Source organism: Panthera uncia, chromosome F1, assembly GCF_023721935.1.
Source record: "Panthera uncia isolate 11264 chromosome F1, Puncia_PCG_1.0, whole genome shotgun sequence".
NCBI lineage: Eukaryota > Metazoa > Chordata > Mammalia > Carnivora > Felidae > Panthera > Panthera uncia.
Window position 1 is genome coordinate 36,341,580 of NC_064813.1, and position 60,948 is coordinate 36,402,527.

Consider the following 60,948-nt stretch of genomic DNA (forward strand, 5'->3'; position numbering starts at 1 on the left):
ACTAGCATGTTTTGTGCATATTTGAGATTAGCTACATAAGGAACACTTACAAGACAAGATGTTTGAGATCATTATGTATGTATGGAAACAACTTACTTTTTAATTAAAATTAAAATTTTATTTAAGTTTATTAATAGATATTTAGAAAACAGGACAAATATAATATGCTTAAAAATAGAAACTTAAGAAAAAAAAATTGGGACCACTAAATGTTAACGATCATTTACAGAATTATTTTTGTTTTGGTGTGAAACTTTTGCCAGAAGCATAGAGACTTACTTATTGCTTCATTTGGATAACTGCATTTTGATATCAATGAATTTGTGACAGATTCATAAGAATTTCACACATTTCTTAAAAACCGTGTAAAGGGACTCTCTGAATTTCACAATTGCTTGCTCACATATAGGTGGTCTATAAACACTTTAAAAATAAATGAAGGGATGAAGGGATCAGTATCAAAAACATTGAATAAATGAACCCCAAATATAAGGTTTTGGCTACCAAGTGAAAAGTGACAACTCAGTTAAAAACATTTACCTCAGTGGAAATTAAAAAGGAAAACATCTCTTACATTCATTCTTTTTATATGGCATTTGATAGTTATAATAGGATCTGAGTCTTACAATTACCTATGGTTAAATTGGAAATTTTTTGAGTATATAAGCGATATACATACATACATTGTGTGTGTGTGTGTGTGTGTGGAATAGATATGGATCTTAAATTCTAGTTATATAAGACTCTTCCATGTTTTCCTAAACAAGCCACTCATTTTCATGGTTTCATGTGTCTGATCATGGTTATCCCTCCGCACTAGACATTTTCTTCAGTTGACCATCTGGAAAGCTCCCATTTCTCCTCAAAGTCCCGCTTAAATGTAGTTTCCTTCCTGAAGACTTTTCTGACCTCCAACAGAGGATTTATGCTTTCTTGGGGTATATTTCCATATCAAAATTTAAAAGTATCTGCCAAAATACTTTTCATTTTGTATTGTAGTTTTTGTTACGTGTCTGCATCTCTCATTGCTCTAGAAGGACAGGGATGGAAATCTAAATTGACATCGAGGATTATCATATCTTATTAGGATTAGCGAACTCAGAAAATGAATATAAATTTTCAAGAAAGACAATTTCCAAAGAATGTTGAAAAGGGTTGAAATAATTCATGAAAAAAAAAAAAGAAACACAAGAAGCCAATAAACATTTTTAAGAGCTTTTTTTTTTAAGTTTACTTATTTATTTTGATAAATAAATAAGGGGCAGACAGAGATGGAGAGAGAATCCATGCTGCTGACAGCATGGAGCCAAAGTGGGGCTCGAGCTCATGAACTGTGAGATCAGAACCTCAGCTGAAATCACGAGTTGGAAGCTGAACCAGCTGAGCCACCCAGGCACCCCACCAATGAACATCTTTTAAATACTTAATCTCGCAAAAATAAGATTGTGGAAGGGCTGCAGGGCTCTCATACTGTCAGCAGAAATAAAAATGGCTATAATACATCTGGAGGGCCCTTCGGTAATAAATATCAAAATAGGTTATGAATTTTTTGTTCCAGAAATTTTATATCATAAGGAAATAATCATAAGCCTATGCAAAGTACACACATATAGTAATGTTTATAGTAGAAGAATATTGGATACACCCTCAATGTCCAAAATTTTGGTTACATTAATCTGGGGCATGATATGCAGTCATTAAAATAATACAAAAAAAGGAGTATTTATTAGTATAAAAATTTAAGAAGTATTATTAAGGGGAAAATTATAAGATATTATTTAATATTGTAAAATATCTCATAACATCTCCCCACCTCACAAGAACAACGTAGAAAAAAATCGTATTTATTATACACTAAAATGCAACAGGTAATTCTGGATGATGCTTTCCAAATCTTGCAGTTTCTACAATAAACACCTGTGTTTGTCTCTGAACAGAAACATTTTATAAAACTAAAAGTGCAGTAACAATTTCCCCAGTGAGTAATAACATAAGATAGTGGAGAGAACATCCACCCCTTGAAGGAAGGACACGAGGCTGAGGGCTACTGCGGCTGAGGACTGAGGAGCTGGTGGTGGGGTGGGGGCCAAGCAGCTGACTGGGCTTGGTTAGGAGATTGACCGTATACAGAGGGCATTAAGCAAATAAGCAAATATGTCAGATCCTTCTAATGACTATACTCAACTTTTGCATCTTTGGTACGAATGTAACAGAAATGACACTGAGTTTCCCTCGTTATATCCTATCCAGGGCTCACGGCCTCAGCCGATTTCATGAATGGAGACGTCCACTCTGCTCGCTTCACTAAAGGAGGTCTTTCAGCCTTCTTCACAGTAAAGCTATCTTCTTTTTGTAACTAATAAAGATTTGGTGGTGTGATACGTTCAGACTCTGGCAATATCCCATTCCTTATCAGTTTCTCAATTCAATTATTTAGTACCAGCATGAGTTCATGAATTCCTTTTTTGTTCCATGGGTAGTAATTACCTATTGCTTTACGGTATATTTATTACAATATACTTATTACCTTTACGGCCAAATTATCTCAGATTTTGCCAATGGAAATCCCTTCAAGCTGATTGCCCTGTCCTTAGAGCATACCCCTACTATTCTTTGAGCGCTGTCTTACTTTCTGGTGAAACCAGATGCTTGGGCTCGACTGATACTTTTGTTACCCCATTGCTGGAATAAGTCATTTCTGCTGTCCCCATTGTTGTCTCAGTGGAAAAGGCAAGGGGGTATATGCAGGTGTGTATATACAAGCGGTCGTGCATTTACACTTATATCTACACTTATTTCTTTATCTAGCCACATATAATGAAAAGAAAACCTAAAAGGGAAAGGCGGAAGAGGGGAAAATATAGGAGAAGACAGGATGGAAGGAGAAGAGGAAGAGGAAATTTCATATATTTTTCCCTTGAAACTAAGAAGCATTCATTTCTGGAATTTTCATATAAAAGTAAATCAAGATTCATGTTTATGTTGAAGAAAAGATTTATATACCTTTAATTTATAATTTGTCAATCATATGTTACACCTGTTTATCGGCCCTGAAAATCTTTCCAACTATTTTATATTTCCAAAAAATCTCCTAAACGGTTAGGATTCATGCCATTAAGGTAATTTCCCAGGAGATAAGTTTAATAGATATGTATTATATATAGTCTACAATATATATCTATATTAACTATATCTATCTTTATCAATTTTACTGTTAGCATATTTAATGTGATTTTTAAATTAAAAAAGTTGGTGTCCAAGATGTGTTAAAATCATTTGGTTATCTATTAAAACAAACGACCAACATGTTTAAGTTAGAAAGTTAACCCACTTACATAATTTAATAAAAATACGTTTAGTCTAAATATATACCTGCCATTGTTTCAGTATAAAATCTAAAATATAAGGGATTCTAAAAATATTTTTTTGTTTAGTAATATTAGGGATATATTTTTGTGAATTAATATTCAAGGTAATATTCTTTAAACTGTAAGTCATGATATGAAATTAATGGGTCTCAGCCAGAATTTGGTAAAAGAATGAGAAAAGAAGAAAAAAGAAAACGGGTGATTGTGCAAATGAAGCATATATATTGTGAGTTAACTGTCGTGTATGCCTGTATGAGACTACTGCATCACTAAATAATGTATTCCCTACTGTTGTTAACTGTCAAAATAATTCAAAACCATTCAAAGAGATAATGCAAAAGATGATAAAAAATTTCCAACAAAGCATCTTAGATAAAATAAACTTCTCAGCATGTAAGTAAATGAATAACTATCAAGTAGGAAGACAAATTTAATATCACAAATGTACTGAGAGTTATAGTAAAAGGTAGCCAAACTTTTTTTTTCTCAGCATTAATGAACTTGTATTAAGCACTCCTATTAGGTATTACTGGAAATAAATGCTCTTTCCCCTCAATTGCTGACTAAGGGACACATCATGTTTTTGCCCTTGGATTGGTGCGCTGGTGGTATTTCTCATTGCCAATGCAAGCTGCAGAGTGAGCAAAAAAGAATCTAGAACGAACAATTGCTTTTTTGCAATAATAAAAATATCACCGGGTGAATAGTTCCTATTCAACTGTCCCTAAGGAGAAACATGTATACAAAACTAGAGCTCAGAAGACCTGGATTTGTTAGGACGTCTACAATTCCACCAGGCTGTACAATTCTAGGGGTATCATTTATGTAGAACACAATGTACAGAAAATACCTTTTGCAAAACTGTTTGAGACTGCCACTCGTTTGCCACTGCTGTGACCATGGAAGCAAGTGTTCTGAGCCTTCATTTCCTCACCTGGAAGTGGGTGGAGCGAGTTTACCCTGTTCATAGTCATTGTTCTTTCTAATGGGCCACGTTAGCTCAAGAAGAAGAAGGAATCTCTCTTGGTACCTTCTAAATTCTTGCCATTATGTTTCTTCCCTGTCTCTGGTGCCTAAAGGAGCTCAAGCTTTGCATGCTGTGTAATAATGACTTCAAGTGGTATCCTTTGATTGTTTATATTTTAATAAAACTTTGGAGAACTTAACATGAATTCTCCTGGTGTGTTTTCAATTATCCCACCAAGGAAAAATATGGGAGCACAATCCACGTTCTCTGGTGAATATTACGCATATGTATTCCTCACCCTTGTCCATCGATCATGGATAAGATTGACAGTGGCTTTTCCCATCAGTTATTTTATAATCACTTCATTGTGCTACATGGATATGTTATGTGGCATTCACAATGTGTAGATATTTTTGAAGCCAGGGTCCAGTCCTCTCTCCCTCCCTCCTTCTCTCTCTCCCTCCCTCCCTCCCTTCCTACTTTCCTTTTCCCCCTCCTTTTGGAGAGTAGGTAGAGGTAGAGAATTTGCAAATTCTCTATTTTGCAAGTAGCTCTTGAAAAAATAATGCATTAATTTTATTCAAAATGATTATTTGCCACTCAGATTTTTAAACTTTTTGCTTTTAGACCAGCTTTGTATCTATAGAAAAATTGCGTAGTCCAGAGGGTTCCCATGTATCTCGCACCCAGTGTCTCCTATTATTGTCATATAATAGTATGATATATTTATCAAAGTTATTGAACTAATATTGCTACATTAATAGGTGAAGTCCATACTTCATATTTCCTTGGTTTTTAACCAACTGTCCTTTTTCTGCTTCAGGATCCCATCTAGGATGTCACATAATACTTAGCTGTCATGTCTCCTTAGGCTTCTCTTGGCTGTGACAGTTTCTTTGTTTTTGATGACCATGACAGTTTTGAGGAACACCAGTCAGATATTTTGTATAATGTTCTTCAGTTGGGATTTGTCTGATATCATGGTTAAATTGAAGTTATGGGTTTGGGGGAAGAAGGCCATAATAATAGAAAGTTAAAAAACCATAAACATGACTTTTCACTGTTAATGTTAACCTGGATCACCTGGCTGAGGTGTTTGCAAGGTTTCTCCATGATAAATCACTCTTTTATCCCTCTTCCCATACTGTACTGCTTGGAAGAAAGTTAGTGGGCTCAGACCACACTCAAGGAAAGAGGAATTATGTTCCTCGAGGGGATAGTATCTGCATACATCACTTGGGATGTTCCTTGATAGGAGGTTTATCCAGACTCCCCCACTTACTTATTTATTAAACTGTTTATTCATATTAATGAGGACGCATGGATATGTATTTTATATTTTGGCTTTCATTGATTTTTTTTAGAGTATATAAAGCTTATCTGATGGAATTTGGACCCCTTGCCAGCTCAACTCCTGCCACTGTCCACCACACACCCCAAAATTCTAGGCGCAGGAAACACTTCTGTGTTCTCAAACATGTCTCTTTCTCATGCACCTGTGTCTCCACACACCGTTTGACCTTCTGCATGCTCCTGTCCAAGTTTGGTAGTGGCATCACATCAATCCTTTACGATCTAGCTCATATGACTGCCTAGAAATTAGACTTTCTCTGTGCTTCCTTGCAAGTGTACGTATATGTCTAATATGGTATTTGTCACATTATCTAGCGTTGTTTGGACTCTTTATCTTCCTAATGAGATTGCTATGTCATTGGGCTACTGGTAGGTCCTTACACCCTTCTCTGCTCTTCAATATCTAGGTGCCCTGCCTGGCGTAGAAGAGATTCTTAACACTATCTTCGAATGGATGGACAAGGAACACAACTTTGCTAGTTAACGGAGTTGATTTTAGAAGCAGTCTCAGGGTCCTTTCTAGAGAAAAAAAATGACATTGCAGATCTGCTGTTAATAGGATATACATTTTGAGTTGCTTTTATCCTCTTGTAATGATGTGTTTATTCTGATCATCCAGATTTTCTTATGCAGTAATCTTTGAAGATCAGGCATTCATGAGATGGCTGGTCAGAGTTAAGGTCACAGTTTCTAGTCCAGAAGCAGCCTTTTTCTCTGTGAGGAGAACATACCCCCCAGGCAAGGATGGAAGCCAGGGTGACCTTGGCCTCATTAGTAGAGTGCCCTAACCAACCGAACTAACCAGGCAGACTACAAAGGCAGCAGAAAAGAAATCTAACAAACACAGAAGTTGACTTTGTAACATAAAAACTGCAACCTGTATTGACACACACAAACTGGCTTGACTGTTTTGACTGTCAAGTAGTCAAGAAAGTCAGAAAGTAGTCAAGTTAGCCAACAAGCATGTCTGACTCTTTTTCTCTGACTAGACTCTGAGTGCTGATTTGACTGGTGTGTGTTTGTAGTAACAGTCATGTTTTTCTTGCCAAAAGAGAATGCTAGTGTTTTTTTTTTTCACTGAAACTTAATGTAATAACTGTTACATCATATAAATTCATTTCCTTAAGACTATGTGTCAGACTATCAAATCAGTTAAAGAAAATTCTCATCTTTTTTTCTCTTTGAAATTATGGATGGACTTGTTTTGCTCCAAATTAAGTGAATTCATACTGCCATCTAGTGCTTTAAAACAGAATTATCTGTGCAATTGTGAAGAAATTTCAAATCAGGCATTGGGTGTAAACACAATATCCTTAGTTCCCTGTTTAAACAAGTCACTTGGCTGATTCAGGCTAGTGTTTTGTGTTTTTGGGTTATTACTCATAGTTGATTGGGTATTGACTTTTTATGATACTTAACTGGTGTGGGAAATCATTGATTCAAGTACAGCTTGAAAAGAACCCCCAAAACATAACCAGAAACATATGTCTCTTTTCTTTTAAAAGTATTAAGCATGAAATGAACCCACAAATAAAGCCAAACTGCGTTTGATAAATGATGAGAATTGCAACCTTAGATAAATTAGGTCTCCTTCCATCCAAATAGGGTAGTACAGTAGAAGGATCTGAAGACAGATATTATTTTATTCCATATACTTATGAAAAAATATATTCCCTGAGTCTGTTTGGAATGAAAATCCAGAAAGGAAAATGTTCACTGAAGAGAAAAAGCAAATTACTTTGCTTCTTCTTCAAGAAAACAAACCGACCTCTGTTTACCAAACAGTTTCTGCCTTGGTTGCCCTCCCTTCCCATAGAAAATTGTTCTGACAGTTTCAGAACTTGATTTAAAATTTATGAAGGAAACACACAGTGAAGAGCCTCTTGATTTGGGAGTATTTCTGATCAAGGCACAAGTAGGCGACATATTTACATTATTTTGTTGTTGTTGTTCCTGAAGTATCTTTATACGTATTTCTCTTCACTTAGAAGCCTTGTATGTGCTATTTCTTCTTCCACTAGCACTGTGAGGTATTATTAGCCCCAGGTACGGTGAGCTGCGGGGTTGGCATCCACAACCTGTCTCCTATCTTCCACGGCGCTTTCACAGCTACAAGTGTCCTTAGTTCCCTTAGCGGAGGTTTGAAAGCTTGGATGGAACAGTAAGAAAAGGAGTAGAGAAGGAGGGGAGAATTAAGTGCCCTGGACAGGAAGAGAAGGCGGCTCAAGGTGGGTACCAGCGAGGCAGGCTGTGAAAGCTTCATGCAGCATTTTATACAAGGCTTTGTAGCCCACATAATTCCCTAAAGAATGGAAGAATTATGGTAAACAATATATTTTTATGGCATATTCCTACGTAGATTATTAATAATTATCAAACACTTAATGGAAATTGGTAATGTAAGGGGCGAATGCAAATTCAGTAGGGAGATCGTGCAACATACTGAGCACCAGCCTGTCAATTGCGGCTACTCACATACAACCAATTTTGTTTTTCTTTTTCTTATCTATTCTGATTCGTTTCAGATAACTTACTTTTTGGTTTTAATGTTCCCCAGAAACAAGTTCATGTTTTATAAGTATTTCATAATTAAAAAAATGCTCCTATAGCCTAGACTTTAAAACATTTTAAAACGAAGCTTAATTTTAAGGAGTGTTCTGTTTTGACCATTATAGATCGGCCATTTAATGTATTCCGTGTAAAGCAGTTTTATCACAATGGATTTTCTAATAGCGGTTCCCACCTCTCTCTAATTGGTAGGGGAGAATCCTTTGCCCTTGCAGTATTATGTTGCTCTGGGTGGAGAAACATGCTTAGATGCTGAAATATTTATGATTTCGTCTACCTGCATTATCAACTCATCACGACTTATTGGTAAGCAATCGTGGTGCCTCTTGGCGAAAAAAGCAATGCCAGAAGTGGTAAGGCTCATGCTGACGGCTGTGTCTGGGTTACCGCCAGCTACTTCAGTGCTCCTTGCCCTTGGCAAAGAACTTAGCGAGAGAACAATAAAACATATTGTTGTAAAACAGTGAAATGTACCCGGTTTGCCAGTTTGCATATTTCTCTGCAGCTCCCCGTGATACAGGTAGCTATGGGCAGACCTGCAAGGTTTGCCCAGTCTTATCGGCTTTGAACAAAATTGTTTTGTTTCAGGCCATTCTATTGGGTGGGCTCCCGTGGGCATTTTGAGGACGGTTGGGGAAATGGGTATTTTTTTGTTTTGTTTTGCCCTGTTTTGTATTTTTAATAACAACAAATCATGAATTAATTTGCCCCACACAAAGCCTAAACAATGGGGAAAAAGCCTTTGGGAGTCATCTTTGAAAGGAGCTGGCAGTCAGGAGGAAGAAAATATTTGCCACAGCAGTTAGAAGAACATATTTGTTTGACCGCATTGACATTTTATCATTCACCGAAAGCCTTTATTTGATTTAGCTGTTGTTCTGTCCACAAGTTCTGTCCATGCCGCGCCCGGCCAGCCCTCCTGCCTGGAGCCTCACTCCACCAGCACAGTGTAAACTTGCATTCACAGGAAGTCTATGGAATACCTTAGCTGCACTGGCAGAAAAAATGAGCTGGTGCCCAGTGAGTTCCAACCACAAAAAATTAGGCAGCAGGAACTTGCGATTCCAAATAGGGTAATACAGTAATTGTTTTTCTGTAGCTCTAGAATAAAGAACATGAGTTATTTTAAATTGTATTTTCCTGCTTTCCTGAAAATATCAACCTTCCACTTCATCTAAACCCACCCTTGGGCCTGAACAGTTAAAAACTCTATTACATTTATGTCATTCTGTCCTTTGTGGAAGATTCTGGAAATCATCGCTGTACCACCTGGAGGTTAGCAAAGAACGTGTGTGCAGTATCCGTTGAATGGTTTGTTTGTTGAATGAATGAATTTAAAAAATATAAAAAGATGTTTCAAAATTAAAGTGAAGACAAGTTAGTATTATACGTCGATCAAATATGTTTTAGAAGTTGCATAACATATGTAAGCATGCGATTTGTGTAAGTAACAGCATGAACACCCAGCCAAGTTTTATGCCTGTACCTGTCTGGCAATCTGTTTTTCCTTAATCATATTTTAGTTTTTCTGTACATAATTAGAATTGGCCAACTCTCTGTATTTTTTTAAAAGATAGTATTTTATTCTTAATTTTATTATAGAAAAAATTTTTATTTCTAAAAGAGGACAATTAGATACATTTTTTCCAAGGGAAATTAAAAAAATTAACATTTGTTTAAGTCTAACCATGTTCAAGGAATTTGATTTTGTGTGTGTTTCTATTATAAATACATTGGCATGTCATGATTAGACAGAAAATTCAAATGGATTAATAAAGATTGCCTTAACTATAACTGTCGGCGTAAGAAGCGTTTAACGGTACCAAACAGAAAAATAATTATGTTTTCTCCCTCCCTCCCTTCTTCTTCTCTCGCTCTTCTCTCTCTTTCTGTTTTGCATGGAGGGATTTATGGAGAGAACATGAATCCTGAAATTGTTCCCCTCCTATCACAATTCATGGCAGCCTATAAAACCCGCTTAAAATAGTAGTGTGTGAAGAGATCGTTCCCAGTGCATGCTTGGAAGAATGTGTCATAGTTTCAGGTTTCCCCATGTGCATAGATTGCTGCAGTAGAACATAGGAAAACAAAAATAAAAAGCTAAAGTAATGGAAATACGATAGCGGAAGAACGCTGGTAATTGCAGACTGAAAGACTGATAGCATTTTGTTATTGGCGCATCCAAATAGACACAGTAAAGAATCCAGGTGAGGTGACGTAAGTTCTTTAGCATAAAACACAGGCGAACAGAATGCGTGTGTAACCCTACACACATGCACATGCACAACCACCAAAAGAGCATGGAGAGGACCAAGACAAAAACACTTTGTTTTACAAATATATGTAACTAAGTGCCTCATCTCATTGAGGGAGGGCTGGCATCTGAGACTAGCACTCCAATGTAGTTATAGATGAACAGGTAAACGAAAAACAATTGCTTTTTGTTGGCCTGTGAACATTCACTGAAGCTTACTTTGTAGTAAACATGACTTTGGTTGTTCTAGACAAAACTGTGTAGTACTTCCAAATTTAACAAAGAAGAGAAACTGAAGACTAGATGTATTGTTAAGAAAGGACCCCCATTCCAGTAGGATCCAACTGAAACCCAAGTCAAGACTATCATATTCAAAGTGAGGAAGCCAGAGCCTGTTGGTGGCTCTCTGCTATTTTTGCAACGCAGGGTCTACATCTGCATCCATCCACATCATTGACATCTCTTGGATCTTCTTCCTTCTCTTGGTTCTCAGTCACTGTACTGCCCGGGGCTCGGGTCTTCTCGTCTTTCATTTGTTACAATACAATGCAAATTAATGTAAGTTTGAAGACATCTGGTACCTCTAGCAGCAAATTTGTGCTTAAGTTTCTTTCTCATGCTCCCTCAAAGTATCCCATATTTTGGCTCATTGTGGACATATTTCCTCTTCCCGCCACACAAGTGACACGCTTTGATATCTTCTCACTATTTCTTCTACAGACATTCAACCTTTTGAGGAAGAGGAAAAAACCTTAAAACACATGATTTTGAAGGCCTTTACCTTACTGATTGTGAAACTGTGATATGGTTCCTCAGTTTTCTTATCTGTAAAATGAAGATAACAATACCTACCTTACAATCTGGTTTCAAAATTAAATTAGAAAGTATGATTATGTAGTGGTCCTCCACTGGTGCTGGGTAGAGAGAAAGTTCCAAGTAAATACTAGTCTCTTTCTTGCAAAAGCATCCTACCCCCAAAATACTTTGTTGACTCTGGGCCAAATTAGTTACATGAATCACATCACATCATTATTCATTGTGAGAAAAAGAGGAAAAAGAAAACAAGAATATGGCTTGTCAACTATGTTGGTGGTCATTCTCTGTTACCAAAACAAAGGATAACTGTATGCTGTAGATAAACTCTCTGATAGGAGACTTTAGGGAATATTGTGATTAGGGAAGGATTAGGGAATTCTTGAAATGATGAATTTACCTTGGCAAGAAGAAGAATTGCAACCAAGTGTATAGACTCAGGAGAACATGAGTACATTTTTAACTCTATATAGGAAGATCATATTCTATTCCCTAAAAAACTCTATGGGTTGAATGAAAAGCAGGCAGTGGATATTTTAAAGATAATACATCATGAGGTCACATTTGTATAAGTTGTTTTAAGGATTGGTATTACCATCTCCCTTCCTCTTTTGTATCTGTAATATTGTGATTTCTAATAAGAAATGTATATTTGGTCTTCATTTTCATTTCTGGCACAGAGCTCCTAAAACCTTTGGGATTTCTTAAGTGAGGAGAATGACAAAGATTCCTTTGTTATGATAGTGTGGTAACTTTTGAAATGTCTCTGGGTCACCTAAGGATAGGGGATTGGTCACCAGAAAAACCAACCATATGATTAGAGAATTGGAACTTCCTTTTTTTTTTTTTTCTTAATATGAAATTTATTGTCAAATTGGTTTCCATACAACACCCAGTGCTCATCCCAACAGGCGCCCTCCTCAATACCCCTCACCCACCCTCCCCTCCCTCCCACCCCCCATCAACCCTCAGTTTGTTCTCAGTTTTTAAGAGTCTTTTGGTTTGGCTCCCTCCTCTCCAACTTTTTTTTTTCCCCTTCCCCTGGTCTTCTGTTAAGTTTCTCAGGATCCACATAAGAGTGACAACATATGGTATCTGTGTTTCTCTGTATGACTTATTTCACTTAGCATAACACTCTCCAGTTCCATCCACGTGGCTACAAAAGGCCACATTTCATTCTTTCTCATTGCCACGTAGTATTCCATTGTGTATGATGAAGGGATAAAGAGGATTGAAACTTCCATTAGCCTCCTCCTTTGGGGAGGGTAGAGGGGCAGGGGGTAGAATCAATCCCCAGTGGCCAGTGATGGAATCAATCATGCCTTTGTCACGAAGCCTCCATAAAAACCCAAAAGGTAGGGTTTGGCGAGCTTCTGGGGCTGTGAGCTCATGGTGGTGCTGGAAGAATGGCATAGTCAGAGAGGGCACGGAAATTTTCTGCTCCTTCCCTATACTTCGCCCTTTGCATCCCCTCCATCTGGTTGCTGTTGAGATATCCTTTTATGACAAACCTGTAACCTGGTAGGTAAGTAAAATGTCTTACTGACTTCTGGGAGCTGCTCTAGCAAAGTAATTGAACCTGAGGAGGAGGTGTGGGAACCTATAGTCTATAGGTGGTCGCCCAGAAGCATAGGTAATGACTTGGAATTGTGAATTGTGTCTGAAGTGTGTGTGAGAGGATGGAGGGTGGGGTGAGGAGTCTTGTAGGACTGAGCCCCGAACCTGTGGGATCTGATGCTGTCTATAGATAGACAGCGTCATAGCTGAGTTGTTTTGTAAGACACTCCTCTGCCAGTGTTCAAGAACTTCTTGGTGGTTGGGAAACCATCCCCCTTACACACACACACACACACACACACACACACACACACACGTATACACACAATGGAATTGATGTCAGACCTTTAGTATCTCTGTCTAGAAAAATATAAAAAAATATTGCTATTTCTTCAAAGGGTGAGATACTGGCAAACACTATCATTTCAGGTGGGGCTATTAATCAAGAGCTTCGTTTAGAGGGATGGCCAACTGTATCTTTCTGTGTCATAGTATAATATTTGAAATATAAAGATATATTTCTCCGATATTTTCTTTTACTTTTTGGCCTTTCATGGAATCAACGGCTAGATATGCATTGCCTCAAGGAAAGAGCAATGCAACAGTGAGAACTTTGCACTGAAATTTTTACTGGGTTGTTGAGTTTACAAAACAAAGACCGTAGACAGGAACAAACAAATCTCCCAAAACAAAACCCTGGAGAATATGCGATGTCATTGCAGGGCATATCACCAAGTTTGGACCAGGTGCGTCAGGGAGGAAAAAGAGACCCTAAGAAGGGAAGTATTGATACTCTGAGTCTTTGGGAAAGACTCAAAGCTTGTATTTCACCAAACCTTAGCTCTTTTCCCAGGTTGGGGCAAAAAAAAATCCCTGAAGGGATCTGGAGGAATTTAATCGTAGAGGCGTTTGGTGCTTCTCTTCCCGGGTAGAGCCCTGGTGTACAAGAAGACCCTAGACATGAGGTGGCTCCAGGATGTGTCAGTGAAATAACATGTGTGTGACAAATGGCCTTGGGTAGCACCATACGACCTACCATAGCTCTTAGGGTATTCAGGAGTAGGCAGTTCTGATGCTTTCATGGAGGAGACGTGAGCAGCTGGGTGAGTAAGATCTAGAGCCGTCTTGGGGAGCGTAAGTGAGGGGTGACTCAGTAGGAAGTTTTGTGGGCTTCTGAGGAACAGATGGAAATGCAGTCGGCTGGGCGGATGTCCCTCCCCCTACTGCTTTGACACTAGAGAAAACTTAGCTTTAACTTCAGAGAAAAGGGAACACCCATGTTGACTGAGATTGAGATCCTGTTAGGAAGACAGGTGGCTCAAATCAGATTTAAATTGGATTGTGGAAAAATAGAGGTGTTTTTGCACACATTGAGGACCAAAATAGTCAACCTGCAATTCTATATAACCTCTAGGGAAGGAGCATGACCTGGAAAATATTCATTTTGTAAATGTAAGCATCATCTGTGGGTTCACTGGATAGCTGACTTTATCTCTGGACATTCAAGGTTCAATTAGAGTGCCCTCACTGAAGAGTTTAAAAAAAGATGCAAGCAGGCAGGGCACCTGGGTGGCTGAGTCGGTTAAGTGTCCGTCAGACCTCTGCTCAGGTCATGATCTCGCTGTTTGTGAGTTCAAGCCTGGTGTCAGTCTCTCTGCTGACAGCTCAGAGCCTGGAGCCCACTTTGGATTCTGTGTCTCCCTCTCTCTCTTTGCCCCTCACCCCCTCACGCTGTGTCTCTTTCTGTCTCAAAAATAAATAAATATACATTAAAAAAAAAAAGACGCAAGCAGGCGATTGCTAGAGTTTTAGTTCTGTCTACCACAGTGGAGGCTGTGTAACCTTGGGCAAGTTTCATAACATTTTTGTGCCTTGGTTCCTCAACAGTCCACAAAATGGGAATATCTGCGACTCCTACTTTGTAAGATCGTGGTGAAGATTGAATTAGATATCATGTAAAGTGTTCACATAGTGACTAGTGTATGATAAGAGCTCACTAAACGTTCATCAAAATAAATGTTTTCCATGTGATTTTGAGGATGTGATTTTACAAAAAGTCAACTATGAAGGAAGACACTTAGAACAGGAGTTAGAGTGAGCATCTAATAAAGCTTACTCAGGGCCTAGGGCTACACTCAGTAACACTGGTGCTTGCTTTTGCAAGGCTCATAGTACCTAATACAAACAAGAGTCATATGTATATGGTTCGATCAAATATGTACAATGTTTTCTCTTGTCTCTGATGCTTTTCCAACATCTTGACACATCATCAGTTAGAACTTACAGCTTTTTTTTCATGCACAGTTCAATACTTTTTATGGGCATTCATGCAAATAAAGAAAAAAGTCTCAATATATTTCCAGCAGCTAGAATTTCCTTCTCTTGACTTTGTCTTTGCATATAAGAACAGCACACAGTTGCAATGGATTGATACAAAGTATATAATCAGACAAGGAGACTCTCCTCTTTGAAGGAGGGAAGTAAAAAGTTTGAGGAGGGAAACTATTTCAAGGTGGGAAACAGAAAGAGAGTTTTAGTGCCACTATTTTAATTCGTTGGCCTGTTAAGTTGGAACCTTTCTAGAAAGATGAGCTCTTAGGATGCTATTTTTCCTTCTGCAGACAGGTGATTTTGCACCGTGGTTCCACTCCCTGGGAGCGTGCTGTTCTGAGGATGGAGCTGAACAGCCAGGCTCTCATTAAGCTTATTTGCATATCAGCTCTTTGGACTGTGTGCGATCTGTTTTCTCCATATGTAAAATGAGCATGAAAATGCTACATCCCAGGGGCATCTGGGTAGCTCAGTCAGTTAAGCATCCGACTTTGCCTCAGGTCATGATCTCAACAGTTTGAGTTCGAGCCCAGCATCGGGCTCTGTGCTGACAGCTCAGAGCCTGGAGCCTCCTTTGGATTCTGCGTCTCCTTCTCTCTCTGCCTCTCCCTTGCTCATGCTCTGTCTGTCTGTCGCTCTCACTCAAAAATAAATAAACATTAAAAAATATTAAAAAGAATACTACATCCCAGGGTTATCTTTATCATATAAAAACATACATATAAAATACTATGCAAGTTTTAAAGAATTATACAAAATGAAGGATTAAGTTGTTTTATATTTCTATTTTCATATAATGTTTACTTTTTTTTTTTTATGACTGCAACCTTGGTAGAGTTTTTGGCATACAGCATCTTCTCCTAAGTCTTGCCATAGGTACTTGGCTTCTGTCCTTAGAAGAGAAAATAGCTTTTGGGTAGATATTAAGTATGTGCCTTAAGGAATTGTGGCCAGGTGACTTAAGTCTTAGCTGTGGAACAAATCAAGTGCCTGGTTACTCAGTATACTTCTTTCATATATTTATACCTTCATCCACTCATTCACCTCTTCATTCATTCATTTAATTATTTGTTTATTTATGTATTCATCATTCATCAAATATTTGTTGAATACCTGCCCAGGTGGAAAGGATCAGGACTCAGGCATGAATAAAGGGGTTGTGATCCATTATTGAATTTGAGATAAAAAATAGATCTGGTGTCAGTCTGCCTTTTCACTATCCTGTCATATATCTCTCTGTCTCTCTATCTCTGTCTTTGTCTCTCTCTCGCTTGCACAGCCCAGCCACAACAGTCTTATTTCAATCACTCAATCAAAGCATTCTTATTCCTGACCCCAGGACCTTTGCACTTGCTTGTTGTTCCCAGTTCTTCACCTGATAGATCCTTCTGCCATTCAGGCAATAATCAAACTCACCTCTGCTGAAGCTCCTTTCCTGAGCCCTCTAGCTACGTAGCTCTATACTGTTTCCTGTGTTATAGTCTTTATAGTTCTTATTGTTAGCTGGAATTACCCTGTATATTTGTTCCATCTCCCACTACCCCCAGCCTTCCCCAGAATGTTATCTTCAGATCGGGGACGTGGCTATCTCCAGTGTCTCAAGCAGTGCCTGCCTCAGGTCTTCACATGGCTTACACAGAATAGGAGCTCAAAAATCTTTATTAAAAGAATAAGTGAAGCGGAAACCTAGCCTTTAGCTCTGGCTGAAAGTCAGGGCAGATGAGAAATAATTCACATTTAGCATCCATCATCCTTCAACAAAGTCATTACTGATCTTAAAGATAAGTGAAAATGGATACTGTCTTTCTCCCAGGGATTGTGGAGAATAAGCGAACTACATTCAGTTCTCTGACAATGAGCTGGGGAAAAACAGTATAGCTACGTGAACTGGTGGGAAAAACATCCTAGCTGCATACTGGGTGAGAATAAGCAATAGCTAATATCCACGAACGTGACTTTTTGTTATGTACTTTTAAATAGACAAAATCTTCCTCTTAGGGAGAAGTGAAGAAGCCAGAGGTGGACCTTAATCATATTTGGTATCTGCCTCTCCCCCCTTCCCAACCGGGCTGGACTAAATGCTCTTCATCTGTTCTAACCCAATGGGGACATTTTTATGGTTATACGTTGTACATTGAACACCACAGTGATCACTTTCTCTGCTGCATCCGTCCTAGACGCTCAGCTCTGTTTTTTATATACCTTTGCTTTCCTGGAGTCAGACATGAGGCCTAAACAAAGCAGGTAACTAGCCATTGTTTCTGGACAATTCCTTTGTGCAATGGAAAGAGAAGCATCTGTGTGTGAGGGATGGTGGCAGTTAGAGAATAACCCTGTTATTTGCTTCACAGTTACAGCAATAATATGGATAGTCACCGTTCACTTCCAACTGTTAGCAATAAATAGTTTAGCAAAGGAAAAGGATGGAAAAGGATGGGAAGGAGGGCCTTGATTTGATTGCAGAGTCTTACGTTATGCTAGATGGCAGAATCATTTCTAATAGATTTTGGTTAACCCCAAACATTAAACATTTAATAGGAATTATATTAATTAATTAATTAATAGGAATTAATTAATAGGTTATAATGTGATGCTTGTTACATCGAACTGCATAGCATTGAGCAAAACATCATGACTAACGTTATTAGGAAACTGTTTTCTTTAGATATAAAAATTATGTTGCTACTTTCTGAAATAATAGAGTGGTCTAAGTATTTCCAGTAAAAGATTTGGCCTGTAGAAAAAAATGCTCCCAGAAATAAAAGCCAAAACTGCAGTGTAATTTAAAGCTCTCCTGGTCTCTTCTCTATCTTTCCTGTATTTGCCAAGGAGCAGATTATACTATTAGTCTGAGTTCAATGGAGGACTTTAATTATACGTAAGAGTTGGAATTCAATGATTCATTATTTCATTCAGCAAATATTTCCTGAGGACCTACTATGTGCCTGACACCATTCTACACTCCAGGAATAAAGGTAACAGTGGAAGGAAGGCAGGCAGTGCAAGCGAGGTTGGAAATGGCCAAGCTGATTTTAAATAATAAAATGAGATTGAAAAGAAAACTAGGTGGTTGGAAATGGGAGCGATTTGAGGTGGGATGGTTAAGAATATCTCCTTGACACGCAGATTTAAGAAAGCAATAGTCTGTATAGTTGAAAAGCTGGGAAAATAGGAGAAAAATCAATATGTCTGCGATATAAGAATGAGCCACATGTGGTAGTATGTTTACCATAAAAAAGGTCAGCATAGATCTTCCTAACAGTCTTAACACCTCTTTATCAAGGAAGAATGGCACTCCCCCAAATATATTACGTTAGCAAGTTGGCATGGAAATGCTACACTGATTACTGATACTATTTCAAGGTCATATTTACTACCATTTTGCAGTAATGATGTTTGGATCATGTATTCACAGCCAGTGTGACCATTCCGGAGGGAAATTTCTTATGGTTTGAATTATCTTCTACTACTGTAGAGTGAAGGACAATTAAAGAAGAAAGCAAAACAACTTTATACTAGCTAAATATCGTACTTATGTGTGATATTTGCTAGGTCAGATACTTGCACAGGTTGAGAAATTAGCCTCTCAAAAATGTTTATTGGTTTAATGTTATAAGCAAGGCCCTGTCCTACCTACTGAGGATAGAAGTCGACCTTCAAGGATCTTACAGTCTAATTATGCGTATATTATTTTTTTTTAGTGTATCACTTAGTTCTCTAATTTTCCCCTCATACTCCTGGATTTTTTTATCTCTCTTTCTTTCAGCTTCCTCTTTCTCCATAACTTTATCTTCTAGTTCACCTATTCTCTCCTCTGCCTCTTCAAGCCGAGCCATCGTGGTTTCCATTTTGTTTTGCATTTCGTTTAAAGCGTTTTTCAACTCCTCGTGACTGTTCCTTAGTCCCTCGATCTTTGTGGCAAGAGATTCTCTGCTGTCCTGTATACTGTTTTCAAGCCCAGCGATTAATTTTATGACTATTATTCTAAATTCACTTTCTGTTATATTATTTAAATCCTTTTTGATCAGTTCATTAGCTGTTGTTATTTCCTGGAGATTCTTCTGAGGGGAATTCTTCCGTTTGGTCATTTCTACTAATATGCATAAGTGTTCGAATTTCTCCACATCCTGGTCAACACTTCTTATTTTCTTTTCTGTTGCTTTGTTGTTTGTTTGCTTTTTGATAATGGCTGTCCTAGCAGGTGTGAGGTGCAAACTCACAGTGGGTTTAATTTGCTTTTCTCTGAGACAGAGTCCATATATTCCAGTGATCTGGGTGTATATCTTTTTGCCAGTCCCATGTTGTTTGATTACCGTTTTGTTTTGAAATCAGTAAGTTTTGAAATTAGGAATCGTAAGCCCTCCAAACCTTTCTCTTTGTTCAGTGTTGTTTTGGCTGTTCAAGTTCCCTTGAGATTTCCTATGAATTTTAGGATAGATTTTTCTATTCCTGCAAAAAAATGTCATTGGAATTTAGAAGGGAACTTCATGAAATCTGCAGATCACCTTGGTTAGTATTGACATTTTAAGAATATTCAGCCATCCAATTTATAAACACGGGATGTCTTTTCATTTATTTATATCTTTTTAAATTGCTTTCATAAATGTTTTCTGGTTTCCATCGCACAAGTCTTTCACCTCATTATTTAATTCCTAAGTACTGTATTCTTTTTGATGATACTATAACTGGGATTTTTTCTTAATTTCCTTTTTGGATTGTTCACTACTGATGGATAGAAATACAGTTGGCGTTGTGCCCTGCAACTTTATTGAATTTGTTTATTAGATCTAAGTTATTTTGTGTGTAATCTTGAGGAGTTTTTACATATACGATCATGTCATCTGCAAACAGACCATGCTCACCCTTAGGATGAAACCCTCACCATCGCAGATGAAGCAGCAGAAAGTGAAGATCTTCATGCCGTGACTGGAAACCAGATCTTTATGTCATCATCAGATCAAGCCTCATCTGAATTAAGCTCCATTGCTGGAAGTTTTAGTTATCTTAAGCCAAAAAGTCCCCTTTATTGTGTGAACCAATTTAAATGGAATTTACTGCTGTCACAAACAAAAGCATGATAGCCAACAGTCTTCAGATCTAGAGCTACAATCAGGCCCATATTATACTGCAAAAATCCAACCAAGCCCAACGTGGCTCATGTCCCCACAGAACCTGCAGACTTGTAGTTGCTGAAGAAAAACCGACAAGTAAATGAGAAAGAAATAATGGTACTAAAGACTAGGATTGGGAAAAAAAACATATATAAAGATTAGTAAGACATAGCTTCTGCACTTGAGGAATCAGAATCCAGGGGGATATATATACACTTATATGCACACATATAAAAATATATATCCAAATGTTTGTTCAGTGAAGTAGCTCACTAAGAGGTGAGCAAGAATGGCCAAATATGGATTATGCTTCTATCCAAGTTTTCTTATTATTTCTTCTTCCTCTTTTCTGTCCTTTCTTCTCTTATTATTTTCTTAAAATTCTAAGATATGACATTTGGTTTTAAAAAAAGGTTGGGGGAAAAGTATAGTTTTCCAAATTCTGAAACATTCTCCTCCCATCCTTGTTAAAGGGGCTCTTTACTGAGCTACAGGGCACAACCCACGTCAAAATTTTTAAAAATATATATGTTTTTTCATGCTTCTGCTCATCAGATAAGTTGTTGGACTTCTGACTTTGGAAGCCCCTGGTGAATGGAGTCCTTGTAGTACACAAGGAGACTCTAAAACATTTCTAGTAGCTTCTCACCATAGTTAACACCAGATTCAGATTATTCGTGGTTTTGCCCTCTACTTTCATAATCTCTACCTCTTTGACCTTTTTCTTTTTCTTTCTTTTTCCTTCTTGCTCTTTTTCTCTCTCTCTTCCTCCCTCCCTCCCTCCCCCTCCCTTCCTTCCTTCTACCCTCTTTGCCCTGCTGACTTCATACTTTGAGAAACTGAAACCCCCAAATCAAATCCCCCCAGATATGAAACTTTTTAATAGTAATACCTGCCATTTATTTTATTCGAGTGTATTTTATGTTCTAGGCACTGTCTAAGCATTTTATATTTTACAACAGTCTTATAAGGTGCATTATCATTAGCCTCATTTTATAAATAAAAAACAAACCAAAGCATTACATTCTCACAGTTTGTAAGTATTGGATCTGGGAGTTGAACTCAGGCTGTCCAGCTCCAGAGTCTACATGCCCAGCATTATCTCATACTACCTTTATTTAGGTATCATGTATTTGGATACATGATATCTTGATGTCTTTTCCAGTGTATTTTCATAAGATTTTGCGTCTGATTTATGCTATCCTTTTGTTATTTACTCTGACATCATGTGCTCTCTATTTTTACCTGAATTCTATTCATCTACTTAAAATGACAACTTCTAGTGTGATGGAGTAAAAATTTAATCCCAGTATACATATTCTCTGAACTAAAAAATGTTCAGTAATATGAAAATTCTATGCATGGAAGCCACCTCCCACACACCTTTAAATGGAAACTGTTTATTCCCTTTCTGCTGGTTCTTTCTAATGTCCATGATGTTAACTCTAAGCCCTCCCCACTGAAATGAGAAATGTGTCTAGCTTGTTCCTTTCTCTCCCTCCTGCCTCTGATGCTCAGAAATAATGCTGTTACCATAAGGAAAGGGAAGAAGTCATTGCCACACTTGTGGGGCCGAATTTCCTCAGATTGTTTCTAGCATCTGGATTGGAACTCAAATTTTTCACTGAAATGGTAGTCAATAATTGAGTCTTACAAACATTTCTCAAAGGAAAGCATCACCAAGCAATCACCTGCATCAGAATCACCAAGAGCGCCTGGTAAGCAGGTTCATGGACCACACTTCGGACCTACTGAATCAAATTCTCTATAGTGGTGTCCCCAAATCCACTATTTTAAGAAGATAATTTTTTTTTAATTTTTTTAACGTTTATTTATTTTTGACAGATAGAGACACAGCATGGGGGGAGGGGCAGAGAGAGAGGGAGACACACAATCGGAAGCAAGCTCCAGGCTCTGAGCCATCAGCCCAGAGCCCGATGCGGGGCTTGAACTAGCAGACTGCGAGATCGTGACCTGAGCCGAAGTCGGACGCTTAACCGACTGAGCCACCCAGGCGCCCCAAGAAGATAAATTTAAAACCCAGTATTACCATGCCTTCCTGGAATTTAAGATTTGTTGCATCTTGCAGAAGGAATGTTCTATGGATTATCCTGGGAACTTGTGTAGCGTAACTAATTTAAGGTTAGGGGCTTTGTCACTTAAAATCCCCTACTGCTTTAGCAGAGGTTGGTTCCTGGTAGCTGGATGATTCTTTGCTGAGCAAAGTGATGGATATGAGAATATTACTTTTGGAGATAGAAGTTGATGTTCTATTTAATTATCCTTGTTACACAGGGAATATACAATGTGAGGGGTGAGCAGGAAGGGAGGGAAAGGAAGACAATTTAAGAAAGGAAATACCAGAAGGAAAGCTAGGTGGCTGGTCTCTGTGCTATTGGGGATGGCAGAGCATGATTGCCTGAAGGAATGGCCAGAGAGACCTGGGGGGAGGGACAGGTGCAAAAGGAACTTTTCAAAGGAAATGCTGCAGGTAAGGGCATGAATAATCTCTTTGACTCCAGCAATATTCAGGAAAAATATAAAACCCCTGAGATGCGTGGGGCCATGAGCTCTCTTGAGAAAGCTGAGGATGACGTGGGTTGCCTCCAGGTTATCACAGGTCAGAGCAGAGTCCACCCACGTATGTCAGAAGTCGGCTGTATTTCCTGTGGAGTAACGGGTATGTAGAACCTGCAAAGCTATTTGACACATCCCCCGACCCTCCCAGGTCTCCAGCCTGTGTCGTTTGGTACTATTTAGGGGCTGGGGGAGGAGGCAATGGCCTGGGCTGGAAGGTATTAGGGGATCGAGATGAAAAGAGCTAGACAAAAACTGGGAGGCAAGATTCTGGTGGGAAGAAGGGGGGGAGGCAGAAGTTGTGGCAGGTCAAAGGAGACAACTTGGAATTCAATAGGATTTCATACTCAGTAAATTAGTCACGTCTCTACTTAGTCTCGGCTTCTGCATAGGAGGACAACCATGGGAGTGGAAGAGGGAGCTACTCGTAGTTCACCAAGAAAACAGGTATCACCTGGGTCTGTCTGGCATGAGGGAGCCTGGCTGTATGCTCTGCCCACTTTTGCAGGACTGCTCATGTCTGGCTGTCCTCCTTGTCCTCAAGGACTGTTTCTTCTCAGTGCTCAGTCTTTTATCCCTTGAATTCTCCTTAAAATATCATGGCCTTTAGCATTCTGTCATGTTCTCTGTTTCTTCTCTCTGTGCTCTCCCCCTCTTTTTTCATATCCAGCTAGTTCACAGTCCTACCTCTTTATTATCTCTTTATCCTCTTATGTCCATTCCTGCTGTAGATTAAGGACCTGCTTATCACCCTCCCAGATTCCTACAACAGCCTCTGAAGAAGTGCCTTGGTCTCCAGTCCCGTCTCCGTTTCAGACCTGCTGGACGCAACCTGCTCGATACGTGAATAATTCTAATCATGTTGCTCTGCCTCTCACAGCTGCTCCGAAGTTCTCCATCCGTTTCTTTTGTTTGTAATTTTTTTAATGTCTATTTATTATTGAGAGACAGAGACAGAGCACAAGCATGGGAGGGGCAGAGAGAGAGGGAGACACAGAATCTGAAACAGGCTCCAGGCTCTGAGCTGTCAGCACAGAGCCCCACACGGGGCTCGAACCCACAGACCGTGAGATCATGACTTGAGCCGAAGTGGGACACTCAACCAACTGAGCCACCAGGGCGCCCCGTCCCCATCCATTTCAAGTAAAGATCGAACAACTTTGCGTGGCCTAAAATACTCTTCAAAAGCCCCTCCTCGAACCTCTTCAACGGCAATTGAAGTCTTCTTCTCCCTAAACCCTGGCTTTCTATGTCTGCCTCCTATTTTCTCCACCTCTGGCCTTCGCACATGTTTTCTCTCTGGTTATAGCACCCCCGCCTCCTGCACCACCCCATATTCACCCGGCTAGCTCCTCATCAACCTCATGTTTTTGGCAGACCTGTAGGAGATTCCGAAAACCGTTTTAAGTTCGAATGCTGTGAGATTCTTGTTGCAATACTCATGAAACACTATTCCCACATCATAACCTAACTACTGATTGCTTACGGACATTAAATTTGTTAATAAAGACAATGTGCCAAGCACTGAGTTAGGCCTTAGGAGATGAAGATGAGTAAGACATAGTTTCTGCACTTGAGGACTCAGTCTAGGAGGAGACATGTGTGACTAAGTATCTTCCAATATGGCAAGTGTTATAATAGAGCTATAAAATCACCAAGGAAGTCATGGCCCCTTTCCTAGGGGAGTTGGGTAAGACTTCCCAAATTAGTCAAACCTTAAACCCTACTTAAAACACGACAAAACCTAGGGGCACCTGGGCGCCTCAGTCGGTTAAGTGTCCGACTCTTGGTTTCGGCTCAGGTCATGATGTCACGGTTCACGGGTTCAAGCCCTGCATCGGGCTCTGTGCTGGCAGTGCAAAGCCTGTTCGGAATTCTCTTTCTCCCTCTCTTTCTCTGCCCCTCCCTGACTTGTGCTGTCTTTGTCTCTCTCAAACAACAAACACCCCCAAAAAACGACCCAGTAGGATTGGCCAGGTTAAGAAGGAAACAAGAGAAAGTCTAGACAAAGTGTATAGTACATTGTTATAATAATGGGCCTTAACATTGTTCTTTCATTTGCTAACACCTCTGCTTTGACTTCCTCACCATTTGCAAGGCCTTAACTTGCGGTATAGAGAGTGGCACCGGTTAATTTTTACCAGACCCATTTACTTATTTCACATCTGGGGTAGGGAGTGGCGGTGTGTTGGTGCATATTTATTGCCTGAATGTTCCTGGTTCCTTTCCGTGTGGTCATAGACGACTTTGGAAGTTTTTTCATAAAGGGCGGCATGTGCGAGTTTCAGTTGGCAAGGTCACAGCTCTTTCAAACTTTGCTGATGCCTGGGTTGTCACCGTGAGAAACTTTCTGCCTCTTGGGTAGACTGAAATGTGTATCGCATTCGGTGCCGGCGGTTTATTTGGGGTGTTTAGACATATTTACGTTTTTGCTTAGGAAAGCATCTTTCTGAACTGTGACGAGAAACTGTGAATCCCACTAGGAAACGGGTCTTTATAATATTGGCAAGGTTCTCATGTTCCTGTAAGCTCTATTTAAATATCTTTGGGGTTTGTCTGTGGAACACATATGTTCTTATTAATTGATTACACATTAATAAAAATGGTAACAAATTAGCAGTTGTAGATGATTGTTCAATGGAAGTGCTAGCATGATAAAACAGGCTTCGTTAAACCTCTGTTCCATTGAACCCTATTTACCCAAATAGAAACAGTTAAGACTTTCTCTACTTCAAAAAGGAGGTAATAGTTTACTTACACTGGCTGCGAAAGTAAATTACAGTGATGTTCTGCCTTTCCTTACCTTCCCACCCCCTTCTACCCTCATTCTATCCTTAAATAAGCTTTTTTTGTGTGTGTAGTTCCTTTTTCAACTGCAATATTAACTGACATTATTATTATAAGCATGTATGTCACTCACAATGTGCTAGGTAGGTAACATTCAGAGCATGTTATGGGCACGTAGTTATTTAATACTTAGAGTAACTCTGTGGTAAAACTAGTACAGTCTATTTTACAGATGAGGGAATTAAAACAAGAGAGGTTGGTCACATGCTCAAGGTCATGGAGTTAATAACTGATGGTGCTGGGATATGAATCCAGACAGCCTGGTCCCAGGGATGATGCCCTTAACAACACTGCCTCCTTTGATAGCTGTCATAGTAAATATGCTTTTCTTCACACTGTCATAGGACAGGTCCAATTCATTTAAACAATCAAACACAGGGAACCTCGTGCACTCAAAAGTTACATGGTCTTAAACTGGAAGTGAGATCTTGAGTCACAGGAGATGGCAGGAATAAGAATATGAGACTTGTCCGTTATGGTAACGTCCACGGCTATGTTTCCAAAACCAATCTCAAATGTGTGATACATAATAGGATTCAGCAATCTTAATTGAATAAATGAAAGAGTGAATGAATGATTCGTACTGCACGGGATGTAAGATCTCCCAGTTATGTCATTGGTAAGTAGCTCCTTCAGGCTACTCTTAGAAGTGAGAAAAGAAACCCACTGCCCTAACCACTTCCTGCAGTGCCAACATCCGGCAGCACCAAGAGAATGGAGGTAGGGGGATGGGATATGGGACAATCACATAGAAATAACAGCGGTTACATTTCTTCCCCTGGATGAAATAGAAGCATTACATTTTTAAAGTTTATTTATTTTGAAAGAGAGAGAGAGAAAGAGAGGAGGACTGAGAGAGGGAGAGAGAGAGAGAGAGAGAGAGAGAGAGGGAGGGAGAGAATCCCAACCAGGCTTCACACTGGCAGCCAGAGCTGACATAAGGCTCAAACTCATGAACTGTGAGATCATGACCTGAGTCAAAACCAAGAATCGGATGCTTAACTGACTGAGTCATCCAGGTGCCCCAGAATCATTACATTTTTAATGGCCTCTGTGCTTAGATTCTTAGCTTTATTTTATCATACTTTCCTTCCAATAATCTTGTTCTCTTTAAATTTAGGAATACAGTATCCATTCTGAGGAGAATTATCCCAGTTCAACTTGACAGCTGAAAGAAAAAGAACAAGGGAGCTGATGTCAGGTCTCAGTTCAGAAGTTGAGAGGTGGAACCAGACTCTGCCTCCCCCATGCCTACACCTGAGCAGCTCCCCATCACCAGACAAAAGCACACAACTGACTTTATTTCATTTTACAAATACAATATGTCTCCTTTGGACACTCAACCCTGCTTGACAGTCTTATTATAATTCCCCAGCACAGTCATCTGGTCACTTTCTAAAACAACCATTCACTCCTTCTCTTGTCTGGATAAGTCTCCTGAAATTTCTGTTCATTCTCGGCTAATCATTTCCCTCATATTTATTTTGAAAACACCAGTCAATCAGACAGGAACTTTCTCATCTCCCTACTGCTAGACCTACCTACCACCTGTATGTCAAACTCCACTTGTATGTCATCTTCCTGTTAGTGTCAGGTCAACTCTTTTACTTCAGATGGGAATCCTATGCTTCCTGCCCTCTCAGGGACTTTGCTTCCGCAATAGTTTTCTTCTGTTCTTTAGAGAAATATTTTCTTCTCTGGGAGAACTTCAATTGGTGTACGAATATGCTCTCGCATTTCCTATCCAAACAAAAACACATGTTTGCCACATCTCCCCTTCATGTGGTAGCCCCATCTCTGACCATTTTCGTAGTTTTCTAGTTAGCCTGTAGCTGGTGTCTCTCATTTGCTCACCATGCATCTCCTCCTCAAAGGCCTCCTTCACAGATCTGAGTCTGACAGTCACATATCTGTCTTATTGTCCTCCCTCCTCTTTTAAAGCGATAGCTAATGGGGATATCAGTTAGCTATTGCTTCATAACACATCACCCTAAAACTTCGTGGCTTAAAATAACAATTTATCATTGCTCTTGAGACTGTAGGTCTTCTAAGTGGTTTATATGGTCTTCACTTTTCTCACTTATGTGTTTATGGGCCGCCGTGGGTAATGTGGCTCTGTTGACCTCTGTTGATCTAGGTTGGATTTTTCCATGTTGAGGATTGGATGTTTCCAGAGTAGCCTCATCTGGAGATTTAGAAATTGGCAGGTTTTCATACACTGGCCAACTCCATTCTCCTAGTTCTGTTCATCTAGAAAATAATAGTGCTGATCTATTGGTGGCAATTCTTGACTTTGTGCGTGTTTGTGTGTAATACAGAGAAATAAATCAGAAACCATTTTATTCCTCTACATCCTGTAAATTGCATGGCTTTGCTTTTAGGTACAATGGAAATAAGTAAGAACTTAATGGAGTCATTTTTCATTTTGCAGTTTCTGATCGTGCCAACGATCAAAAGAAGGACGAAGGACGATTAAACACATTCTTACTTTATTCCATTTCTGTGTGAAGACCTGTATGAACAGGAAAATTATTTTAGGATAAGTACCTGTGCAAAAAAAAAAGTCAACATTTTTTTTGTGACTGAGAAAGCTGTCATAGATAAGTGAGTTGTCTCTGAAATATGTAAAACCTTTTTCATATGTAAATAAAGTAAAACCTGGCAGCTTAGCCATCTGTGGGAGTGTGAGAGCTCTTGAAAAATGACTCATTCAGTTAGGCATAGATGTGAAACCATATTTGAGTGTAAAAACTACACTTTTACAGAGCTACAGAGCTAAGAATGCTGGAGATCACCACATATTCCTGCCAACATAGTATGTTTGCTTCTTCCATCCTTTTTGGTTCTTCGGATAGTCTAGTAATCAAATTAATATAGGACAGATTAACAGAAGGAAAATAAATTTAATTGCACACATACAGGATGCCCATGAGAAGATTAGACCCAAGGACAGTGGGACAATTGAAGCTTAAATGCCATCTTACACGAGGGGACGAGATAAGGGCCTGGAGTTTCAAAAAGAAGGAGGGTGATTCACAGGATAATAAAAGGAGCAGATGTTTGGTAATTAGATGTTTGTCCTGCCACACAGATAGGTCATGTAGATGCAAAAGTTATCTCTTGGTAATAGCTCTCTTTCTCAAATTCTTGTAGGTAGTTTAAGGGAGAGGTAAAGATTTTTCTTGAGTCTGCTGGGTCTTGATTGCTTTCAGCTCAAAATAGCCCACATGCCAAAGTGGCACACTTTGGGGAGATGTTCTGAAATAGTTCAGATGTTGAGAATAGATGTGGGGTCATTAAAAACATTAACAAATACTACAGAAGTGAGAAAACTACAGGTAATGAGTACTGACTTTTGCAAATGGTCTGATTTAGTATGTAGAATTGAATATTGAAGGGCCTATGGAGATCATTTAGTTGAATGCCATTTTGTCTATTAAAACATTGAAAAAGGATCTGAGACCAGCGAGATTGAGTAAGTTGCCAACAGGACATAGAGAGTGCGGGGCACAGCCAGGACCAGACACAGAGGCTAGTGACACCCAATCTTCACCACTGTCTTCCGGCTGTCGTAGCTCCTTTACTGCTGAGAAAAATCCTCTACCGATTTTAGTGTATTTCTATTGCATTTAAGCCTAAAAAAACATCCCGTGTAGGCTCAGGAATTTATCAACTTGTGTGTTCCAGATTACATATTCAAGCTTTTCTTACACAGAAAATTGACATCTCGATAGTTTTCATAATAAGGTATTTAAGATATTTTTCATGAGGTAAGATATGTAAGGCAAATCACAAGGCTATGTCTTTTAGAATTATCTTTTCACATGGCAATTTTTCAAAAGTGCAGTTTTGGTCATTGTTTTACATAACTCACCTCTGAAGGAGTAATCAAAATCTCCATATCTGTGTTAAAGTGGAAATCCTCCGTGGCTGTCCTCATTTGAGGGAGGCAACTTTACTTGAGGTCTTGCCTTCGTTCCCCCTATACCCCCCAAAACTAAAGGACATCGTTCCTAGGAAAGGTTGATACCCTTCTGGTCATTAATTGGAGAATCAGTTGTCTTTCTGGCAAATAGAGAAATCTATTTGAAATTTTAAAAAAACTAACCTGTTTGGGTTTCCTTGCCCAACAAGTTGGGAAAAACAAATGATATTAAATTTTTCATCCATTTGCCCAATGTCAATATAAAATTGAATGTTTCTGAGATTTAAGACTATGTGGTAAAATTTTAATTTTGTCTGCTAGAGGGGGACCTACATCTAGTGTAGGTTAATCTAAAACAGTGATCAGTTAGAATAATTTTAGTCTATATTTGGAATTGAGTAATTTGGTAATGATTAAAATTTACCAGTTAAATTTTGTTTCAACTGGAACTAAATTTTGTCTGCATATATTCTTGGAAAAGCAGAGTACTCCGAGATTCTTAATGATGTAAATATAGAAACTTTTCGGGGAGTAAGTAATGAAGGGTGAGGACATTGGAGTCATTGGCCAGACTGGAAGTCCCATGTCACGGTCATTCAAGCAACAGTGGACAAGTTCCTTAATTGCTATTTCCCATTTTGTAAAACAGGGATGCGTGCTAACACAACCACAATAATGGGATCAAGATAATTCATACGTTGTACTTAAAGTGCCTGGTACCTAACAAGAATTTAGTGATTACCGTCTAGGCGGCTGGGCTAATGGCATACTGTCTGCATCGGTTTGGGGCGGGGGCTGCTATAACCAAGTACCAAACACACTGGGTGGCTTATAAATAACAGAAAATTTATTTTTCATAGTTCTAGAGGCTGGAAGTCTGAGATTAGGGTACCAGCATGGTCAGGGGCTGGTGAGAGCCCTCTTCCGGGTTGCAGATTGCCAACTTCTCCTGAGTGAATTAGCTCTCTGGTATCTTCTTATAGGGGCACGAATTCTAATCACGAGGGCTCCACTCTCCTGACTCAATTACTTATTAAATGGCCCACCTCCAAATACGGTGACCCTGGGGATTAGATTTTAACATATAAATTTTGGGAGGGACACAAACATTCAATTCATAATACATACTAACCTGCTACATCACCTGGGGCTTTGTTTGTTTGTTTGTTTGTTTGATTGATTGATTGATTGATTGTTTTTAAGCCTAAACACCTATGCTAACAGCTCATTTAATTATCATTCACTTTTCTCTTTTAAAAAATGATAATTGAGGGGCGCCTGGTTGGCTCCGTTGGCTAAGTGTCCACTTCGTCTTAGATCATGATCTCATGGCTCCTGAGTTCGAGCCCCACATCAGGCTCTGTGCTGACAGCTCAGAGCCTGGAACCTGCTTCAGATTCCGCGTCTCCATCTCTCTCTGCCCCTCCCCCACTAGCGCTCATGCATGCTCTCTCTCTCTCCTTCAAAAATAAATAAACATTAAAAAAATAAAAATAAAAAAATGATAGTTGAAAGAAGAATATCTGGTTAGTTGAAGGTAGGTAGAGAGAATGGTTACATAACCAACTCATATCTTTTTCTGTATCATCTCTCTCTCTCTCTCTCTAATCTCTATCTATCTATCATCTATCTTATTTAGGGGGAGAGTGGCAGAGGGAGAGGGAGAGGGAGAGAGAGAGAGAGTGTGTGGAGAAGGCTCCACACTCAGAGTGGAACCCAAGGTGGGGCTTGATCCCACGACCCTGGGATCATGACCTGAGCCACAATCAAGAGTCAGACACTCAACAGACTGAGCCACCCAGGTGCCTCTATATCTATCTATCATCTATCTATCTATCTATCATTTATCTATTTTTCTATCATTTCTGTAGCTATGACATTCTTACTGTTCTTTGAATTAGTGGTAACATCTTACTGATTTCCTCATTGATTAATGACTGGTTTCCTCACTAATGACTTAAACAAAATCCTTGACATCTGTTCATTTTATATCTGTCTGAGATAGAAATCTTTCTTTAAAAATGATCTTTTAACAGCTACAACAAAGAAAACATTTTCTAAACTGCTCAGAAGAAGCATTTTTTTTTCCCCCTAAACCTCATACTCGCTAAAAAGTGGCCAGGTTCACATTTTTCTGCCAAGTGTCAAAAAATATGTTACTCTGCCGGCTCGATTTACTTTACGTTAAATGACAAGTCACGCCCGTTACCGAGAAAGATATAACAACTTTTTGTTTGTTTGCTTTTAAATTCAGTGCTTATGTGTGAATTATGTCACATTGAAATCTGTAAATGTCTAGTGAATTTAAGATTTACATTTCAAATTTCATGCACATACCATTTATTGAGCAGTAGGGTGCACGTTTAGTGGGTAGCTCTGTAGTTTACGTGGATTCCCGGCTTCACGTCGCAAACCATGTTCAAAAGCTGTTTTAGCACGACTTCCATGTACTTGTTGTAGCTTCCATTCAATTCTTTTATCTTCCCGAGTGTTCGCTCGTCTACTTCCTCTGAGAGATTACTTTGAGACCCCATTACCTGACAAAATACAACGGACAGAATTCACCACACTATCCATAGTAAAGTGTCACTGGTCTACTACTTAAACTTGTTTTGGCCTATTTATTAAAGATTGTTCTAGAGTGTACACATTGCGTATTATTTTTCTAGAACTTTCTCAGAGAATGGATACGATCACCAATACCATAAGTGGGATGGATAAACTTTCCTAAAAAATGAAAGGTGGCCATGGTCAGTTACTTCTACTTCTAGGCTGGTCTCCACACAGTGCAAATTGGAGGCACATTCACAATCATCCTCCGTACTCAGGAGGTTTTTCCTGTACTGCATTTTTCATATATTTGTAAGAGTTGCCATTCAGTTCCTCTATCTTCCCCATTGCTTACTTTTCTGAATTAAAAGTCTGGAAAGTAAAGTGGTAAGACATCATTAAACCCCTTGTGCTGGTTTTCAAAAAGCAAATAACTGATTTGCCGATTTTTTAAATATATTATCTGAACTGATTAATTGTTGTTTTCCAGGAAGATATAGTCACGATATGCCCAGTAAGGTACTTTTACATGCATACGTATCTCTTTTTGGATAATAGATAATTTTGAAAATTTTTATATAAAGTGGATTTCTTTCATATTAAGATATACTTGTCCATTTACTTACATTATATATTTAGATACAGTTTAATATATCTTTCTGGTTGCTCTTTTATTGACAGTGATTCCCAGTATTTCCATTTATCTCCAAGAGATTCGACCAAAATATAATTTCACCAGGGGAGTTACTAATTTAAAGGGATTCTTCAGTGAAATCCTTTGAAAAGTTACCCTTTGTAAAGCAATCAACTCCTAATTCATCTCCTTTGTAAACTCAGCCTTTCTTAAACATGGTATTGTTAAGGCAACACAGCTGTTTTTTGTTTGTTTTTCTCTTCTGTGAATGTTTACACACAAAGAAGGTATGCATTAAGTTCAGTCCAAGAGACTCCACTAATGATTGACTTCTATTTCAGGGTTGTTAGACTATTCTAAATTCTAGAATTCGCATTATCTTTCTGGGTCCTAAACTTGAAATCAAACACAATTGAAAGCTATCAGGTTCAAGTTCTTTTCTGTTTATATACCATGCAATAAGGGCTTCCCAGTTCAAAGAAAATCATTTTAAGGAAATATAGCTTCTAAGACATCAAGTAACTTTTATAAAATAACATTGAGATAAGTGAGCATACAAGGAGCAGACATATGGACTGAATTTCTCTTGCTAGGTAGAAGTTTAAAAATGGAAGAGAACTATTTACCAAAATAATTCTACCAAAATCAATTTTTTCCTCTAAATCTACTATATTAAGTGAGATTCTACCCCACTAAAAAAAGTCCTAAATCCAATGTTTTAAGGGTTGAAATATTTAAAAGACAAACTAGTATAAAATTATTATCATTTTTTTCTTTGGAGCAGTGTTAAAATAGCTATTATTAGGTTAGATTTCTGCACTATCCTGCAGGACTTTGGAAAAGTTTATTTCAACCTTAGGTTCTTTTTTTTTAAATTAAATTAAATTAAATTAAATTAAATTAAATTCTATTTTATTTTATTATTTTATTTTTTAATTTTTTAAAATGTTTATTTATTTCTGAGACAGAGAGAGACAGAGCATGAGTGCAGAAGGGGCAGAGAGAGAGGGAGACACAGAATCCAAAGCAGGCTCCAGGCTCCTAGCTGTCAGCGCTGAGCCCGATGTGGGGCTCAAACCCACAAACCGTGATATCATGACCTGAGCCGAAGTTGGTCGCTCAACCGACTGAGCCACCCAGGCGCCCCTCAACCTTAGGTTCTTTATTTCAAAGCTGTCCAATAGAAATGTAATATGACCCACAAAGCAAATCATACAAATGATTTTAAATTTTCTAGAGTCACATTCAAAAGGTAAAAAGACTGGGTAAAATTAATTTTCGTAATATATATATTTTTGAGAGAACATGTGTGCACGCGTGTGCATATCCCTCCTCCATCTCCCTCACACACATACACACATCTGTGTGAGTGGGAGAAGAGCAAAGGGAAAGAGAGAATCTTAAGCAGGCTCCACACTCCATGACCTTGGGATCGTGACCTGAGACAAAATCAAGAGTCGGATGCTCGACCAACTGAGCCACCCAGATGCCCCTAATAATATTTTTTATTTAAGCTTATATTCTTAATATTATTATTTTAAGGTACAAGCAACACAAAAATTATTCCATTGTTTTTCATATGAAGTTTTTTGTAATCTGGTATGTCTTTTATACTTACAGAATATCTTAATGTGGACTAACTACATTTCAAGTTTCATGAGCTATATGTGAAGTGGCCACCTTTTTTTTTTTAATAGAATTGACTGTCAAGTTAGTTCACATACAGTGTATGCAGTGTGCTCTTGGCTTTGGGAGTAGATTCCCATGATTCATCGCTTACCTCTACACCCAGTGCTCATCCCAACAAGTGCCCTCCTCATGTTCATCACCCCTTTCCCCTCTCCCCCGCCTCGCCCCATCAACCCTTAGGTTTGCTCTCTGTATTTAAGAGTCTCTTATGGTTTGCCTCCCTCTCTGAAACTATTTTTTCCCCTTCCCTTCCCCCATGGTCTTCTGTTAAGTTTTTCAAATTCCACATATGAGTGAAAACATATCTTTCTCTGACTGACTTACTTCACTTAGCATGATACCCTCCAGTTCCATCCACATTGCTGCAAATGGCAAGATTTCATTCTTTCTCATTGTCAAGTAGTATTCTACCGTATATATAAACCACATCTTCTTTATCCATTCATCAGTTGATGGATATTTGGGCTCTTTCAGTAATTTGGCTATTGTTGATAGTGCTGCTATAAACATTGGGGTACATGTGCCTCTGTGAATCAGTACTCCTGTATCCTTTGGATAAATTCCTAGTAGTGCTATTGCTGGATCATACGGTAACTCTATTTTTAATTTTTTGAGGAACCTCCACACTGTTTTCCAGAGTGGCCGCACCAGTTTGCATTCCCACCAACAGTGCAAGAGGGCTCCCCTTTCTCCATATCCTTGCCAACATCGATTGTTTCTTAAGTTGTTGATTTTAGCCCTCTGACCAGTGTCAGGTGGTATCTCAAGGTGGTTTTGATTTGTTTTTCCCTGATGATGAGTGATGTTGAGCATCTTTTCATGTGTCTGTTTGGTGGCCACCCTTTTTGACAGTGCAGGTTTAATCCACAGATGACAGCTACTACTATTAGTTGTGTTCTTAATGTGGTTTTCTAAGACAACATGATCATTTTCTGAAAGGATTATAGTATAGACGGTACATAGCAAGGAGCCTAGCACTGAGCGACTAATCAGTAAGTGTTAGTGATTATTATTATGATTTTTCACTGACTGTGTTGCTTGTACTTTCTAGTTTTTTAAAGCCATTATACACTTTCAGAAACATTGGGATACCCTTAAAAAATGGCTCATAATCTCATGTCTCATCCTGCATAATTAAATATAATATTTTTTTCTGAGTTTATTTAATGCACAGAAATTTGAGTTTCTACATTGTTCCCTAGACATTACTATACCAATAACTAACCATGCACTATTTTTTTTTACTTTATTTTTTACCTTATTTTAAATTCTTATATAGTTAACATACAATCTTATGTTAATTTCAGGTGTACAATATAGTGATTCAACAATTCTATATATTACTCAGTGCTCATTAAGTGTCCTCTTAAACCCCTTCACCTATTTCACCCATCCCCCCACACACCTCCCCTCTGGCACCATATACTATTTTAGACAGCCTTCCATGGAAAGAATTCCATACCTTTATATCTGCAGACAGTGTTGATTTAAACCATGCTGGTGAGTAAAGAAATGAACATAAGCTCCACAAAGGATCAGTGGCATCTTGTCCACTGATGTATTACAAGTGCCTCAAACACCTCAAAGTGGATGCCCAATACATATTTGTTGAACTGAATAGAACGATCAGATCTCTAGATATTACAGAGAACTTATTACCTGTGTTCTATTGCTCTCATTGGCAGAAGCCTTCTATCTGAATGCTTAGGACACTACAGAAATTAGAAGTTGATCATTGTGTGACATGGGGCGGGTACATTTGATCAAAGGGCACCCTTTAAGGACTTCTCACTGTTGATTTTCAAAACTTCAGTGTTGAGACTGATACATATAGATTTACAGCTAAATGACTGATGCTGGTGAAATCTTTCAATATTCAGTACGTTTCTTTATAAATTGTTCAAATGTTCCTGTCTAAGAGAAAGCAGAAGTCCGGGTCCCACTATCATAGGCAAAACACCGTTTGGCATGCTCAATATATGGTTGCTTCAAGGAAACAAAATGTTTTCATGATATGAATTCAGGAAGGAAGATGAAGATACAAAAATCATCATTATGCTCCAGGCGACTATTTTCATTTCTCCTGTTGGGATTCATGATCCCACTAACTTCTGCATTAATAATAGATTTAATGTTTCCACTGTGGTCCGATTCCTTTTAGCAATGTCATATCTCCTTTAGAAGATGTTATATTTGGTAGCAATGATAAGGAAGGGAGAAATAAATCTTCAATAAAACAATATTTGTTGTTATACAACCGACATCGGGATACCTGCTTTTGTTGATATGTCAGGGGAATGGAAACAACACATACATTAACAAGAGCTAAGACACAACTAAAAAAAGTAACATCGAGGTGTCTCACCCACAGCAGGCAGAAAACTGGCTTCTTGGGTCTCCTCCCAGGCCTCATACTTGCCCTGGGTTAATGATGATGAGATTTAACTGGAATAGCAATATGTCTGACATATGGAGGTCATGCCAAGGAAGGAATATCTGTGCTAATGGTTTTACAATATGCTTGAAGTTAGTGGAGGCCTAAACATGTTGACCTTTCGATGTGAGCTTTTGATCAACTAGCTGTAAAATTGGCTTAGAGCTCTAATTATGAGAGCAATGAGGAGTTTTAATTATTTTCCAAAGCAGAGAACAAATATCCTGAGCCAGATTTACATCTTATGAGATTTTTCTGAAGAAATAACATTTCAAGAGATTTAACCCAGTTACTTTCTAAAATTACAGTCAGTTTTGTTATGACTTAGAAATATAAGTACATCAGAAATATCCTGCATAGAATAATAAATGCTGACTGGTATTAGGGATAACTATTTTCTCAGGTCCCGATATGTTATGGGTCATGACAGGACTCAATAAGAAAGATAAAGTCACAGAAGAAATGTTAGTTACTTATTCTCTCAATGAATATTTATCGTACTTACTATGGAACAGAAACTATTTCATTGTTGGGGAAAATAACAGAGAACAACACATAGACCTTATTGTTTTGGTGTTTATAGTTCAGAAGAAAAGACAGGCAATAAGTAAAAAATGTAAATATATGATGTATCTAGTAGTGTTGCATGATATGAATATAATGGAAAACTACTTTCTTTTCTAATGAAAGACACAGTTTTAAATAAGGTGATCTGAAAGATGAGCTAACAAATGAACAGAGATTGAAGAAGGATGAATATGTCTAGAAGATAATGATTCCAGGGAGCAAATATAGGATGTGCAAAGGCACAGTTGGCAGTTGTGTGTTCAATCTGTTTGGGGAAGAACAGGAAGACCGATATGGCTGCAAGAGACCAAGTGGAGACAAAGTAGTAGAAAACGTTACAAATGACCAAAGCAGATCTTGTTGCACGTTGCTGAAAAGTGTTCTGGTATTCCCTTATGATTTCCTTCTCATTTGGCTGGTTTCTTTCAATAAATCTTTCATAAGAATATAAAGAAATGCTTTTCCCTACACGAGCATTTAAAAAATATCTGCAGTTCACAGTAAAAAGTGGGTGCATGACATTTTCAGAACTGACAGGTTAGAGAGATAGCCAAGGGCCAATCACGGAGGGCTGTATACACATGTATAGACCTAGGATTTTATGATTCGATTTTTGAAAGGCTGATGAGAAGAATTTATTTTTGCTGAGTGGTCCACTTCATTCTGGGAAGGACTTTTTCTTTTAAGAAGGAGCCCCCCTGGAAAAGTTTTTCCTATCATGGGATTCGATTTCCCTGACCCTCTACCAGCCCCACATCTACTCCTACTAAAATAGAAGTTGTAAGTAAGGGGATTTCCAAAGTGCTTGTAGTTCATCTTTCAATGTCAGGCTTTACTTATGGTTCTATTGGGGGGAAAAACCCTTATATCATATAAACTTTAGTTGTAACACACAGAATTAAAAAAAAAAATTCTAGTCATATCGCAGTAGGAAAAGGAGGATGTTGGTTCTGAAATTTTCATGCGCTTTTTTTTTTTTTCACTGTAAACTATAGATATATTTAAAGTGCTAGTGGAGGAAAAACCTTTTATTTTATTTTATTTTTTTAAAGAATTTTTTCTAACGTTTATTTATTTTTGAGACAGAGAGAGACAGAGCATGAACGGGGGAGGCGCAGAGAGAGAGGGAGACACAGAATCGGAAGCAGGCTCCAGGCTCCGAGCTGTCAGCACAGAGCCCGATGCGGGGCTCGAACTCTCCGACCGTGAGATCGTGACCCGAGCTGAAGTCGGACGCTTAACCGACTGAGCCACCCAGGCGCCCCGGAAAAACCTTTTAAAAACATTTTCATGAAACATTTGTTGAATGGAGCCAGACAATTGAAAAGGAAATAATAAAAAAAAAAAATACCAGAAGACTTTGTAGCAATTTGCTGAATCTACCATATCTACTTTGGTCATTTGTAAATCTTGAATATACCAAAGAAAGTTGACCAAGAAACTCATTCTATAACAGTGTGAAACACTTTTTATTGATTGTAGTGGTAAATATTAGTAGGCAAAAAAATATGTTTTCTGAAGTGTTTTTCTTAATAAAATGTGTTCATCATCTGTGGTGGGAATAATACTTTAACCAGTCCCTTCAGTTTGAATATTTGAAAATATGATTTTTAATATGGACTACATATTAGACATTCACTATTGATTGATACTTTAGACAGCAAATCGAAAAGTCTGGAAAGTGAACATGTAAAATCAGTAATTCAGTAATGTATAAGATTTAGTCTGATGTTCAGGCTTAGTTGAACTGTGTCTGCTCAATCCGGTGTATTTTTCCCCCTTGATATTCTGCATTACACCTCTTGAATATTAATGTATTATAATCTATACCACATAGAAAAGCTGTGCTAACTTTCTTACTTACCTTAGATTGTTTCAGTCGAAACTCCTTATCTCTCTGCATTCTGTACTGGTTAATTTCTGCCACGGCTTCCTCCTTAGCTTGCTTCAATCGCTTCTCTTTCCCTGAATATTAACAGTGGCAAAGGAGGAATGAATTTTTTAATCGACATGGAATTTCAAACTTCAATTCTAAAAAAATAAAATAGGCGAGGTCTACATTGTTTTCCTGATAAATTCCTCTAAAATGGTGAAGTTCATTAAAGAACAGTATTGAAAAACACCTTACTTTATCAATTGGGTTTTTTAGAGCATGGAAATGACAACTTTCTTTCACACTTACATGTTTAAATAAAATATCTGCCCATTTACTCACAGCAGTAACAGCCAGAGAACAGATTTTAGCTGTCACTTATTCGGAAAGACATTATTTGGTCAGATTTTCTGTCCTGATTTGCTGCCAGGAATACTTCAGTCCACACCAACTGGATCCGATTTAACACTGGCAGATCTCCAAAAACACTACAAACATGCAATTCAGACTCTATCAAACTGACTTACAATTTTTTAAAGCATTTTATTGGGATTTTTTTTCTTAGCATTTGTTGACTCTAGAATGTCTGATTAAGCCCCACAGCACATCAAAGTAGGTATTTTTTTGTAGTAGCTTTCTCTGAGGGGGACTTGAAAGTGGCTGTAAAACCAATTGTTTTTAATGGTTAGGAGACTTAGTTAAATAGCTCTCTTTTCTTTTATTAAGAGCAAAGGTGTAAGCCTTAAGCCAGCAGACAGCAATGTAGATGAAAGTTTCAGACAAATACAATGCTGCGGGGATCATTACCTAGACACATGACTTTTTTTTTTGACAACCAGAGTAAATTTGGGGTGGGGGGTTATAGACTAATATTAATTGCTGCTATGCCCCCCCAGCACCTTCAGGGGGTTAGGTACTAATGCTTTGTGGTCATTAAAACTTTAAAGAAACTCCAAACTGTATTAAAATTTTTTTTTATCTGAACCCATTGTCCTTCAATTTCAGTTAAATGCCTTCATTCTTTTGCTTATTTAACAGTTTCTCTGATAGTGTCTCAAGCTTCTGCTTAGAATTTTTGTCAACTGTTTGTTATATTGTGCAGACCTTGAACTAAGTAAGCGTGTTCTCATTAAGCAGCGTGAAAGAAAATCTTAACATAAACTTCTGTCATCCACATACATACATGTCTTTATATGCCTTCATTTTTACATACCTCTGTAGCATTTGAGTGTAAATGGTTCCTGAAGCTCTCTCCCTGCTAAGCATGTGGTGTTTTGCCAGTTACCGTACATATATGCGGAATAAAGATAGATTTCCCGAGTTACAAACTGACGTGTCTCTTTTAATGCCTATTGTCCTTGAATGGGACTGAGTAAGCCTCATGCAGAGCAGACATTTAGCTACGTCTTTACTCTCTATAAAATCCAAGGTCTGGTGATTATTAGTGCTCTTCTGATGCTTGAGGCTTAATGGAACATTAACAACACTGCTTACTTTTTTTCTACTTAGTTAATGCTCATTATCATTTTGTATTTACAGATTCCTTAATTCTCTACATTTCTAACCATTTTGTGGCAACTAAACACTATTCACGGAACAAATGCACAATATGTTGATAGGGGAAACTATCCCCTGATCCTCAGCCTTCTTTCTTATCACGGCTGTCATTAACATTAGGACAAACATATATTTAATGTATATTAACGTTCTGTTGGTAATAATGGGTTGTAGGATTCATAATCACTTATAACACAAATGACCTGAGACGTCACTACTCTTCCACGTTAATTGCATAATGTATAAAAATATTGGGTTCAAAGTCACAACTCTAGTACATTAAAAAAAATAATAATAATAATAGGAAAAGCTCTGTGTGCCCTACCCTGGAGCAGAATCCAGTGCTCTACTTAAAAGGCTGTATATTACCTCCATCATACAGTGACAGGCTCAGAGTGTGTCTGTGATTCCCCCGTCATGGCACCAGTCACCTGCTGGTTCTCATTCAATTCAATAGGAGAGCCACAGGGAAATTGCTGCTGGCACAGCCATTTTCTGGACAGACTCAGCAGCTGCCGCTGTGTGAGAGCCTGCATATGCTACACCTGATTTAATCCAGTGGAAGAAACTGGAGCCTAAAGCCTGCTGTTTGACTAGAGGTGAAGCAAAATGCATGCATGAAATCAACTTCCATTAACCTCTAGCTTTCTTCTCTGTCTGTGTAGGAAGATTTCCAAATTTTAATATTATGCCTTATCTTCTTAAGCATTAAAAGTATTCTGGGACCTAAGAAGCATTTAGGTTTATATTCTTATTTCTCAACACTGTCTGTATCAAACATGAGGATGATCCTATGGAACAGTCCAGATTTTAAATATGACAATCAAATATTTGGTCCCAAACTTCCTACAAGGTCATACAGGTTTATCAGGCCCAAGGCTTGTTTGCTTTAGAAGACGTGGTTATCTTATACTACTAAAGCAGGTGCTCCAGAGTTGTGCAGGAAAGGATGGTTTTGATTTGTCCATCCATTATTCATTCAATGTTTATTGAACACCTACTATACATTCTGCATAGGGCTACAGATAGAAGATAGTGAAATGCATGTGGTATGGTCCTTGCACAAATACAGTGTAATTTGGAAATGTGTACATGGTGCTCTGGCTTTCAAGAAGAAAATGCAAAATACATAAAATTGTGAAGAATATATGTAATCAAGTAGGAAAACAACGGAACATATGTTTTGGTTCTGTTTGTTCCATGGCAATTGAAAATCACACATGTATGGAAATTTTCATTACTTAAATTCTAGACAGTCAGTGCTTGCCATCCATCCCAATAGTCGTGTTATGTCTTATGTTATTAGGGTAAGCAGGGGCGCCTGGGTGGCTCAGTCGGTTAAGCGTCAGACTTCGGCTCAGGTCACGATCTCTCGGTTCACGAGTTCGAGTCCCATGTCAGGCTCTGTGCTGACAGTTTGGAGCCTGTAGCCTGCTGCGTGTTCTGTGTCTCCCTCTTTCTCTGCCCCACCCCCCCTACTCTGTCTCTCTTGCTCTCAAAAACAAATAAAACATTAAAAAAGTTTTTAAAAATTATGTTATTAGGGTCAGTCAAAATATAAACAACTGGACCCAGATATGTAGAATGGGGGTCAGAGGAGGCTGCCAAGCAGGGTCAGGGGAGACTTCTCAGGAGGGGATGATTGAGCTGACTTTTTAGGCAGGACAGCCATGGGGATGAATATTTCATTTTGGAGATTAGAACAAAGCACAGAGACCCTTCCTAAGCTAGTTTTGGACACTCTTTGTAAATGGCTACACCTTAATAAAGGTATTCATTTTTTAGACATGTGGCTTGTCATGCAAATATGCCCTACATTCAACATGCCCTGATTGAGATATTTTACGGGAAATTCTGTGGAAGGGAAAGAGAGGGGGAAAGATGTTTGAATTGATTTCCAGGTGATTGGTAGGAAAAGAATTAAAAACTCAATTTGGGCAGGTAAAACTCAATTTGGGAGGAGGGAGTGCAATGTGAAGGATGGGGTCTCCCTGGTTTTGTGGTTAGGAGAGGCCATGTAAATTGAGTGTCCCAAATGCGAATGAGCCCTTGAGACACAGAGACCCTGTTCTGTTGACTGGATTGTTATATTGGTTTTGGAATTTGTTTAGGGATGAGGATGATGAGATGTCTATTATTATTTCAGAAGAGAATCAAAATTATACACTAGGCACAACGGCAGTAAGATATTAGAAGCTTTGTAACCTGAAGCAAATTAGTGTGTCTGAGCCTGAGTTTTCTCATCTATAAAACAGATTTAATAATTTACCGCAATAAGTCATTAGATGTTTTAGGGAAAAAAATGTAATTAAAATGCTTGACAAAGAACAGCTATTTGATTATTTTTAATCATGATGAGGAAAATGAGCCCAGTTTCTGGGGAACTTTGATTAAGAACAAAGATAATTAATACAATGTGAGTTTGAGGAAAAGTCCTGAGGCTGTCACTAGAAAAGCCTCTGTGGGCTTCCCTGAGGATATCCAAATGGAGATAGTTAAGGCATCTGGACAGACAAGTTTGGATCCAGAAGCAAGTTCTGAAATGGATGTCAGTCGTCTGGGTTTGTACATGTGCTAGTCATAGGGATAGGATTTGGACTGCAACCAAGGGTGAGTGTACAGAAGGAGGAGAAAAGAGAGCTAAGGTCTCAAACTGGGGGGCTGCCAACATTCAAGAGATAAGAAAAGGAGGAGGACTCTCAGGAAGAGCCTGAGAGTTAGTGGTCAGAGGAGTAGGGGAAATCAAAGAAACATTCAAGAAGGATGTGGCCAACAGTGTCAAATGCTACAGAGAATGGAAAAAAGAGACATTTAAGCAACGAATATTACTAAATATCCTCTTTGTGCCACACACTGTTTCTAGATCTATAAATACAACAGTGAAAACCATAAACAGACCAACTTTCTATTCTCATGGAGCTTGTAATTTGAACGTATTAGGTGGAGATAGAAGGCAGAGAGTTTAGGGGCACCTGGCTGGCTCAGTTGTTTGGGCGTCCGACTTCGGCTCAGGTCATGATCTCATGGCTCGTGAGTTGGAGCCCCGTGTTGAGTTCTGTGCTGACAGCTCATAACCTGGAGCCTGCTTTGGATTCTGTGTCTCCCTGTCTCTCTGCCCGTCCCCCACTCATGCTCTGTCTCTCTCTCTCTCAAAAATAAATAAACATTAAAAAAAAAAGAAAACAGAGTTTATGATATGATAGTGATAATAAGTGCTATGAAGAAGAAAGAAGGAGCCTAAGGGATAGAGAGATGGTGTTAACTTAGGTAAGCCTTGTCTTTTGGATGAAGTGATATATGAACAGAGACCTAAAAGAAGAAGACAATTAGCCATGCAGTTATCTGAAGGGGAAGAGCATTCCAAGTAGAGGCAACAGCAGATGCAAAAACCTTGGGTATGTGACATGCTCGAGAAGCAGCAAAACACTATCATGGCTGGAAGAAAGAGAACAAGATGACTGAATGTTAGGAGACGATACTAGAGAGGTAGCAGTGACGGCAGGTCACACAGAGCTCATGGGGCACGATAAGGCTTGTTTGGTCCTTGAGATGCTAAATTCATGAAGGGTATTTAGCAAAGGTGGGGCATGACATTATGTATGATTTAAAAGAATTTCTTTGGCCGGTGTGGTGAGAATAGATTGTAGGGGCAAAAGAGAATCAGGAAGACCAGTTTGCAATCTATTGCAATAGTTCAGATAAATGTTAACCGGAAATGGTAAAGTAGCAGAGGAATTAGCAAGAAGCTATATATACTTTGAAGGCAGAGTTGATGGATGAACATGAGAGAGAGAGATAAGGCAATGATGACTCCAATATTTGATTTTGGGAATAGAGTTAAGGATGGAATTTAACTGAGATGCCTAGTAAACAACTAGCGACGGTAATGAGAAGGCTGATGTTCGCATGACTTTGGAGATTGAAGAAGCACCCAGGGCTGGAAATAGCAAGTTTAGGAATCATCATTTATGGAGCTGGTTTTTAAAGCCATGGGTTAGATGTGATCACATAGGCAATATCTACAGATATAGAAGATTGGGACAATTTGACAATCAAAAGGTGACAGATAGCCAACTGTGAAAGTGGTGTCCCAAGGTCAAATGAAGGAAAAGTTTCAAAGATGAAAGAGGGATCCAGTTGTGACCGAGATATCTGATTAATAAAAAGGTTAACAATATTTGTGGTCTCGGCAAAGGGAACTTTGGTGGAGTTATAGCGACAACAATCTGGTTGAAGAGGGTATTATGCTAAGTGAAATCCGTCAGGCTGAGAAAGACAAGTACCATATGATCTCCCTCATATGTGGAATCTGCACAAAGCCACAAATGAATAAATAAACAAAAAGCAGAATTAGACCTATAAGTACAGAGAACAAACTCATGGTTGCCAGAGGGAAGAGTAGTGGGGGGATTGGCAAAATGGGTGAAGAGGAATGAGAGAGACAGACTTCCAGTTATGGAATGAGTAAGTCACAGGAATAGAAGGCACAGCACAAAGAATATAGATAATGATATTGGACCAGCGTTGTATGGTGACAGATGGTAGCTACCCTTGTGGTAAGCATAGTGTAACGTATAGAGAAGTTGAATCCCTATATCGTACATCTGAAACTAATGTAGCATTGTGTGTTAACTACACTCAAATAAAAAAAAATAATGAAAAAGGGGAGTTCAGGAGAAATTTGAATAAAAAAAGGTAGACACAAGGAATACAGGCACCTTTTTACAAAAGGGAACAAAGAAGATAAAGGCTCAAGACAGTCAGTCAAGTGGATTTGACAGAAGATGTTGTGAGTTCAATTGTGTCCTTCAGAAGGATATGTTTAAATCCTAACCTGTGGTACCTGTGAAGGTGACCTTATTTGGAAATAAGTTCTTTGCAGATGCAATCAAGTTCAGATGAGGTCATACCGAATTAAGATGGGGCCTACATCTTATAGGAGTGTCCTTACAGGAGAGGGAAATTTGGACATAGAGACAAAGAGGCACAGAGAAGACACATAAGGGAGAAGGTCTGTACTTACAGAGGTAAAGATTAGAATGATGCAGCTCCAAACTAAGGAAGGCCAAGGATTGTTGGCAATCACTGGAAGCTGGAAGAGAGGCGTGACAGATTCTTCTCCCTTAGTGACTCCAGAAGGGACCAACCATGCCAGCGCCTTGTGTTTGGACTTCTGGCCTCCAGAACTGTGAGAGAATACATTTCTGGTCTTTTTTTTTTTTTTTTAACCATCCTGTTTGTGGTAATAGTCACAGAAGCTCTAGGAAACTAATACAGGGGCGCACAAGAAATAGACTGAAGTGTCAGCTGAGCACTGGAAGCAAGGCCAGGTATCCACGTGCGTGGCAGGGAGAGTAGACATCCAAGTGAATGAGCCACCTGACAAAAATATGCATGAACCGAACAGAGGCTGCCTTACTTGATGTGCAAACAAAGAGCACTTTGTGAATGGAGATTGCGGTCTGTTACGAATAGCCATTTTTATTCTGTTGTGCAGAAGAAAAACAACAACAACCTTCCTTGGCTTTTGGGGATTGTGAATAGTATGATAAAACCAACCTGGTTCAAAGAATGTCATTATCTGGCTCACTTGCTACAAACATTGGATAAAGTCATGTCACCAGAAAAACAGAGCAGCAGAGTTCCTTTGGTTACACAGTTTCTCTGCCGACCCTAATCTCTCATTTCATATCTTTGCTTCCTTGGTATTTCTTTTGCAATTCTTTGTACTTGTATTTTCCTTATTAAAAAAATCGTTAGTAGTTTTGTGTAGATTCTGGATTGAATATAATCAATTGCTATTCCTAGATGAAAATGTTCTGTGGCTGTTTTAATATGTCCCACTTGAAGAAATGAAAGTCCAATATACTTACAAATACCCCATTAGTCTGTGGACTGTTAAAAAAAAAAAGAGAAAAAATTTACAGGCCTACAAAACACACAAGACAGGACCATGAAATTCTAATATAACAACTTTTATTTTATTAGTTTATTAAAAGCCATGTCTTCATGAACCAAAGTATTCACTTGCATAGAGAAGAATTTATTAAATCAAATCAAGGTGCTTGTTTAAATAATTTGGAATATCTGTCTGTTTGGAAGCAAATAGGCAATTAGATGATTTAAAAAAATATTTATGGTTGGTGTCCTATAGACCCAACACAAACGAATCTGCATTATTATATTAGCTGATGTATCATCAAAGTAGATAGTCAAAATATTGTCAACTATTTATTTTGCTCTAAAGTATAATTCAGAGAGGCCCTCATGGAAGATTGTGCTTCAGAGATCAGTGGAGCTCTATTATTCTGCTGTACTTTTTGACAGAATTCTTTTTATTAAGTAGTGGAAGAATATTCATAGTTAATATTTATTGAACACCTACTATGTGCCAAGTAGTGTTTTAAGTCCTTTATACATATTAACTCAGGCAATCTTGAAAATTCCATGAGGCAGATAGTGTTATCTCCATTTTGAGGCCAAGGAAACTGAGGTTCAAAGATAATCTGGCCAATTCACCCACCCAGTAGGAGGCAAAAACTGGATTTGCCACCCGGCAGACCAGATCCAGAAAGCGAGCACTGACCACACCATCTTGGCAGAAAATTCTAGGTGTGTCCTTCACTGTTATTAAGATTGTCTATTGCTTTTAGAACATTTTAAATATACCTACTTGTTCAGTTTTTCTCATGTTCAGATTTGAACATTTACATTGTTTACCACACCTTCCAATCTATATTCTGTAATACAAGTTCTAATTTTGAGTTAAACACTATTTTTGTCAGCTGCCAAAGTAGATAGACTGAGTGTTTATTTGTGAGAAAGGCTATGGTTCATCTTTGGAAATAATTAGGGATTATGGATTCTCTATGTGATGTTGAGTCACCTGTATTTGAGCATTTCAAAAGAGCTGTAGAGTTTTCCAAGTTTCAATGGGTGTAAACGGAATAAATGCTGATCTCATAACAAGTCATAATTACAAGTAAAAATACCATATATTTCAGAGGAACACAAGTCTTTTTTCCTCCTATTGATGATGGTACCTTGAATTTCTAATCTAATTCTGTTGAAAGTAGTTCAGTTGCCCGTACCTGGAACTCCAGGACAGGTCTGATGTTCTGCTGTAAAATATATAACTTGCCTTGGGCCCACACACTCACTATTATGTTTTGACTAATGCACAATTTTTAAGGCAGAAGGTGTTAATTTCAAATAAGGTAATTTAAAATAGGGCCAAACTACTGTGATTCCATCTAAAATCGACCGAACAGCAAGACTATTTTGCACGTAAAAATTTGTGTCTTAACTGATAAATATAATTTAATCTGTAATTAGTAAACACAGACTAATATCTGAGCTTTCCTAGCCATCTACTAGAGGCTGTCCAACTCTCCCTCAAGACAGGAAAAGCTGACGCAGAACTAGCAGCAGTTGTTAAAAAAAAATAGATCGTCCTAATCTTTTATTCCATTCTCTTATTTTTATTACTTATAGTAATATATAAGTATACATATTATGTTAGTTAAAAATAAAAATAACTATTTTGATTATACTCTATCTTAGGTATAGTTTTCTGATCCTTAAAACATCATGGCCATCTATCTATCATCTATCTATCTATCTATCTATCATACATATGGCATATATATATCTATCTGATATTTATATATTTCATATATATATCTTGTATTTCTATCTAAAAAAGAGTCAAACTCAGAGATGTGGAAACATAAGAAAAAAACCAATGCTTTTTCTACTCTGTTGTTTCACAGCCCAACTTTTTGAGTCTGCTCACCATTTTCCCTCACATCAGCCCAGCCACAATGTTCTCTCGTGACCGGTGAGTGTCTTGAGAGCAGAGACCTGTATATTTCATTTCCAGAGACCTAACAGCCTTCAGGAGAATTCCTGATACATCAGGTCTACAAACTCTTATCTATATCCTTTAAGGCAAAGCATTTATACCTTGTATTGTATTATGTAGCAACTTCACTGAGCTCCAAGGCAGTCCTTTTTAATGGAATATATTAATATTTTTGCAGCATTATATATAAATATACTACCTTACTAACCTTGCATTTTTCTAAAATGATTAACATGTGAATTGCCATTGCTTTTTTCCCGCCTCTCCATCCTTCCCTGTCTCCCTCTCCCTCTCTTTTTCTCTTTCTTTCTTTTAGATATATATTAAGGAGTCCTTCCATGTGCAGATTTCTGAGAAGCTTTCACATAAATGGATTTAACAAAGAGAAAGTGATCCCAGACTTCCCATGATGGTGGCCACTATTGCAATGTATTGGTTTTCATCTGAAACTATTCTGTCAGATATTCAAATGAATTGCTTTTTGGGGGGGAAAAAAGTGAAATATATGGGTTTACAAAAATGATGGCTATCTGTACCTCTCATGGCATTATTCCTTTCTTCTTTTTATGTTCATTTATGCATTTATCTCACTAGAATTGTTTACGGAAGAGTCTAGGTCTACTCATTAGTGTATATAACAAAATGGCTTGGAAACAGTAGGCCCTCAATAAATATTTACTAAATTAAATAAATTAATAAATTGCAAAACCAGTGAAATATGAGAAAGGTGGCAAAATACCGGGTACAAAAGGTAGTATTTTATTTGCTACAGAAGCTTGAGAAGTCAGTATGACGGGCGCAGTAACTGAAGTTGTAACCATAAACTGTTACCTGCTCATAGCTACGTAAGAAAGCAGCTACTATCTGGAGAAAACTGTCCTTAAAGCCTATGCTTTGTGAGGCAAAGAGGACAGACTGACATTCTCTGTAAAATACAGCCCAAAGGTTGGTTGTGCAAATAACATTTGAAAAAATATTTTCCAAAATGTTTTTATGGCCTGGATACTTATGATTACTGGTTGCATATTGGCTTGAATATTTATGACTGAAGACCAAGGGAAAAGGTACACAAGTAACTTCAAGTTACTGGCAAATCAAATGAATGTTTTGTATGAAAATAAGATAATATGTGGTTTACAACACTGCCTTCTGGGAAAGATTGTCCAAGGACAGCATATTCGCTCGCCGAAAGGCAAACAAGGTTGGCTTTTATTTTTACTATGAAATCTGTGTCTAGAAAGTTTTGAGTGGTCCTCTCCTCCAAACAACTTGCATGATTCACAAAGCCTTTCTTCTCGAACGGCTTTGCAAAAGACACACTGGCAAAAAGCAACTGAATCATATGATAGTATTAATGTGCTCAATATTGTAATTTTGCTTTTTCCATGATGAGGAAGCAAAGGTAATGCAATTCTAACATCTTAAAATAAGTTGGCCTTCTGTTCTGGAAGTGGTTAAAAATTTGCATAAAAGATAAGGAAGTTTTCTACACTGCTTCAATCAGCAGGTCCTTGACTGCTTTGTTTTCTATAAAATTACTCTGCATTCATACCATTTTGCAGTCATTTGCATGGTTTGTTATAGAAAAAGAAATGGAGAAGTAGGTACAGTTTGTCTTAAGTTTTTCTCCTTCCTTTTCTCTTTGAGCACCTTCCACATGATGAAGTAAGTCCTCCTTTTGCCGCTGTCGGTAGTTACATTGCCCACCGCTCAAGAGATCAACTTAAGAAAGAAAAATGATTTTACCTGTGATCAAAAAACCCTGTGGAATGAGTACTGCCTCGCTCCTGGTTTCCTCTCTTGCATTATAATGCTCTGTTACAGCATCCCATTCCATACATCTAAACAAGCTTTTGCACTACGTACTCTGTTCCCATCACTATATTCACCCAAAGAGTTGCATCAACATTTTTAAGACGGGGCCACTTCTTACTGAATTTTGAATCTAATTGCAGGGGCAAGACATGTCATTAGGAAGAAGCTAATAGACGCAAATTATTATAGATTAAATAATACTGTGATATGAAACAGGATAGTGGAAAAAGCATAGTTCTTATTCCTAAATTCGAGTTGTTCATTGACAACATGTCAGTTTATTCATTATGAAAATTATGAAAGTTTTGTATAGTGCAGTTGTTAAGATCTTCTCTGTACCATTCGTACTGTGTGTGAGTTTAGGCAAGTTGCCTAATTTATCTGAGCATCATTTCTCCTCTTTGCCAAAAGAGTTGGTGTGAGTAAATAAAGTAAGAATTAAGCATGGTGCCTGCGTGATATTTTCTATCTTTAAAATATGACCTTTGGCAAATGATGAATTCTCAGTTTTTACATACATCATGTGGAAATAATAGTAACATCTCATTCATATGGTTGTGGTGTATATCAAAGAGCATAGGAAGGGGGTTGACATTTACTGAGATCATTCTGTACTGATATAGAGATGCATGACTACATAAAAAGAAGGTTAGAAAATGAGAATAAAATGGAAATATTTAAAAAATATTGGCAGTTAAAAGCCAATATTAAATTTTTTTTTAATGTTTATTTATTTTTGAGACAGAGAGAGACAGAGCATGAACGGGGGAGGGTCACAGAGAGAAGGAGACACAGAATCTGAAACAGGCTCCAGGCTCTGAGCTGTCAGCACAGAGCCCGACCTGGGGCTCGAACCCACGAACCGTGAGATCATGACCTGAGCCGAAGTCGGACGCTTAACCGACTGAGCCACCCAGGCGCCCCAAAAGCCAATATTAAAGAGGGATGGGAACCAACTGTTAACTGTTACTGTCACAATTTTATAGGAACAGAAACTGATGCTTACAGAGGGTAAGTAATTTGCTCACGTTCACTCACAAGTAGATTCAGTCTGGAAGTTGTCTATCTCTTAACAGTTTCACAATATTGAGAAACTGAGGCGTGGCAACATTAAGGAAGGTGCAGAGACAAGCCTCAAGGCCTTGTCTCCTTGTAAACTCAATGTCCACTGTCATTTCATTTAGCACATGACCTCTTTGGAGGATCTGGGTTAGAGAACTTCGTCCTCTGGGTAGCCAGAGGGACATATGACTGGGTAGTTTCAGTGAACTGGCCAAGCTTTCTGAGGGTGTGGTGGAAACAGGGTTTGAAACAGAGTCTGTCTGCCCCTAAAGGCCCATGCTCATTTCGTCGCACCCGCCTCAATCATTTTGTGACAAATCCCTTCTAAGTAAGACAGGACGGAGACTTACTCTTCTTGGCTTCCTCTAGCTTGTCCTTGGCCCTTTTTTCTGCCTGAAGGAGCTGGTGGATCCCCTGAGACTGGCTGGTCATGGCAGCCTGCTTCGAGTTAGGTGGCTTCTGTGAAATCTGGGAAGTGGCACATCTATTTATCCTTTAAGAAATCACCACATAACTCAGATTGTTGTGTCAACAGCGAGTTCTAAACACAGGTGTTTGTTCCCAAATGGCCTGATTGGGCCAGATAGCTGGGCCCCAAGGAGAGCCCAAGGGTGGAATCCAGAAAAACAAGTTCAGTCAAAATGAGGAAGCTGAAAACTTGTCATTTCAGCTAACTTCAGTCTTCTATACAAAATAAGATTTTCATGGGGTATTGAGTCTACTTATAAAGAAAACAAGTAAGATACCTTTTGGCAGATTAGCTTCTTTCTTCCAAGAAATATTGACTTATTTATGATTTTTTTCTTTTTTTAAATGTTTATTTATTTTTGAGAGAGGGAGAGAAAGGGAGGCGAGTGGGAGAGGGGCAGAGAGAGAGAGGGAGACACAGAATCCAAAGCAGGCTCCAGGCTCCGAGAGGTCAGCAGATCCCGATACAGGGCTCGAACTCATGAATCATGAGATCATGACCTGAGCCAAAGTTGGATGCTAAACAGACTGAGCCATGCAGGCGCCCCACAAAATTTTTCTTTCAAGTTGAAAGACCTTTCTTTGTTCTTGTCCATGCAGTTCTGGTTTTAGAGGTTTTTTGTTTTACTTGTTTCTGCGGGTACAATTTTCTGTTTTGGGTAAATTTATTAACTTTTTGCTAAGAAGGAGATGTCCTGGCTTTGTGCACACAACATAGACTAGGAATCTATTCTTTTCTTTTTGTAGGCCTCAGGTGATAATAATGAAAAGATTTCTTTGGGGCATTGAGTGCTTTTTAGTTAGTAATGCTATATGCTAGAGTTTCAGGGAGATCTCAGTGTGGTGACAAAATCAGGATAAAGGGAAATTATAACTTTAGGTTTTGAGGTTCAATTAAAATAAATTAAACATGCATTTTATATTACTCAGTGCTTATACTGGGTGTTGTCCTAACATAGTAAGTACAGTGAAATCCACCTTGATTTGATTCAATCCAGTAGTGATTGGAAAAAGTGAGAATGTTAATCAAAATGGAAAACTATAAAATATAATTCATATGCATCTAAAATTGTTATAGAAGAATGAAAAGCTAATATGTTGACTTATGGCCAAGGCTTTTCTTTTTCCTGAAATGGTCTGCAAATTGGAATTTCACATATTGTTACTTCCATTAACTACGCCTCTGTTGCCTCACTTATAAACACCAGGTCGAATTTCTTTCAAGAGGCACGTGGATTTAAAAATAATTGCAAAATAATCTGAGAGCTAAATCTTTTAAGGCTTTAATGATAACTTTCCCCTGATATTCTAGAGTTATCTCGTTGTCCATGCCTGTAGCACAATGTTATGTGTACGTCGTTTTTAGCAAATCTTTCTGAAAGGAGCAGCTCTTTTTCACAGGAATGCCTTTCTTTTTGCATTCATAGGTAATCAGTTTATAAAATTTAATTTCTATTGCATAATTACGATGATTGGTGTAGCTGGGATAAACAGATATGTGAACAAATACGGGTCTGGAAAACATATTTCAACTCATAGGAGCACATGTGAAGGCAAACTGGAGTTCGTTACCTTCAGGTTGGGCTTGTCTTAGGCATCAGTTAGGATTCTTTTAGCAGCAGAGAGAATGGAGGTTTTCAATGATTTCTGTGAATAGTTATGTGGCGATTATGATAAGAAACCTGCCTTAATTTTGTAGTAACAGAATTTATTAACTATTTCCTGCCTGCATTTCCCTGAACGAGGGCCAATCTTGAATTACTGAGAAAGGATAATTCAGATGGAGTGAGATTACTAGAGTGGAATTAGGTAGGAAGGATTTTGTGACAAAGATAATCCTTCCTGTGGCATAGGAAACGACAATGTCTCCTAAAAGCTTGAAGAGACAGATATGACTGTCATAATCTGAACAAGGTACTTAATGAAATTCTCACCAGCAACGTCTTCCCGCGTCCACAATGAACACGTGCCTGGCCCAATTTTATTCCTTTCCCGTGTGCTTAATTTTTTTCATTAGAATCAGTTTGCAGAAATACTATCATATGAATCTGCATGTATCTTAAGTCATCTTAGAGGACATTATACTTTCAGACATCTGCTTAGAACCGAAAATATATATTATGTGAAATGCAAAAGATACTTAACATCACTTCCTGCCCCTACCACCAGGAAATGTACATCTGTGATTCACACTGGGACTAATTGTTCTGCTAGCAAATTCAATCACTTGTAACTCAGCAATACCTTGATTAAATTTCAGTCTGACAGGGGTGCCTGGGTTAAATTGGTTGGTTAAGCATTGGACTCTTGATTTCAACTCAGGTCATGATTTCATAGTCATGGGAATGAGCCCTGGGTTGGGCTCCACACTGAGCTTGGAGCCTGCTTAAGATTCTCTCCCTCCGTCTCCCTCTGCTTTTCCCCCACTCGTGTGCATATGCATGCTAGCTCTCAAAAAATAAAAACAAAAGAAGTTTTAGTCTGACAAAGTTCTCACACTCCTATCAGAATCCTGCATGTAATGTCAGATAGCAGTCATGACAATTTTCAATAACCTAGATCTTCAATGGAACACAAGAATCACCTGTTGGTAGTTGCTGCTAATACAATAATATTGTTAGACCCCCTTCTAAATGTCTGTTATGCTCAGTAAGCAAATCAATGGCAGAAAATTTTAATCATATTTTCTTTACGATCAAAACACACAATTTTTAATTTCATGGTGGAAGTTTTTTCTTCTTTTATTTAATGGAAATGTCTCCGCTGGGCACAAAAATATAGACAGGACATTGCATAATCTCTATTGACGAAAAGATGCAAAGTGGAATATCCGAGACTGTCTACTGAGGAGATAAAGACTTCGGGCATAACTCAAAGTAGGGAGTTAGAATGGATTCTGTTTTCTCTTGACCCACAAAGGATTACCCTCCTAATGGAAAGGAGGGATGGAAAAAACCACCTATAACAGAGAAAAATGGAAAGGAAGCTACTTTTCCATTTTGGGCTCTAGGTGAAAAGAAAAAAACAAGTAAAAATGTGTGGGTTTGAAATTATATTACCAGGGTGTTCCGTAGAGATAAAGCCATCCTGAGCAGAAGCTTACAATCTAAATTGCAAAAGAAATGAGAAGGTGAAGTCAAAGAGGAGTGGGCAGTATAGTGGTAGATAGAGTCAGATGCCTGGCAATGGAATTTAAACTTTATCATGCAAGCAATGGGTTATTTTTTATCATATTTATTTACTGTATTATTATTATATTATTACTACATGTTATTAACTTACTATAACTGAGTTATTCCCTTTTTTAAAGCAAAGCTAATTCCTGATATGTCTACTTATTGATAAAATTTACACTTTAAGGATAATCCTATTTTGAAAAAATTTATCTGCTAATGACCTGGATTTTGAGTTGTGCTTTTAAGGTTTTGTAGCATTGAGGTATCAGTGGACAAGCATTTCTTTTTGTATTCACTAATAAAATACGTTTTATTTTATTACTACGTTTCAAAACTGGGTCTAATAGTTTACAATTTATAATGCATATTTCCATACATGAGCTCATTTGATTCTCACAGTAGCACTGGCCACAGGTATTGTTATCACACATCACATTGACTTTACCAATAGAGAGGCCAAAGCTTCTATCAAATAAGCAAGACTAATGGTTGAGAAACTTTGGCTCAGAAAATATGAATAACAGGCCCAAGGTCAGAGTTCCTAAGTGGAAGGACCGAACTGATCTCAAGGTCAATCATCTTCCTGCTACACAGTGCTCTTTCTATTCTCAGAAAAACTTTCCTTCCATATTTCATTTTTCTTGATGAAAAATATAAACAGAAAATAAGGACTATCTGCTGGCTTTTCCCTCTGTATAAAAAACTATTAAAATACAAATCAATTAAAATGCTAGATGCTCAAACAGTTGATAATAAAAATATCAAAACAAAGTGAGATTTGGCTTTACCAAGGTCTTGCTTGTTAAAGATTCCCCCTCAGGAATGCTTTTTTTTTTTTTAATTTAATTTATTTATCTATTTTTAATTTAATTTTTTTTTTTTAATTTATGAGAGAGAGAGCACAAGTGGGGGAGAGGGAGCAGAGGGAGAGAGAAAATTTTAAGCAGCCTCCATGCTCAGGGCAGAGCCTGACGTGAGGCTTAATCCCATGAAGCTGGGATCATAAACTGCACCAAAATCAAGAATCTGTTGCCTGAACAATTGACCCACCCAGGCATCCCAGGAATGCTCATTTTAAGCAACTAGACTTCTTCCTATTCTGTTTATTTGGGACCACTTGCTCTGGTCTTATGGTTTATTATATTCTTTTTTTATTCTTTTATATTTAGAAATTAAACCAAATAACAGAATTTTCTTTAATTTGAGTGGTATAAATCATTTGGGGTTTCTATGTTAACGGAATATTAACATTGTTGATTTTTATGAGTGACCATATAAGAAACACAATTTACTGATATGATTACTTATTATTTATATTATATTATATTATATTATATTATATTATATTATTTTATTAGTGAATATTATTTTCAAAGATAGATTAAGTACCTAGCTAAACATTTTTATAAAAATTCCAAGGAACGGAAGGAATTAGGCTTTTCAGATGAAGTACAGAAATGGATATATCACTCATAGTAACTTTGTGAAAAGGAAATGTAAAATCAGTATAGCACATATTCAGGTCACAGTTGTTTGATGACTTTTTCTAAATACTTTCATACTTATTTTTTATTAGTGAAAAATGAAAAAAAATATTAAAAATGACAAAATCTTAAAAACAAAATCTGTGCCCTTCGGAAAAGTTTTAAATGTTGAATTAAAGTGAAGGATTACAGGGAAATGTCTCTTATTTTTACTTGCACTTAACCTGGAAAAAATTTAATATAAAACATTTTGAACAGTGGTAATTATAAATTTAGCAAGTGTTCAGTATAGATACATATTTTTTTGGTTTTTCTTATTTGACGTTTCATTTCTACTCAGACTTCCTCTTATTATCCATTGTATCATCACCTCGGCATATTTCAACTAATCATATGATCCTTCTCTCTTTTGCCGATTTCGGTTTAGCCCCTGAATCTGGTAATAATGAAAAGTAGATTAGCCCCTGGTTTCCTGAAGGCCTGGGGCTTCCAGGTATTTGAAAGCTGTCAACTTCAATCATTAAGCAAAACTCTAAGACTTAGCCTGGGTGCTTCTACAGAGCACAATATTATGCCATGTTAAATGGCTTCCCCATTTCTAGTGAAGCTCATGCTACTTCTCAACATGGATTCTCTGGGAAATCTGGATAGTTCTAGTCTGAGGAAGTTCTGAGATTGTTGTGTAATTGTCTCCCTTCCCCACTAGCTCTTTCTTCTACCACATACTGGTATAGTAAGTTTCACTGGAGTATGTGGGTGTTTATTCAAACAGATTAAAGATAAAATAACCATGTTATTCTGATAGGTAGGCAGGGGCATCTTTGGAGTTTCTTTTACTCCATCCCATTACTCTTAGTGGATGTTTTCTTTAAAAAAATTTTTTTAATGCTTGTTTATTTATTTAATTTTTTTTGAGAGAAAGAGAGAGAGACTGAGAAAGACAGAAAGAATAGGCATGGGAGGGGCAGAGAGAGAGGGAAACACAGAATCCAAAGCAGATTCCAGCCTCTGAGCTGTCAGCACAGAGCCCGATGCGGGGCTCGAACCCACAAACCCCAAGATCCTTAAATGAACCAAAGTTGGATGCTTAACTGACTGAGCTACCCAGATGCCCCTCATAGTTGAATGTCTTGAAATACTTCTTTCACATACCTTGGACACCAACATTTTGAATTTTTTTTCTACTTCTGGATGCTCCCATTCAGTCTCTTTTTCTTTATTTGGCTTCTTCTTATTTTCCTTCCCTTCCCTTCCTTCCTTCCTTCCTTCCTTCCTTCCTTCTCTCTCTCTTTCTTTCTTTCTTTCTTTCTTTCCCTTCTTTCCTTCCTTCCTTGTCCCTCTTTTTCTTTTTCTTTCTTTCTTTCTTTCTTTCTTTCTTTCTTTCTTTCTTTCTTTCTTTCTTTCTTTCTTTCCCTTCCTTCCTTCCTTGTCTCTCTCTCTTTCTTTTTTTCTTTCTTTCTTTCTCTTTCTTTCTTTCTTTCTTTCTTTCTTTCTTTCTTTCTTTTCCTTCCTTCCTTGTCTCTCTCTCTTTCTTTCTTTCTTTCCCTTCCTTCCTTCCTCTCTCCCTCCTTCCCTCTGTCTCTCTCTCTCTCCCCCCCTCCCTCTGTCCCTGCCTCCTTCCCTCCCTCTCTCCCTCCCCCTTTCCCCTTCTTCCTTCCTTTCTTACAAATGTTGCAGTTACCCAGGATTCAGTTTTTGGACCATTTCCCTTTTTCATTTATATTCACTCCCTGGGTGATCTTATCCTGGCTCATGGGATTAAATGCCATCTATATGCTGATGACTCACAAATTAAATTCCTACTTTTCACCCTTCCTCTGAATGTCAGCCTCATATTGACTTAGGTGCTTAAAAGTATTCTGGACTTTACATGCCCTATCAGAGTTCCTGAACCCTAACAAGTCTGCTTCTCCTATATTTTTCCTTATTTAAAAAAATGATAGTTCCATTCACATATTTGCTCAAAGCAGAGTCTTTCTTTCTCTTATTCCCCATATCCAATCTTTCAATACATCTGTTGACTCTCCCTTCAAAATAAATTCCGAATCTGACCTCTTTCCATCTCCCCACTAATGCTCTGGTCAAAGCCACATCATTTCCTGAGTAGATGATTTGTCACAGTCTACTAAGTGTTCTTCTATTTTTATTCTTGACCCCACTTAAATGTGTTTTCAATATAGCAGTGAGAATAATCCTATTAAAACAGTGAGGACAATCTCATTCCTCTGTTCAAGGCCTTATAATGACTGTCCAGTGCATTTAGGGTCAAAATCAGATTCTTATCAAGGCATCTAAAGGTTTCCACCATTCATTCCACTCAAGTTCCTCTGACCTCCCTGCTCCTGCGTGCCACATGCTGCTGCCTCAAAACCCATATACTCGTTTTTCTGTCTGCAATGCTACTCTTAGGTATCCACGTGGCTTGCTTCTTTGTCTTCACGTTCTGACTCAGAGACGACTTCTTTGAACACCCGATCTAAATTTACAGACTCATCCTCTCTCTCCTACCCAGATACTCACTACCTTATTTATTTTACTCCGTAACCATACTCTACCTCTTTCCATTAGAATACTATATTCCACTAAGGCATAGATTTTGCCTATTTAATTCATTCCCTTATGAGCAGCATCTGGAACAGTCCCTGGTAAATGTTCAGATATTGTCGCATGAGCAGATGAATATGAGGCTACCAGGGAGAGTATGATCCCTGAAACTAATCTATCTGGTAATAAATGTGAATGTGTGTGTAAGAGGTCTGTGGAGATCTGTTTCTTACAGTACATTCACCACCATGTTACCTCTTTTCTCTCCTTCCTGTACATATTAATCAAATGTATACTTAAAGCTTAATGAAGCAGAAAAGAGGGAAGAAAAGAAAGAAGGAATTGAGGAAAAGAAGAAGAGAAAGAGCAATCAATTATTTTTTTTTATTTAAATTTTTTTTAACGTTTATTTATTTTTGAGACAAAGAGAGACAGAGCATGAACGGGAGAGGGGCAGAGAGAGAGGGAGACACAGAATCGGAAGCAGGTTCCAGGCTCTGAGCCATCAGCCCAGAGCCCGACTCGGGGCTCGAAGCCACTGACCGCGAGATCGTGACCTGAGCTGAAGTCGGACGCTCAACCGACTGAGCCACCCAGGCACCCCACAATCAATTATTTTTAATCGACTAGTTGGTTTCTACTACCGGGAGAAAAAGCATGTTTAAAAATTTTTCTGTATAACTTACTCTTTGCAAAGAAGTTCAATTAGGTTTAAACAATACTACAATACATTCCAAAATTATTGGGCAAGTCATTAAGTGAGTATATCTTAATTTCCATGCCCTCACATTCTAGCTGGTATTATACATTGTCACTAATAAACCACATGAAACTAGTTAAGAGCATGGGTTCGGGAGTCAGCCATTTCTCTATCTGAGCCTGTTTCTTCATCTGTAAAATGAGAGATAAGACCAGTACCTACCTTGCAGGTTTGCCCTGAAGTTAAATTAGTTGACCATGTGCCTGACTAGTCAGTTCTTGCTAGAAGTTTGTGAGAAGCAGCACCAAAAGCTTTAACCTCTTTCTTAATCAATGTTAGTACAACTATAAACACAGTCCTGTCAAACCTTCAGGTCCAGTATCTTTCACCAGGCAAACATGCAAACAGAAACACCACATAGGCCATATAACCCATCTGGGTCTGCTTACCACAAGACAGATGTTTTTCTTGAAGATTTTACTCAGGTAATTATTATTGTGGTTATCTCATGGTGGAAAGAGCCGTACACATTGGATCCACACTGGGCTTAGGTTTTGACTATACCATTTTGGAGCCATACAGCCTTCAAAGCGTTGCTCACCTTGGCTGCCACTCTGTTTCCATTCTCTGTAAATGATTATAATTGCACCCACCTTCGGTCGTTGTAGGCCTCAGAGATAACACGTGAAAAATGCCTATTGTAATGATTATCCCTATAAATGGCCAGTTTATGCCAGTTGTTGGAGTGGTGAGAATAAAGGAATTGACAGTGGCAATAGTGAAGAGTCCTACCTCTGGGGTTGACTTGTGTCTGATAAAGTCCATGGCTTGACCATGTCAAGATATATGTAAAACTTGGT

At 38.2% G+C, this 60,948-nt stretch overlaps 1 protein-coding gene across 3 annotated transcripts; it reads right to left on the reverse strand.

The window, feature by feature from the left end:
- Window positions 1-26,632: 26,632 nt before the first annotated feature.
- Window positions 26,633-52,288, reverse strand: ATP6V1G3 (ATPase H+ transporting V1 subunit G3). 3 transcript variants are annotated; one of them, XM_049634310.1, is made up of 4 exons: window positions 52,067-52,288; window positions 39,410-39,510; window positions 32,009-32,208; window positions 26,633-26,914 (listed from the first exon to the last, which is right to left on the reverse strand). In XM_049634310.1, exons 1-3 carry the CDS (start codon window positions 52,146-52,148, stop codon window positions 32,035-32,037), a joined length of 357 nt encoding a protein of 118 aa, XP_049490267.1. In that variant the 5' UTR covers window positions 52,149-52,288; the 3' UTR covers window positions 26,633-26,914; window positions 32,009-32,034. The 3 variants fall into 3 exon arrangements, with proteins under 3 accessions (XP_049490267.1, XP_049490268.1, XP_049490269.1); XM_049634311.1 differs by lacking the exon at window positions 26,633-26,914 and adding an exon at window positions 30,478-30,734; XM_049634312.1 differs by lacking the exon at window positions 26,633-26,914 and having other exon boundaries at window positions 31,915-32,208.
- Window positions 52,289-60,948: the final 8,660 nt, after the last annotated feature.

Excerpts from the sequence above, each read along its gene's own strand:
- ATP6V1G3 (XM_049634310.1), bottom strand. The coding sequence starts at position 52,148 with ATGACCAGCCAGTCTCAGGGGATCCACCAGCTCCTTCAGGCAGAAAAA. Across the intron at positions 39,511-52,066 it reads GCTAGAGGAAGCCAAGAAGA|GGAAAGAGAAGCGATTGAAG; the intron begins GTAAGTCTCCGT and ends GTTAATATTCAG. Across the intron at positions 32,209-39,409 it reads TTCGACTGAAACAATCTAAG|GTAATGGGGTCTCAAAGTAA; the intron begins GTAAGTAAGAAA and ends GTATTTTGTCAG.